At 43.5% G+C, this 72,089-nt stretch overlaps 2 long non-coding RNA genes and 1 pseudogene across 3 annotated transcripts; all 3 read right to left on the bottom strand.

Moving 5' to 3' along the window:
* Positions 1 to 8,061: 8,061 nt before the first annotated feature.
* Positions 8,062 to 8,478, bottom strand: LOC126986537 (uncharacterized). Of its 2 annotated transcripts, none has more exons than XR_007739811.1 (2): positions 8,336 to 8,478; positions 8,062 to 8,282 (listed from the first exon to the last, which is right to left on the bottom strand). It is a non-coding gene; the product is annotated as an uncharacterized LOC126986537 (long non-coding RNA). The 2 variants fall into 2 exon arrangements; XR_007739812.1 differs by having other exon boundaries at positions 8,390 to 8,430.
* A 4,874-nt stretch (positions 8,479 to 13,352) lies between these two features.
* Positions 13,353 to 17,355, bottom strand: LOC126986536 (uncharacterized). The gene is made up of 3 exons (XR_007739810.1): positions 17,227 to 17,355; positions 15,503 to 15,583; positions 13,353 to 13,992 (listed from the first exon to the last, which is right to left on the bottom strand). It is a non-coding gene; the product is annotated as an uncharacterized LOC126986536 (long non-coding RNA).
* A 1,397-nt stretch (positions 17,356 to 18,752) lies between these two features.
* Positions 18,753 to 64,767, bottom strand: LOC126986568 (protein Wnt-7b-like; annotated as a pseudogene).
* Positions 64,768 to 72,089: the final 7,322 nt, after the last annotated feature.

Raw genomic sequence — 72,089 nt, 5'->3', positions numbered from 1 at the left:
TCGAGGTGCTTTCATCTGCTCCTCAATATCAAGGTGCTTTCATCTGCTCCTCAATATCAAGGTGCTTTCCTCTGCTCATCAATATCGAGGAGCTATCATCTGCTCCTCAATATCGAGGTGCTTTCATCTGCTCCTCAATATCGAGGTGCTTTCATATGTTCGTCAATATCGAGGTGCTTTCATATGCTCCTTAATATCAAGGTGCTTTTATCTGCTCCTCAATATCAAGGTGCTTTCATCTGCTCCTCAATATCGAGGTGCTTTCATCTGCTCCTCTATATCAAGGTGCTTTCATCTGCTCCTCAATATCGAGGTGCTTTCATATGTTCGTCAATATCGAGGTGCTTTCATCTGCTCCTCAATATCAAGGTGCTTTTATCTGCTCCTCAATATCAAGGTGCTTTCATATGCTCTTCATTATCGAATTGCTTTCATCTGCTCCTCAATATCAAGGTTCTTTCATCTGCTCCTCCATATCGATGTGTTTTCACCTGCTTCTTAATATCGAGGTGCTTTCATCTGCTCCTCAATATCAAGGTGCTTTCATCTGCTACTCAGTTTCAAGGTGCTTTCACCTACTCCCCAATATCGATGTGCTTTTATCTGCTCTTCAATATCGATGTGCTTTCATCTGCTCTTCAATATCAAGGTGCTTTCATCTGCTCCTCAATATCAAGGTGCTTTCATCTGCTCCTCAATATCAAGGTGCTTTCATCTGCTCCTCAATATCAAGGTGCTTTCACCCGCTCTCCAATATCGATGTGCTTTCATCTGCTCCTCAATATCAAGGTGCTTTCATTTGCTCCTCAATATCGATGTGCTTTCACCTGCTCCCCAATATCAATGTGCTTTCACCTGCTCCTCAATATCGAGGTGCTTTCATCTGTTCCTCAACATCGAGGTGATTTAATCTGCTCCTCAATATCGAGGTGCTTTTATCTGCTCCTCAATATCAATGTGCTATCAACTGCTCCTCAATATCGAGGTGCTTTCATCTGCTCCTCAATATCGAGGTGCTTTCATCTGCTCCTCAATATCAAGGTGCTTTCATCTGCTCCTCAATATCGAGGTGCTTTCATCTGCTCCTCAATATCGAGGTGCTTTCATCTGCTCCTCAATATCAAGGTGCTTTCATCTGCTCCTCAATATCGAGGTGCTTTCATCTGCTCCTCAATATCGAGGTGCTTTCATCTGCTCCTCAATATCGAGGTGCTTTCATCTGCTCCTCAATATCGAGGTGCTTTCATCTGCTCCTCAATATCGAGGTGCTTTCATCTGCTCCTCAATATCGAGGTGCTTTCATCTGCTCCTCAATATCAAGGTGCTTTCATCTGCTCCTCAATATCGAGGTGCTTTCATCTGCTCCTCAATATCAAGGTGCTTTCATCTGCTCCTCAATATCGAGGTGCTTTCATCTGCTCCTCAATATCGAGGTGCTTTCATCTGCTCCTCAATATCGAGGGTCTTTCAACTGCTCCTCAATATCAAGATGCTTTCATCTGCTCCTTAATATCGATGTGCTTTCATCTTTTGATCAATATCTACGTGCTTTTATATGCTCTTCAATATCGATATGCTTTCATCTTCTCAATATCTGCTCCTAAATATCGATGTGCTTTCATCTTCTCAATATCGAGGTGCTTTCATCTCTTCCTGAATATCGATGTACTTTCGTCTGTTCCTCAATATCGAGGTGCTTTCATCTGCTCTTCATTATCGATTTGTTTTCATGTGCTCCTCAATATCAAGGTGCTTTCCTCTGCTCATCAATATCGAGGAGCTATCATCTGCTCCTCAATATCGAGGTGCTTTCATCTGCTCCTCAATATCAAGGTGCTTTCATCTGCTCCTCAATATCAAGGTGCTTTCATCTGCTCCTCAATATCGAGGTGCTTTCATCTGCTCCTCAATATCGAGGTGCTTTCATCTGCTCCTCAATATCAAGGTGCTTTCATCTGCTCCTCAATATCAAGGTGCTTTCATCTGCTCATCAATATCGAGGTGCTTTCATCTGCTCCTCAATATCGAGGTGCTTTCATCTGCTCCTCAATATCGAGGTGCTTTCATCTGCTCCTCAATATCAAGGTGCTTTCATATGCTCTTCATTATCGAATTGCTTTCATCTGCTCCTCAATATCGAGGTGCTTTCATATGTTCGTCAATATCAAGGTGCTTTCATATGCTCTTCATTATCGAATTGCTTTCATCTGCTCCTCAATATCAAGGTGCTTTCATCTGCTCCTCAATATCGAGGTGCTTTCATATGTTCGTCAATATCGAGGTGCTTTCATATGCTCCTTAATATCAAGGTGCTTTTATCTGCTCCTCAATATCAAGGTGCTTTCATATGCTCTTCATTATCGAATTGCTTTCATCTGCTCCTCTATATCAAGGTGCTTTCATCTGCTCCTCAATATCGAGGTGCTTTCATATGTTCGTCAATATCGAGGTGCTTTCATCTGCTCCTCAATATCAAGGTGCTTTTATCTGCTCCTCAATATCAAGGTGCTTTCATATGCTCTTCATTATCGAATTGCTTTCATCTGCTCCTCAATATCAAGGTTCTTTCATCTGCTCCTCCATATCGATGTGTTTTCACCTGCTTCTTAATATCGAGGTGCTTTCATCTGCTCCTCAATATCAAGGTGCTTTCATCTGCTACTCAGTTTCAAGGTGCTTTCACCTACTCCCCAATATCGATGTGCTTTTATCTGCTCTTCAATATCGATGTGCTTTCATCTGCTCCTTAATATCAAGGTGCTTTCATCTGCTCCTCAATATCAAGGTGCTTTCATCTGCTCCTCAATATCAAGGTGCTTTCATCTGCTCCTCAATATCAAGGTGCTTTCATCTGCTCCTCAATATCAAGGTGCTTTCATCTGCTCCTCAATATCGATGTGCTTTCATCTGCTCCTCAATATCAAGGTGCTTTCATCTGCTCCTCAATATCGATGTGCTTTCATCTGCTCCTCAATATCAAGGTGCTTTCATCTGCTCCTCAATATCAAGGTGCTTTCACCCGCTCCCCAATATCGATGTGCTTTCATCTGCTCCTCAATATCAAGGTGCTTTCATCTGCTCCTCAATATCGATGTGCTTTCACCTGCTCCTCAATATCAATGTGCTTTCACCTGCTCCTCAATATCGAGGTGCTTTCATCTGCTCCTCAACATCGAGGTGCTTTCATCTGCTCCTCAATATCGAGGTGCTTTCATCTGCTCCTCAATATCAATGTGCTTTCAACTGCTCCTCAATATCGAGGTGCTTTCATCTGCTCCTCAATATCGAGGTGCTTTCATCTCCTCAATATCAAGGTGCTTTCATCTGCTCCTCAATATCGAGGTGCTTTCATCTGCTCCTCAATATCGAGGTGCTTTCATCTGCTCCTCAATATCAAGGTGCTTTCATCTGCTCCTCAATATCGAGGTGCTTTCATCTGCTCCTCAATATCGAGGTGCTTTCATCTGCTCCTCAATATCGAGGTGCTTTCATCTGCTCCTCAATATCGAGGTGCTTTCATCTGCTCCTCAATATCGAGGTGCTTTCATCTGCTCCTCAATATCCAGGTGCTTTCATCTGCTCCTCAATATCAAGGTGCTTTCATCTGCTCCTCAATATCAAGGTGCTTTCATCTGCTCCTCAATATCGAGGTGCTTTCATCTGCTCCTCAATATCGAGGTGCTTTCATCTGCTCCTCAATATCGAGGTCTTTCAACTGCTCCTCAATATCAAGATGCTTTCATCTGCTCCTTAATATCGATGTGCTTTCATCTTTTGATCAATATCTACGTGCTTTTATATGCTCTTCAATATCGATATGCTTTCATCTTCTCAATATCTGCTCCTAAATATCGATGTGCTTTCATCTTCTCAATATCGAGGTGCTTTCATCTCTTCCTGAATATCGATGTACTTTCGTCTGTTCCTCAATATCGAGGTGCTTTCATCTGCTCTTCATTATCGATTTGTTTTCATGTGCTCCTCAATATCAAGGTGCTTTCCTCTGCTCATCAATATCGAGGAGCTATCATCTGCTCCTCAATATCGAGGTGCTTTCATCTGCTCCTCAATATCAAGGTGCTTTCATCTGCTCCTCAATATCAAGGTGCTTTCATCTGCTCCTCAATATCGAGGTGCTTTCATCTGCTCCTCAATATCGAGGTGCTTTCATCTGCTCCTCAATATCAAGGTGCTTTCATCTGCTCCTCAATATCAAGGTGCTTTCCTCTGCTCATCAATATCGAGGAGCTATCATCTGCTCCTCAATATCGAGGTGCTTTCATCTGCTCCTCAATATCGAGGTGCTTTCATATGTTCGTCAATATCGAGGTGCTTTCATATGCTCCTTAATATCAAGGTGCTTTTATCTGCTCCTCAATATCAAGGTGCTTTCATATGCTCTTCATTATCGAATTGCTTTCATCTGCTCCTCTATATCAAGGTGCTTTCATCTGCTCCTCAATATCGAGGTGCTTTCATATGTTCGTCAATATCGAGGTGCTTTCATCTGCTCCTCAATATCAAGGTGCTTTTATCTGCTCCTCAATATCAAGGTGCTTTCATATGCTCTTCATTATCGAATTGCTTTCATCTGCTCCTCAATATCAAGGTTCTTTCATCTGCTCCTCCATATCGATGTGTTTTCACCTGCTTCTTAATATCGAGGTGCTTTCATCTGCTCCTCAATATCAAGGTGCTTTCATCTGCTACTCAGTTTCAAGGTGCTTTCACCTACTCCCCAATATCGATGTGCTTTTATCTGCTCTTCAATATCGATGTGCTTTCATCTGCTCCTTAATATCAAGGTGCTTTCATCTGCTCCTCAATATCAAGGTGCTTTCATCTGCTCCTCAATATCAAGGTGCTTTCATCTGCTCCTCAATATCAAGGTGCTTTCACCCGCTCTCCAATATCGATGTGCTTTCATCTGCTCCTCAATATCAAGGTGCTTTCATTTGCTCCTCAATATCGATGTGCTTTCACCTGCTCCCCAATATCAATGTGCTTTCACCTGCTCCTCAATATCGAGGTGCTTTCATCTGTTCCTCAACATCGAGGTGATTTAATCTGCTCCTCAATATCGAGGTGCTTTTATCTGCTCCTCAATATCAATGTGCAGATAAAAGCTCCTCAATATCGAGGTGATTTCATCTGCTCCTCAATATCGATGTGCTTTCATCTGCTCCTCAATATTGATGTGTTTTCATCTGCTCCTCAATATCGATGTGCTTTCAAATGCTCCTCAATATCGATGTGCTTTCACATGCTTCCCAAAATTGAGGTGGTCTCATCTGCTCCTCAATATCGAGGTGCTTTCATCTGCTCCTCAATATCGAGGTGCTTTCATCTGCTCCTCAATATCAAGGTGCTTTCATCTGCTAATCAATAGGGAGCTGTTTACATCTGCACCTCAATATCAAGATGTTTTCATCTGCTCTTCAATATCAAGGTGCTTTCATATGCTCCTCAATATCGATGTGCTTTCAAATGCTCCTCAGTATCGAGGTGCTTTCATCTGCTCCTCAATATCAAGGTGCTTTCATCTGCTCCTCAATATCAAGGTGTTTTCATCTGCTCCTCAATATCAAGGTGCTTTATTCTGCTCCTCAATATCAAGGTGCTTTATTCTGCTCCCCAATATCGATGTGCTTTCATCTGCTCCTCAATATCGATGTGCTTTCATCTGCTCCTCAATACCGAGGTTCTTTTATCTGCTCCTCAATATAGAGGTGCTTTCATCTGCTCCTCAATATCCTTGTGCTTTCATCTGGTTTTCAATATCAAGGAGCTTTCATCTGGTCATCAATATCGAGTACTTTCATCTGCTCCTCAATATCAAGGTGCTTTCATCTGCTCATCAATATCGAGGTGCTTTCATCTGCTCATCAATATCGAGGTGCTATCATTTGCTCCTCAATATCGATGTGTTTTGATTTGCTCCTCAATATGAAGCTGCTTTCATCTGGTCGTCAATTTCGAGGTGCTATCATCTGCTCCTCAATATCGATGTGCTTTCATCTGTTCCTCAATATCGAGGTGCTTTCATCTGCTCCTCAATATCAAGCTGCTTTCATCTGCTCATCAATATGGAGGTGGTATCATGTGCTCTTCAATATCGAGGTGCTATCATGTGCTCCTTAATATCAAACTGCTTTCATCTGTTCCTCAATATCGAGGTGCTTTCATCTGCTCCTCAATATCGATGTGCTTTCATCTGCTCCTCAATATCGAGGTGCTTTCATCTGCTCCTCAATATCGAGGTGCTTTCATCTGCTCCTCAATATCGAGGTGCTTTCATCTGCTCCTCAATATCGATGTGCTTTCATCTGCTCCTCAATATCGAGGTGCTTTCATCTGCTCCTCAATATCAAGGTGCTTTCATCTGCTCCTCAATATCAAGGTGCTTTCACCTGCTTTCCAGTATCGATATGCTTTCACCTGCTCCTTAAAATCGAGGTGCTTTCATCTGCTCATCAATTTCGAGGTGCTATCATCTGCTCCCCAATATCGATTTGCTGTCATCTGCTCATCAATATCTAGGTGATATTATCTGCTTCTCAATATCGAGGTGCTTTCATCTGCTAATCAATATGTAGCTGTTTACATCTGCTCCTCAATACCAAGGTGCTTTCATCTGCTCCTCAATATGAAGGTGCTTTCATCTGCTCATCAATATCGAGATGCTTTCATCTGCTCCTCAATATTAAGGTGCTTTCATCTGCTCCTCAATATCAAGGTGCTTTCATCTGCTCCTCAATATCAAGGTGCTTTCATCTGCTCCTCAATATCAAGGTGCTTTCATCTGCTCCTCAATATCAAGGTGCTTTCATCTGCTCCTCAATATCGAGGTGCTTTCATCTGCTCCTCAATATCAAGGTGCTTTCATCTGCTCCTCAATATCAAGGTGCTTTCATCTGCTCCTCAATATCGAGGTGCTTTCATCTGCTCCTCAATATCGAGGTGCTTTCATCTGCTCCTCAATATGAAGGTGCTTTCATCTGCTCCTCAATATCAAGGTGCTTTCATCTGCTCCTCAATATCAAGGTGCTTTCATCTGCTCCTCAATATGAAGGTGCTTTCATCTGCTCCTCAATATCAAGGTGCTTTCATCTGCTCCTCAATATCAAGGTGCTTTCATCTGCTCCTCAATATCAAGGTGCTTTCATCTCCTCCTCAATATCGAGTTGCTTTCATCTGCTCCTCAATATCGAGGTTCTATCATGTGCTCGTCAATATCGATGTGCATTCATCTGTTCCTCAATATGGAGGTGCTTTCATCTGCTCCTCAATATCGAGGTGGTATCATGTGCTCCTCAATATCGAGAGGCTTTCATCTGTTCCTCAATATCGAGTTGCTTTCATCTGCTCCTCAATATCGAGGTGGTATCATGTGCTCCTCAATATCGAGGTGCTTTCATCTCCTCCTCAATATCGAGTTGCTTTCATCTGCTCCTCAATATCGAGGTGGTATCATGTGCTCCTCAATATCAAGGTGCTTTCATCTCCTCCTCAATATCGAGTTGCTTTCATCTGCTCCTCAATATCGAGGTTCTATCATGTGCTCGTCAATATCGAGGTGCTTTCATCTGCTCCGCAATATCGATGTGCTTTCATCTGTTCCTCAATATGGAGGTGCTTTCATCTGCTCCTCAATATCGATGTGCTTTCATCTGCTCCTCAATATCGATGTGCTTTCATCTGCTCCTCAATATCGATATTCTCGATGATTTAATTTCCTTTCTCTATCCTCTATCTTGACTGTGTGGGTTAGCCTCCTTCTCCCCAGAGGAGATTCACCCGTCACCCACCCTGCGGCCCCAGGGGCCGAAAGGTGGATGACTTTTCTGTTTTCCTTTTCTTGATGTTTCTATCATCCTTTCTGGTGTTCCTGGGTCTGAACGAGCCGCTTTCCTCCCAGAAGAGACTCGCCCATTCTTTTGTGTAACTCTTTCAATACCTTCTTCTGTGTTACTCTTTTCAAATTCCTTCTTCTAGTGTTACTCTTTCAATTCCTTCTTCTGTGTTACTTCACATTTCTTCTTCTGTGTTATTTATCTTCAAATTCCTTCTTCTGTGTTACTCTTTTCAAATTCCTTCTTCTGTGTAACTCTTTTCAATACCTTCTTCTGTGTAACTCTTTTCAATACCTTCTTCTGTGTTACTCTTTTCAATACCTTCTTCTGTGTTACTCTTTTCAATACCTTCTTCTGTGTAACTCTTTTCAATACCTTCTTCTGTGTAACTCTTTTCAATACCTTCTTCTGTGTAACTCTTTTCAATACCTTCTTCTGTGTTACTCTTTCAATACCTTCTTCTGTGTTACTCTTTTCAATACCTTCTTCTGTGTTACTCTTTTCAATACCTTCTTCTGTGTTACTCTTTTCAATACCTTCTTCTGTGTAACTCTTTTCAACTTCCTTATTCTTGTGTAACTCTTTTCAAACTCCCTCTTCTTGTGTTACTCTTTTCAAATTCCTTTTTCTTGTGTTACTCTTTTCAACTTCCTTCTTCTTGTGTTACTTATATATTATTCTCCCCAACAACCTAGATTGCAAGTAGCGTAAGTTAACAATAGAGTAAAGCAACAGTTAATGTCCGCATGACAGGTGGAGTGAGGTGTGGGTGCAGTAAGGTGACAGGTTACTTGTGCCGTGCCTAGTACCGCCGGTAAAACGAGGATCAAGCCTCCACCTGTGCCCCTGAAACTACACCTCACCCATCGTGAGTATTAGGGGGGATCCTGAGGCTGCCCTGTGCAGGCCACTCGTCCTCTTCCATTCTCCTTGTGTTTCTGTGTTCTTATGTTCTTATGTAATGAAGTCATTTTCCCCCACAGCTTAGGTTACCAGTAGTGTAAGTTAAGGGTAGTAATTTCCTCTTATTTCTCTCTTTACTGTAAAATTTCCATGTCCCATTCCTCCTTAAAGGTACATGGTGTTCTCTTCTAACTATTTCCTGCCGGCACGTTGCCGGAGGGAGAGGTGGGTGGGGAGGAGCCTTCATCTATTCTGCCCTGTCCTATCACACGTAGATTACTAGTAGTAGCGGTAGTAAACAGACACCCTCGCCATAGACCGATAGGTCTTCTGGTGTCTGTTCCTCCTATGTATTCCTATGTATTAGTGGCTGCCGTGATGTATGTCTCTTGCTATCTTCATCCTAGCTTTCAATCCAAGCTGGATGCTGCATCTATGTATGCCAAGATGTCACTTCCTCTCGTGCCCATGACCTTGATCCTACAGAATTTTCCACCATTTGTCTAAGACTTCTGTCATACTCCATATGAGGACAGAAAAGACCCTTGTATGTGGACAGCATGTGTGAGGGGGAATAGAACTGGTGAAAACGATACAAATGCATAACCTCGAAGACACTGATTTAGCAAGAGAGGAAATAAGTTTTCAGTTAATGTTTTGAGTTAAGGATAGACAGAGAATATTTAGTGTAGAGGAAGGGGACTGCTGAGTGTGGTCGAAGACTAGGGAATAGACGATGGAATTTGTTGAGTTGATAGGCGGAGAAATTGACTTTTTCCTCAGAGAGGGAGATAAAATAGTCGTACAGAATACAGGTGCTGATAGGCTTAGGGGAAGACAGTGGCAGGATTACCACAGCATAGATAGATCAGCTTGAAAGGAAACACGAGATAAAAACAGAGGGATAGAATTCCGAACATCTGTTCCCTATTCTATGACAACACTCGGCTGTCCACTTAAACAATAAACTTATTTGGTCTATCCTCAACTCATAATTTCATCTCACCTCTTCCTAAATCAGCTTCTTTGAAGTTGTGTGTTCTGTATTAGTCTTTCAGTTTTTTACCCCTCACAAATGATATCCAGGGGCCTTGTCTGTCCTCGTATGGAGAGCGCATTTCATATAGGAGGGGCTTCACTCACATAGCTGTTTTGGACTCGATGGAGTCAAACTTAAACTCTCTTCTTCTATAGCAAACTCTGCTGCAATGTTGCCCCTCTGTCTTCTACAGACATTTTCATGATGATTGCCCTTCTAAGCTTGCTAACTGCATGCCTCCACCTCTACTGTGGCCCCTCTCTTCACATAACGTTCTACTCGTCTCTATACTATCCAAATTCCTTATGCAGGTTAACTCCAGGGCAGCCTTCCTTCATCTATTTCCTCCTGCCTATCTAGACACTTCTCCATTTGAAATCAACCACTCTCTTCTGGCCTCTCATTTTTTACTCATGTTGGAACAGAGAGGCAGTGGCTGAATGGTTAGTGTGCAGGTCCTGCGTTCACCATGTTCTGGACAATGCGGGTTCAAATCTTCTGCTACCACCTGGGATTTTTCAGTCATTGCCAAGTGGCATAAGGCTACCCACGTGCTGTCCTGAAGATCACCTATCAACCCCAACTCTAGAGGAACTGTCCAAGTGAATCAAGAATGAGCTCCGGCGGGCAGCATGAGCCAAGAATAAATGGTGCTGCTATAAACACTTGCCTGCGCCATGACGGGCTTGGGTCGACCACCAGTCCCCTGAAAAAAGCCTACCAGCGCTATAGGCCAGAGTGTAAAGAAAAAAAAACTTGGCTCGGAATTTGTCAGCTCTTTTGGGGAACAGTGCCAGATGTTTGACTGACAACTGGATTGTCCTTACACTGTGTACTACACATCTCTATCCAGACTGGTACAGGTGCTTATTGGAGGGTTGCAACACCTGGCCACACCTGAAAGAAAGTAACACCAATATTAGAATAGCCCTCCACCCTCGACATGCTGCAATGTCATTAAAAACTTTAATTCAGGGGTCGGCAACCTTTGGCACGCGTGCCAGACTCGGCACGCAGAGTGCTTGCCTATGGCACGCCACGTGATTCGAAGAAGCAAAGAAAAGCTAAAAACAGAATAATGAGAGAGAGAGAGAGAGAGAGAGAGAGAGAGAGAGAGAGAGAGAGAGAGAGAGAGAGAGAGAGAGAGAGAGAGAGAGAGAGTACATCCTTACTTTTATCACAGTTTAAGTTTTCGAACGATTTTAAATCATTCTTTCCTATGATACATTGAATTAAAACGAAAATGTTTCGTACCCGCGATGAGGAATACGTGAGTACAACGAGATGTAAACGAGTATGAGACACGTTGCTGCTGACGCATCAGTCACGCAGCGGCAACGTTGCTATTTCTGCTTCAGTGACTATTTAGCCGCCGTGAGTGACACTCTTTCTAGTTACTGTCGCCATGGCTACTGCGAAAAAAGTCAAGCTTGATGTCCGATCATTTCAGTCATCATGGACAAATGACTTTGGATTTATTCAGCAGAATGATCGTGCTGTGTGCTCTCTGCTGCGAGAATGTCGTGTGCCGCACATCGAGTGTTAAAAGACACTTTGAAACAAGACACGAGAAGACTTTCAAGGACAGTACAGACAAGGCTGCAGCGATTAAGAAAGCAGTATCGCGCTATGAGAAACAAAGTAATGTGTTTAAGTGCTAACAAAAACAATGCAACTGAGGCCAGTTACAAACAAGCTCTGTGTATTTCCAAGCATGGAAAGCCTTTTACTGATGGAGATTTTATAAAAGCAGCTTTCCTAGAGTGCTCTGAGGTGTTATTTGATGGCATATCAAACACACACATGATCATCTCAAGGATAAAAGACAAGACTCTCAGCTAGGACCGTGGAGAGACGTATTTCTGAAATGGCTGCTAATGTAAGTGAGCAACAAACTGTTGCTTTAACAACTACACCTGTGTTCAGTGTGGCCCTGGATGAAAGCGTGGATATAAATGACATTCCCCGCTTGGCTGTTTTTGCCAGGTATAGTGACACAGAGATACACGAGGAGCTGTGCTGTCTTAAACCTATGTATGGCACTACCAAGGGAGAGGACATACTGAAGACATTCACTGATCATTTTGAGGACAGAGGGGTTAACATATGAAAGATTTTTGCAGTTACAACGGATGGTGCCCCTGCGATGGTAGGAAAAAACAAGGGTTTTACTAAGATGGTTGAGGATAAAACTGGACACCCCATTCTGAAATTGCACTGCATAATTCATCAAGAAAATTTATGTGCCAAGATCTCGAGCTCGGATCTCAACAAAGTGATGGCTACTGTTACCAAAGTAGTGAATTTTCTTGTTGCACACTCTTCTCTTACGCACAGGCAGTTTCAAGCTTTCCTTGAAGAGGTGGACAGTGCTTACAAAGATATACCCTTGCACAGCAGTGTTAGGTGGTTAAGCTGTGGGAAGGTATTGGAGAGGTTTGTGGAATGCTTTGATGAAATGAAGATTTTTTTTATCAGAAAAAGGCCAAGACTATCCTGAGCTGGAGGACAGAGACTGGACTGTGAAACTTATGTTTCTCTCAGACATCACCAAACATCTAAACGACCTCAATCTTATCTTGCAAGGTGCAGGAAAAACAGTGATGGATTTGTATGATATTTGGAAGGCATTTGTTGCAAAGCTTGCAGTTTACTCATCAGATATCAAAACTGGTTCTTTCCGTTACTTCAAAAACTTGAAGAACTTGTCTGCAATTCATCCTGTCAACACTACTGATCTTCAGGTGTACATGCAAGAATTAAAGTCGGAGTCCTCAATCAGATTTCAAGATTTCCAACACACTGGCCCAGTGTTTTCGTTTTTAATCAGACCAGACACCTTTAAAGACAGTGAGTTGGACGAGTCTCTCTTTGAGTGGATGGAAACTGAGGAGTTGGAAATGCAGCTGATTGACCTTCAGGCCTCATCATTGTGGTCAACTAAATTTAAAGATCTTCGAGAAATATTGGAAACTAGTACGAATGATCATGCAGCCTCCATATTAAGTTCCTGGACCTCACTGCCTGATAAATTAAATTGCATGAAGAAGGTAGCTTTTGCATTGCTATGAGCATTTGGATCTACATATCAATGTGAGCAGATATTTTCACACATGAGGCACATCCTCAACCCCCATCGCAGCAAGCTTACAACGGATCATTCTGACGGTTGTGTGAAGCTCAAGGTGTCCAGATACTCACCTGAAATTTCAACTTTGGCCAAAGGGAAGCAAGGGCAAGGATCGCATTAATATTGTGAGTATAAATTTAAAAAAAATAAAAATAGTTACAAGGAATGCTAATTGCTACAAAAAGGTAACATTTATGTTATACATGTGCAGGATAATACACTTTACTTTAGTTATAATGGTCACTACATACTCTATGAGTCTATGTCTATGATTATGATCTCAATTTCCATAGGACATACGCTTTGTAATGTGGGAAAAAATAACACCTGGCACGCAAGGTAGTAAAAGAAAAGGCATTAATTAGACTTGGCACTCTATGTTCAAAAGGCTGCCGACCCCTGCTTTAATTTAATTGTTACAAAGGTTTTACTAATGCATTTGTTATTCATTAATATACTGATGGGATAATTAATCTTGTTTTATTTTATAATTGTTCCAGTTCTTCTCCAGAGCCACTGACCTTTTTTTTTTTTGTTAATCTTAGACCTACTCATATATTCCTTACCAATTTTTGTCACATAAGTAGCAACACTCCACTATCCCTATGCTCAGGGAAATGGCTTATTAAATCAATTTGTATAATCAGAATTTCTAATTAATGTGACTGGAGGAAATATAAGAAAAGCAAATGGCAAACTGACTAATGTTCCTGGAAATATACCCATGATCAGTGGCAGTAAACAAATGAAACAGAAAACCTGATGGAGTACAAAGATTAGGAAGAAAACTACGTAGATGACAGAGCTGGGATAACTGAGCTTAAAATTGTCTGATATCTGATCTAAATCTAGCATGGACAAGCTGGAAGAACAGCAGAAACATGAACACAACCAGTAGACTGGGCATTGGCAGATACCAGTTGTTTGCTCTTGTGAATGTCACAAATAATATGGAAGAGGTAGTTACGTACGTAAAGAATTTACCTACATGGAATTGTACAACAGTCAGGGTGGCCAAGAGGAAGGTGGCGAGTATGTTTTGCTGTATTTGGAAAGTCCCAGTGTAACTGTAGATAAGTAAATAAAGAAAACGAAATGTGTAGGAGTAAATCATGATGAGAAGACCTTATAATTAGTTCAGAAATTCCTATACTTGAGTTTAATAAAGTAGCTCAAGTATATACAAAAGGCTTTCAGAATCAGAATTCCCAAAGCCTGAATAAATGTTGGTGGGCAGGAACACATTCACATAAAGGCTGTGTACCGTGCGGGTTACCCAAAGTCTACTTCCCACGGTCTCCTGAATGTGTGTGCCTGTGTTAAAAACTCAGCCCACCTAGCTGTTCATCCTCCCTTTCAGGATGCTTGATAAATGGAAACCTGGGGAAGGTAAACTCTGGTTTTCATCATATTCATTCTCTAACCAATCATCAGGTTCTGTGTTGTTCCTCCACAACTACTGTTGCTATAGTCTTACTGAATTATTTTGAAAAAAAATATCAAGGAGATTACACAGTTTGAAAGTATTCAGGTCTGAAGATAAATATGAAGAAAACTAATGACCCTCCTTCAAAGCCTGTATGCCGTCAGTATTACTAGGAATACAGTCACCAGGAGTGACATGCAGCAATACTTGTATTTATAATAGTTTCACTAACAAAAATACACTCAAAAGGCCCTTGTTTGGGAACTATGACAAACTGCAACATATTGTTTTTAAGTTACCATTTGCAAAGGTTAAGGAGTCAAATATTATTAGTTATTGCCCTCTGACTGGTCCGTCTAATACTTAATGGCCCATATAATTATAAATGATCAGACGGGATGGCCCAGGCTAGGCACATCTATGGTGTTGTAAACAATTATTAAGGTTGCGTCACCACACTAATAAATTTGATAACATTGTCGTGTTCAAAATTCGAGCCAATTAACTTACGGTGCAACTGTGCCAAATTTGCCCTGTCCAGCCCACTCCTGAGTCCTGACCCCCGGATTGCCACTCAAGTGTCGGTCCCTGGCAACAAGTACCTAACCATCTAGTTACTATCCTCTGGGAATAAACATGCATTGTACGGGATAGAAGGCCAGCAGTGCATGTCAATATGTCATATGCCAAGACCCAAACAGGTAAACAGCAATCACGATGCTAACTTTGGTCCGTGTCGCAGTAAAGATTCCACTGTTCCAAAATGTCCCTGCCTAGACACACGACCCAGCTGGCCTATTCATACGAACGAAATGCAGCCCATGATCAGGATCACTGATAACCCAGGGCAATGACTAGTTAACTATCTCCCTCCCTCGATACACCTTCATAATGGCTGCTCAGCATTTCATGCAAATGAAGATAATGAACAATAAGCAAAATATATACTAGGGTAAAAATCTTATTCTTTGTGTAATTAGATTTATATATTAATATTTTCACCTGGTTAGGTCTACCTATTTATCAGTCTACCTACCTATAGAAAATCCACTTCCATACGTTTGTGTTAAGTGAGTGTGTGTGTGTGTGTGTGTGTGTGTGTGTGTGTGTGTGTGTGTGTGTGTGTGTGTTAAGCAGTGACAATCACTAACCTGCAGCAACTGCTGGATCATTCAGTCCAGCCTGGCTGTCGTTCAGACATCCCGGGGAGTGTCTGTTCAGCCGCTCGTCTGCTGGGGGTATATAAAAAAGTATATACCTGTGTGATATACCTATGTGGAGAAAAGGAATAGCCTATATGCTAGACAATCCTTCCAGGCTGTGTTATTGTATAAAAAACATTTATTCTAGAAAGGTTTTCTTTTATGGTGTTTTTCACACACCATTTATGCATGAAAAGCAGGAAATAAAATATACTGACAAGGAAAGGGTAACAGCGTGGCAACAAATCGACTCACTGGGGCCTCGCCCGCTGCACCCCGACATCTGAGCCAAGGAGGCTTGCCTACCCTTGATATAAACCGTTCACTGACGCACCGCTGAGCTACAGTCACCAGTCTCACACACACACACACACACACACACACACATCGATGTACGGGACACGACGGTCTGTTAGTGTTCTGGGAATGTCTTAAACTCACCCATATGTCTGCATCCCTAATTAATTAAGTCTCGTTGTGGTGTTTTTTGCTTTATTTTTGAGCACATATCGGCAGCAAAATGATGGAAGAGGTGCCACTCACCCATGCGGTCAGCAAATTATGATGGGCCGGGAGGGAGGACTACAGTTTAACGCAAAGCCAGGCACATTACCTCGCCAGTGCATCTGCAAGACTGTGGTCTGTTAACTGCAAGGATACTACATAGTCCCCATGCTTGGATGTAGAGCCTTCTAGAATTCTTGATTACCAGACATCTAGCAACTACCCACGAACCGAAGTTTCAACCACTGGTTCAGTTTCCCGTTCGCCGCAAGGCATCTCGCGTAGTGACTTGTCTGGGTGTTGTTATTAGGCTCTCAGTCGCCTGGAGAGGTGCCACAACACAGCAAATGATCGTACTGGATCTCTCAGTGTGTGTTCAGAAGAGGAAACAAAGGCTGCTTGAATATGGAAATTAGCCCTCTGCGAGGTTCCTTCCTTATCGCCCTTGTACCGGTGTATGTGTAGGGGGGGGGGGGTAAGGACTGAATGGAGGATGTTCCCGTCTGACGATCATTAGAATGTTAATCTATTAACATTGTGCCAAGAAAGAGATTGACAAATTTCCTAATATACAAAGTTCAAATATTAAAGTCGAACTATAGTGAACGGAGAAGATATTTTCGAGAATAAGGCTTGTCAGCGTGAAGCGTGATGTTTTCTTATTAACATATAGACTACCTATTAAGTAAACTACTGGATTCATTCATATTATTTAACGGTTAATAACACCATCCGGCGTGCCTCGTTCCGCTGATTTACTGATTGAATAGTCAACATTCATTACTGTTGGCTTGTTAGGTATTTGGTTGGAACAGTTGCCATGACAACATAACGTCATATATAGACTGTGTGTGTGTGTGTGTGTGTGTGTGTGTGTGTGTGTGTGTGTGTGTGAAACTCACGCCACACAAGACAGATTGATAATGACACTTGTAGAAAAGCTTAAAGATTCGGACACTTGAATCTTAGTCATGCGTACTTTTTCAATCTGTGCTAACATTGTCAAATCTTATCAAAAACATCTAAATAAAAATATAATTATTCAAACATATTAGCGTCCACCTGAATTCGATTAGCATTGAATATTCTATAACAAAGATCAAGTGCTGCATGACTGTCACGGTGACTGCACAGGATGCTTCATAATGAAAAAAACGCTCGTAACTCACCTGCTGGAAGCTGAAGGGCATGACGCGGGTGTCGGAGGAGCCGCCGCCCCGCCTGGAGCCGCGGTGCCGCCTCGCCGCTCGTCTCGTCGGTAATGAAGATTTACTTCCTCGTGAAGCGGTGCTCCAGGCCTGGGTCGAGCACCGATTCGAAAGTGTCAGTTGAACCCATAAAGAAAATTAGCAAGCTGTTTCTATTTTTAACTTTAATGCCCATCTTAGGTCCTCCCCTCCCATACACATACTCGTACATAAAAATGCCTTCCTGTGTGTTCAGACGTTCCCAGAATTATTGAGTAAGCGGCAAGGAGCACCTGATAGCTATGAGTATAAGAGAGAGAGAGAGAGAGAGAGAGAGAGAGAGAGAGAGAGAGAGAGAGAGAGAGAGAGAGAGAGAGAGAGAGAGAGAGAGAGAGAGAGAGAGAGAGAGAGAGAGAGATTATCCGAGAGAGAAATAACATCATCTCAGGGCGCCTCCAAGCACACACACACACACACACACACACACACACACACACACAGTCATATCCATGCGCCCTGAGGGGAGGGTGAGGGGGCCCCCATTCCGCCTCTTAATTGTGCGGCGAGTATAGTTACTTATAATTATAGTTAAATGGTTAGTTTAATAGATAGTTCAATAGTTAGTTTGTTAGATCGTTAGATGGTTAATTACTAGAAGTTAGTTAGGTAGTTAGGTAGGTAGACACTAGGAGATTCAAGGGAGTATACGCTACAGCTGAGCCTGGCCGCGGTGATCATCTCCTCATTGTCTTCTGGGCTTGTATATATATATACCACAGTTTACCTTCTCCAGGTTTCTCCAGGTAAGTACTCATTTGTCGACCAGCCAGAAAAGGAGGGCAAACAGCAGGCTGGGCTGGGCGTCGATTACTTAGGCCGGGATTCGAACCCAGGCCTCAGATTAGTAGTCAACATTTTAACCAATTCACCACGAAGGCACCGATCACAGCTTTATTACAAGTGCATTACTGCATAAGAAAGATGTATATATATATATATATATATATATATATATATATATATATATATATATATATATATATATATATATATATATATATATATATATATATATATATATATATATATATATATATATATATATATATATATATATATATATATATATATATATATATATATATATATATATATATAAACTTCAATGAGGACAGCTTACATGTAGCACGCTCGTGGGTGTTATGGGCATCACAGCAAGGTTTGTAGTTTCCAAGTTATCTCAGCTCGCCAGAGGAAAATAACAGTCGTAGAAAACTGGTTGCCCTGTCCGTCATGCCCGTGAAGCTGCAACCTGTGGTTTGTGACGCAATTATGAGGCCACATCTATGTAAATACAGTTGTTTGCCGAATATCAGCCTTTTGTATGACATATCGAAACAATGAATGTATGTATTTGTCATATAATAAAATTCTAAATATAGCAAAGATCTCACTTCATCCCTGAAATGACGAGGACCATGGAAATATTGCTGCAGTCGGACGGGCGGACACACACACACACACACACACACACACACACACACACACAGGGCAGTAGATGTGTTTCTAAAGTCGGGATGTGTTTAGAATATATTAGTCGGTCTGTCAGAAATGTCGCTCCACCGGCGGTCACTCGTGGTGACAGCAAAAGACGTTATCTAAGGGAGTCACAAAGGGATATCACAAGAGTATTAATAAAAGATCTAGATATACCATTTTCATGTAAATATTGTAAAAAACATATGTAAAAGCTCTTCTTTCTGCCTTGCAGTTTGTGCAGAGACTGTTTAGGCTCCGTCATGGCAAAGCGTTGATATGCAAATATTCTCACAGCACTTGATAAATCTCAAGACAGATCACTGATTACGAATATCCAAATTGTTTATATAGCTCGTAAAAGTGTTAGTCAGACTACTCGCAACTGGTGTTCCATCAACAGCTGCCTCAGGAGTAAGCGTTGTGTTGGCCGCCGCTACATGGAGGGCGTGTGTTGGTTTATGCTTCGCTACCAGGTCAGAGGAGACACCAGCACCTAATGTCGTCTGACAAAACACAGACCCGTGCAGATCAAATAGGGAGGTACAAGGCAGTCGTTCTTGTTGAGGGTTGGCTGGTGTGGATCCTTAGCTGGACACCCACTGATGGTGCAGAAAGCCTATCACCTTTGTTCGTGTCTGCGCATCAGGGGAGAAGAGAGCATTGATGGTGGCGTCCATGTTGTAAACACGCGGGCCACCTAGCACAGCGTTTCAGGCAATGCCATCCATTACGGAGTGTTTGTACGACGTCACCGCTCAGAGATGTCTCGCAGTCACTGAAGAACCTTGTCGATGCTGAACGAAACTATGTCCCTCGCGCCCTCCAATGAAGAATCTCTGCCGGGAGAGCACAGCCTCGCCGCCTCCCGCTACGGACGGTCACTTGCAGTTGTTCTCCTCGGTGTCCTCCATGCAGGTGTGGCACTGCACGTAACAACACCAGTGAAACTTGCAGTTGCAGTGCCATGTGCGTGTGTACTGGTGAGTGTTGTACCCGCGGCCGCAGCACAGCAGGTCACAGCCACCTGGCCCTGATGATGAAGAGGAGCAGTGAAAGTCTGACCGATACTCTGTAACTCTAACTCTGTAACCATCACTTTGTAACGGTGCACTGTGCTGGGAATTTATAAAAAAAAGCTCTGCTGGGTCACAATTATTGAGTCGCATTATGTCGAATTTTATTGCATACAGCCCCTAGGAGTTCGGCAGGAAACTAGCAACAACATTGATGATTACGCTTAAAGGTGTGGAGAAACAAACACTGTAAAATGCAAGTAAATTTTGAGGTCGCAGTATATTACCTGACGAAGTTCTGTTGCATTTGCGACCCATGGTGCCCAGCGAACCCACCGCGGGATTCATCTGGCAGTAGTTGGGACTCCTTTCCAAGTGCACGAGATGAAACTTGCGGGGCCGTCGAGCTCTCGACTCCTGACTGACCCTCTCCAGACGCAGGTGAGGCGTGGATCTTCTCCGGCCCTGAGCAAATAATGAGAATCACTTTTGCAATGAAAAATTCGTTGCTGTTCCACCTCACCACTGGCGACATATGTGGCTTCCTGTAATACTATCAATATCAATGTATGTAGATGGGAGAGTATTATAATTATTATTATTATTATTATTACTATTATTATTATTACTATTATTATTATTATTATTATTATTATTATTATTATTATTATTATTATTATTATTATTATTATTATTATTATTATTATTATTATTATTATTATTATTATTACTATTATTATTATTATTATTATTATTATTATTATTATTATTATTATTATTATTATTATTATTACTATTATTATTATTATTATTATTATTATTATTATTATTATTATTATTATTATTATTATTATTATTATTATTATTATTATTATTATTATTACTATTATTATTATTATTATTATTATTATTATTATTATTATTATTATTATTATTATTATTATTATTATTATTATTATTATTATTATTATTATTATTATTATTAGTATTATTATTATTATTATTATTATTATTATTATTATTATTATTATTATTATTATTATTATTATTATTATTATTATTATTATTATTATTATTATTATTATTATTATTATTATTATTATTATTACTAGTAGTAGTAGTAGTAGTAGTAGTAGTAGTAGTAGGAGAAGGAGGAGGAGGAGGAGGAAGAGGAGACATGGAAACATGGAAACATGGACGAGCAGGCAGCAGAAAGCCTATTGGCTCATTAAGGGACTGCCTGCTTTCAGTGATTTAATCAATTCATCAGCCATAGGAGTGGCTTACGGGAAGGATTAAAGCACTTCTGGAGGAGGAGGAGGAGGAGGAGGAGGAGGATAATGATAAGAAGAAGAGGATGAAGAGAAGATGAAGAGGGAGAGGAGGTGAATGGAAGGGGAAGGGGGTGGAGAATGCCTTATGCACTGAGACGGACTTGGCCTTCCTGTACTTGTGGAAGAGGTGCCTCCCGATGAAGGTGAAGGGCGGGAGGGTCTTCCAGCAGGTCTTGACGGTGCAGGAGCCCGACACGCCGTGGCACTTGCACTCCGTCCTCATCCCGCTCCGCACCGCCTGGGGGCAAGACGCGGGTTAGTACTTCACGCCAACATGGGGACACGGCACCCCCTTGGCACCCCTGGAGCTGCACTCCCCCCTTCCACCACCGCCCCATAGAAAAGGAAGTGTTATCCATTTCGCGATGATTGTAGTAATGAAAAAAAATGATAGCAATAATAATAATAATAACAATAATGATAATACACACACACACACACACACACACACACACACACATAATAATAATAATAATAATACGTGTTATTATTATTATTATTATTATTATTATTATTATTATTATTATTATTATTATTATTATTATTACTGTTATTATTATTATCATTATCTTTATTAGCAGGTGTTGTTATTGGTGGTGGTGGTGATGGCGGTGATGGTTCTGCTGTCGCTGCTGTCCTTGCTTCTGCTACTCTTGTTATACTGATGGAGCAGCCGTCAGGATGAAAGGCAGCTATACAATCGTTCTATTCATAAGCGGGTGCATACGCTATAGCTGCGCGTGCTGCGGTGCTCATCTCTGTACCTTTGGCCTTTTGAGTCTGTGTTAAGTAAGAACCCAATACCCAGGGAAACGGGCCAATGTGATATCCGGGATTGCCACAGCTTACCTTCCCCAGGTTTCCCCAGGTACCAATTTATCGACCAGCCCGGAAGGGAGGATGAACAGCTGGGTGAGCTGCACGCCGACTGCCCGGGCCAGGATTCGAATCCAGGCCCGTGGATTCGTAGCCAGGCGCGCTGACCACTGCTCCACGGATGCGCATATTATTCTTAGCAGCAATATTAATATGCTCAAAAGGAAAAGTATTAAGAAAATAGTGCTAGAAGAGAGATAACTAAAGTACCTTTAGTAACAATTATTACACTTCTAACAGCCGCATGTGCAAAGGAAAAAATTGGGGATCAGTGGGAGCAGGGACAAGTAGGACAACAATATGCAAATTTTCTAAGCAAGAACAGTTTCTGGTGAGCATGCACGGAGCCGCCGCTGCCTTGTGGAGGCGGCGCCCTGGACACTAACCCTGCGTCCCGCCCGGTTGTTGTGCAGGTTCATGAGGGCGCGTCCCCTCCACCTCGCGGGCGTCCAGGAACTTCTTCGCGAACCTGACCCCGAACCTGCAAGCGGCCGGGAGGAGGAAGGAACAAGGGCCGATGAGTATGGGGCTGCGTGCGTAACTTGTTGAATCTGTCTCATTATTGTGAGTGTTGGTATATCAGTATTTGGGTGTCCTGTGTATGAAAGTACGCTGTTTGGTGTACATGCACACGTAAGCTTGCTTCATTCTGAATGCCCCGCGTTTATCATCTTTCATATATGTTGTATTGGGGCATGCATTGACAGTAAGTCTGTGATATATATGTCCAGGAGAATGAAGAGTTCAAACAGGACATTCTTAACATGCACCTCTCACCTAATGTCGGCGCTGCAGCCGCCCCATTTCCACCCGGAAGAACTGTACCGCCCTCGCCTGCGGTCGTCACAGCCAAAGGTGGAGATGTTGCCACGGGAGCAGGCGGTCGTGACGCTGTGGGTGACTCCCGCGCTGGTCACCGAGTACGTGTAGGCGGCCTCGCGGCTCCCTGTGGATACCAGTGAGAGGATTGGTGAGGGAGAACAGGTGAGGGCCTTCAGAGGTGCACCATCGCTCACCGCACTGAACTGTTCCTATTTGTCAATAACTAACCTGACATCCATTAATATTTTTGTTTTTTAGAGGCATAGCTGTCATAATTCACAAGAGATTAATACACTAGGAACTTTCCTTTGTTGAGAAAAAAAATGTCAAGGAAGCCTTCAGCCATCCAGGTAACCACACCAAGAAGTCATTGTATATTCTTTTCCGTAGACCAACACAACTGAGTTACGACAAATCAGATCATGTTCGCTGTTACTTATTTATGAATTCCTGAAAAAACTAATTAACATCAAGACAATTATTTGATTCCAAGACATTCTTTGCGTGTAATGCGGCGTTTGGAAGAAGCGGGTGAAGGACTGCTGCCCCAGGCCACCGGTGCGGCAATAACCCAGCAATGCCACATTCAAGGGCGGCCTGTCTGCGTGTGTCTGCCTTTTTCGTCATAATCACCGGGCGGCCCCTCGATGGTGATGTCCCGAGGGCTGATGGCGGGAGCAGCAGCACTGAAGAGTTCTGTGGCGTTATGTTTAACGTCTTGCCTCCACGAGATTATATCCCGAAAATGACCCACAGTTTGCTGCCTGCACTTTATGTCAGGCATGTATGGCGTCGCAAAATCACAGAAGTCATGTGAGGTATTCTCGTCACAGATTTCATGCGGATACTTGCTGATGGGCCGTTACAACGCCAGAAAACGGGCACACAGATAAAGAAACCCAACCGGTTCTGGCACCAGCGCTACGAGTGATTTAGATATAAAATTGTAGGGGACGCGTGGCTGGTGGGGCTGAGGCCGGCCATTAAGGGGGTGACTGGGCTTGCTGGGGAGGGGGAGGAGGCGGCCTACAGCATGATTGACGGGCGGCCACTTCTGATGCTCACCCAACTAGCTCCTTCAAGGCATGACATTTATTACTAATAAATTTTACTTTCGGTGCAATGATGGCCACGCTGACCACACACTGGCTCCCTCCCCTCCCCTCAGAGATGGGTGTGGCCAGCGCTGGCGGATGTCGAGAGTGAACTCAGAAAGACCCAGTATTTATATATTTTGCATCTTACGAATGCTGTAAAAGTTGTCTGATAATGTGAAAACATACATGAACTTTAGCGTTCATAATTAATGTGTTCAGTTAATGTGCATCTGCCACTGAAAGAGGAGCTGCGCCCCCAGCACAAACTACGCCACCGGGCGGATGGCAGGGCGGGTGTTTTCTTGTCCCCGGCCATACAGGCTTCGTGATGCGACAAATGATCTGGTTCAGTCCGGGGCCCCATCCTGCCCTGCTCAACTCACTCCCCTTGGTTTTTGTAAGATAATGTCCGCGGGCAGCGAGCCTCATTGGTGGCTTTTGTGCCAGATTCCCTCCGTTAGAAAAGGATCATCCAGGAGAATGTACCGTAACTGATTGTTAAGACTGGAGGCACAAAAGACTTTCTTCATTGACTGTCCACAACGCTTTCACAACGAGGGGGTGCAGGCCAGTCCCTGAATAGTGAACATGTCACGCAGTAAATCGGTCTGCAGATCATCTTCGAGAGGAGTTTTGAGCAAGTTGAAAGTTACATGAACACGGACACGTAGTTGGTAAACACTCATAAGAATCCTGCTCATCTTGTAGGAAGGTTTACGAGAAGAGTGTTGTTCGGTGAAGAAATATGGCAAGCTGACCATGTCCTGGGGGGATCTTAACAGGCTAATGGACCTTTGAATTGGGTTTTAGAGAACAAAAATGACAATCGGTACAAAACGAGGATTACATGCTATTACGTAAACAAATAGAGCTGAGGGCAAAGAAGGAGATAAGTAGGGGGAACAGGGGCTCAGGCAGGAGCAGTGAAAGAGACGTGAAAAGGAACGGTGCGCACGTGTTGAGGGACGAAGCAACCCTTGGGGCGCTGTGTGCTCACCCTTGCCCGGCGGCGGGAGAATAATGGGGACACGGTCGCTGAGAGCCTCTGGGAGCGGGATGGCTTGCTGGTATGTCGCAAGGGTTAATCCCATGCTCAAGTGCGGAGAAAGGTTACATATACCTTCCCCTCCACGACAGCTTAATGGTCAGGGATGCAATGCAGTACGTGCAGCTCGGGCTACTTTAAGAGGTTCATCTGGAGTTTTAGAAGCCCAGAAACATGAATGACTATATCGTCTTACTCTTATATTATGATTATTACATATGATCCTGAGCGACAGAAGTACAAGTAACATCCTGACGAGTGAGAACGAGGGTGTTACTGTCACGGTGCTCGCTTCCATCTTTGTGTTAGTAAGTGCCATACAAGCTGCATAATATCAATCAATGTCTGAAATGTGAAGTTTAGAAAAGCATGGATGAAACCTCGCCAGCCATTATTAACTGACCCACAAGAACGATGTGGCCGAACGCGCTGCTGCTGGTAGACGCCAGGGAACAGTTCCACCGATGATGCTGGAACTGCCGCTGGCACTCTCGCAGGCCCGCCCTCGCACCTTCACTGATGGCCACCATGGCGTCAGGCGCCCGCGTACAGATGCGGCTCTGGCGGGCGTGAGGCCGGGCACCCGCGAGCACAGCAGGTGGGCGCCAGGACCCCCGCTGACGACACCGTCCTGGGGGAAAGGAAAGATGGGGTGAGGGGGAGGCAGATTAAGTATACGTTAGTGTAGGGACGACCTGCAATGCATCATGATGTGAAGCGCCACCACACACGAACTTACGCCACACGACTCTACGCACTATGTCATTGTCCGAACCTTTTCAAACCATGTGTGGGCTACCATGTACTTCCCCAGACCAGCCTTGCGTCCCGATACACCCTTGACAAAAACGAGTATGCAGACACTGACATTACTCGTCATCGTCTGGCGCATTGCTACCATCATCCCAACCTCCACATTGCCTGTTTCGGAATATCGACGTCGAGCACGTAGCAACTCACCATTATGGCGAAGATTGAGGGATACATCATACACGCACGTTGCATAACTAAGTCGGTTTCATTCTTTAGCCTGTTCAAAAGTAAGGGATGGACTACACTGCATACTATTTGTGCTGCTTCTCGAGAAAAATAGTAAATACTATTGTTTTCTTTAAAAAAATATCTCAGCTTTAAAGGTCTACAAAGCTACGTGTGCCAGTCTTTCCTCTCCAGGGCCCGGGGTGGCCCAGGGTCACTGGGGTCGCATGGAGAGGCTGCGGTGCCCAATCATGGGTATTAGGATGCCGGACAGATGACCGCCCCGAGGCTGCCGGCGAGTGGAGGGTTGGACTTAATGACCAGGGAAGTTTGGCCTATACTTAGCGGCCGTGAAGTTCTTTGATTGCCGGGGGTGTTGCGCCATCCCTGCGTGTATCGCCGAGGGAGGAGGGAATCTCCGCCACGATTAGAATAACAGAGGAGTCGGTCAAGTGTAAACGCGCCACCTCAGCTGTCTGCTAGCGGCGGTATACTCGTGTTTTCACTGTTTTGTATTGCTTTCTGGGGCCGAGTTCCTACAATACTTTTGTTCCCTAACATTAATGTCATCACAATGCTTCTGAAAACACTGTATTACCTCAATTACTATTTCCATAAATAAATGGCCGCCATCAAGTATAGCAGAGTGGTAGGGCGACGCCTTGGATGCGCTGCGTCAGCCCTCACTCTTTACAATCCTTCTAGTTCATTTCTCACGTAGTTTTAAGTAATTCCAGCCGAATACTCACAGAACGTGCCTCGTGTGACACACTTGTTAGCTCACTGAACAGCGTCCCTCCTAACTAGCCTTGATATTTTCAGTGAGCCAATTCGTACGCGTGATGTCACTCGTCGCCGTGCAGGGCAGCTCACCGCCAGTGATTGTAAACACTTCCTGTCCAACCTTGAAACTGATATCTACATTCCGCGTTTCTTTAACAGTAGTTTATGCCACTTGATATTTTTGACACCAGTAATGACATACTTTTGGCAGTGTTGTAAAGTGTTTTCCTATTAAAATGACTATTTTTAAGTGATTTGCTATCGAGTTTACGAAGAAAAGTAAGGTGAATTTAAACCTGCGGCATAGCCAGAATCTTGACTTTAAAGCCCAACGACTGCAAAAAAGTAACAAAATAACTTACAGTTCCAGGTAAGATTAAGATGCAGGAAAAGGGATACAGGAATTATCAAGTTTCGAATCCTGCCGTGGCCGGTCGGCGTGCAACTCACCCAGCTGTTCATTCCACCTTTCGGGATGGTTGATCAATGGGCACCTGGGGAAACCTGGGGAAGCCAAACTGAGATACCTCGGATGTCACGCTGGCTCGTGTCCCGCGGTGATGGGTTCGTAACCACTACAGGCTCAAGGACCAATGCGACGGATATGTATACCGAGGCCACGCTCAGCTACACCGGATGTCCCCAAATATACCGTACTTCTATGTAGCCATTTATGCCTGATCTGTACCGAGATGTGTGAATTAATCCCGGAATACGTGCACTCGCGGCGGTGAAAATCAACTTCAGAGCATAATGATATGTACGAGAAGTGTAAATACTCTTGCTGGGTGTTGTCTTCAGCCTCCCGGGTGTGACGTGAGCCGCGCACCGCAGGGATAGGAGATTGTCAGCTCGTCAGTGCATCTTAAGACTAAATGAATAAAAGTATCAGTGTATCTTTAACTTAGTAACTTACTGTCGAGAGAGAGAGAGAGAGAGAGAGAGAGAGAGAGAGAGAGAGAGAGAGAGAGAGAGAGAGAGAGAGAGAGAGAGAGAGAGAGAGAGAGAGAGAGAGAGAGAGAGAGAGAGAGCATCCTATCATCATGTACTACCACAAAACCCATTCCTCGTGATCCTCCATGAATTTGTAATGAATTTCTTTTCTCCTATTTTGGGCAATCCTAGTCACAGGGCGCCTCGTTTGTTTGTTCTCCGTCCCGGGATGGCCTGGCGTTGGGGGCGGGGCGGTTCGGGGGGAGGGGGAGGGGGGGGGGGGCTGGGAGGGGTCGGCGGGGCAGGGCGAGAGTTGGTGTCGGAGGGAGGGTGGAGCTTTGGGTGGACGATGGGTGGAAGTTATTAGTGGGAGGAAGTGGATGCTGTGGACGATTAGACGTTGGTGAAGGGATGGAGGAAGGGAGAGACTGATAGTGGAAGATGTAAATAAACGTAGGGTGGAGGTTGTTGGTGGAGGGATGGATGGATCGGTGGAAGGTGGTGAAGTGAGAGTGATGGTCGAGAAGCTGTAGCGATCGCGTAAAAAAAAAAAAAAAAATGAAACCACTGTTATCCAAGAAATCTAGTCCTTGTTATGCCACGCTAGGGCTTCAGGAAAGGCATGCTCAGGTAAAATGTTTTCCGTACATTTCCAGGTAGGCACACCTCTAGGAAGCCAGGGGTACGGACGCCCTCCGCTGCCTGAAGCTACAACTTCCATTAATCAAACTTCTCCTTTTTCAATATTTTTTTCTACTAAATGAAGTTCAACAACTGATGAATAAAACATTTATTCAGTTACTGCGTCAGCGTCTTGCACATCGTTTGAACATTAATTGGCTGGTCTGCTGGGCTGTCTGAACAGCCATCCTCAGAAGTACCTCGTCGGTTCATTATTTCAAGCCATCATCGCTTCGCCTGGGCAGAAAAAAAGGGCCTCGCAAACCACGGAGCCTTGGTGTGGAGGCAGCTGTCCACCTATACGCTTTATTATCGTCCGCCTCCTTCCACGTAGGTCATATCGGAAACCGATGTTACTGTTGTGATTTTAACCAATCCATAGGAACATTGATATAGTCCTGATAAAGTTTACATATTTCGTTTTAATATTATTTCATTATTATACTTCATTAAAATTTTCAACTTTCCAGTGGTGTCTTTTCTTATGAGAGCTAATTGGTCTGGTGCGTACAAATTGGTAAACATATCCCACTGCAAGACTCCACTGAACGCACACGACGCCCCAGCACTGCGTAGCGACAGACTATACGCATCAGATCGTCACTTCTACGTACAGACAACTAAACACCAAATGGCGGGAAGCACACAGCTCCTGGCATTGTCGGGAGGCTTTCAAATTGGTCAGGAAGATTCTGGACTCCTGCGGCAGGGGCGGCGCGTCACCTGCCCCATACATGTGCTGGGGTGCCAGGGAGGGGCGGCGAGGCCCATAATATCTCACCGCTGAGGCGCCCCGCTGTGACCACCAAATACCTGGACAAATTGTTTCCAGTAGGCCTGTCGGGGGCGCAGTCGGTCATGGACACAGGCGGTGGTATCTCTACGCCGGGGCTGGACGACGAGTAATTAGCTCATAATTGCTGATGATAGATGAAGGGACTGGTAGGCGAGGTCCCACGTATACTCAAAGGTCAGTTACTATAAATGAGATCAAAGCTCTCTGGGAGGGTATCGATTGGTCTTCAAGAGTCCATCACGTGATCAGACCGTGAGTAAGTTAAACACACACACACACACACACACACACACACACACACACACACACACACACACACACACACACACACACTTGTGGCCCAGACCTGACCGAGGTCAGACATGGGTCACGGCGCTCCGTAAGGAGCAGCCTGGGGCCAGCCTGTTGGCCTCTCCCCTTCCCCTCCATCTCCTCTCCTTTTCATCAATAACCCAACACTGTAAGAAACTTTTGTGACATCAAGCTTAATCATGGTGAGAGAAAGTGAGTGCAGTGCGTTTGTGGTGCCGTGAAGACAATGAAGAGTAGTAATGGCCAGTGTGACGTCGACGCCGCCTAACCATCCAGCCGACGCCGGCCCCCAGGTGCCCCCAGGTACACCAGCCCGACCATCATGCTGCTGGGAGAATTCGGTTCAGGTGCAGTGCAGTGTTGAGGCCCGTCACTCAGGTGGAGTCATGGTTGGGGCAAGTGGCATGGGGCAGTGCAGACGTTTTGATGTTCCCACGCCTACCGCTTCTCGGTCCACCTCTTCCTATCTTGTCTCACCGGCTGGAGAGATTAGCAGGTCATCACTAAGCTGAGCGACGGCCGACACCGCTTCTACCTGCACCCCTGCCATCAACTGCGACCTGACCCTTTTTTGACCTGGGGTTGACCTGGGGCTTAAACACCTGACCCGTCACCCGGAATACCACACCGCCTCCTTCAGCACTAACGCACTGCATTCCACCACCTCACCTCCCCCCCACCACCCCAGACCCCCTATACCCCTTTCACATTGTTCTTTTTTTTCTATTTTATTTCAATATTGTATTTTTAACATGTATATTTTCAGCTTTACAGCTGCAATCACTTAATAAACCGTTTATTATTATTATTATTATTATTACACACACACCTCCTCCTCCTCCTACCGCACCAGCGCACTGCATTCCACCACCTCACCTCCCCCCTACCACCCCAGACCCCCATATCCCTTTCATATTGTACATTTTCGCTTTTTTTTTTCTTTTATATTTCAAAAGTGTATTTGTAACGTGTATATTTTCAGCTTTACAGCTGCTATCATTTAATAAACCGTTTATTATTATTATTATTATTATTATTATTATTATTATTATTATTATTATTATTATTACACACACACATACACACACACCCTCACACGTCCACACACACACACACACACACACACACACACACACACACACACACACACACACACACATATAGTACTTTAAATTGAGTGGTGTATAACAATGCTTAAGAATAACAATGTTTTGGCATAAAACTAAAACGTTCTAGCTCTCTTCACAGAAACTGTTTTTGGAACAATCAAATTCTACATAAATGCCTAAGCTGAAATTGTTTTCCAGACGGACTGGCAAGAGAAACGCCAAGGCATCTCCATAGCCACCCTGCCCTAAAATTACATCATTGAGACGGCCACACGGCGCCCATCAAGTCCAAGGCCACGGCCGCCCTGTATCCCGCCGCCCTGACCCGTGGCCGCCGCCGCTCCTTGTCAACACACGCCTCAGGCACGTCGGTGGAATGCCTGGTGCTCAAGCATGTCCGGCCTGACCTGAATGCGGCAGAGAACACATACTGGTCATTCCGTAACACACTGGGATGCATTCATCAACGTCGTAGCATATAAAATTACCGGAAAAACACGCACCCACGTCGACAATTACACTCATTGGCATTATTTATGGCATAACTTTACACTCTAATGTAACTTTCAGTTCTAATTTGGGATTTTTACATAAACTGGAGTTAATGGAGCTGTAAGCTGCACTGTCAATGTCACGATATTCTTAGTATATTTACCTCTGTCATGCCTAAACTCCGGAGCATGGCCCGGCTGATGCGTGTTTGCTTACCTGACAACCGCCCTTTGTTCCGCCTACTGAAGGGTATCTCACAAACTCTGGCCGCCAGACTTATGAGAGGCAGCGCCAGTAATAGTACAGCACTGGAGACAACATGCGGAATTTTATGTCATACACGGAATGAAAACTATTTACCCAAGAAAAACTCATCACTAATATGCAAAAATATAGCTTCAGCACCATTGCGATGTACAGTAAGATGTAAAGACGTCCAGTTTTGAAACTTTAATAACCATGTGCTGAGACAGAAGAATCGAATTGCCGATGAAAAACGAGTTTATTGCATTTTTTTTACACTAGAGGAAACAACTCAAGGGCAAAAAAAGTAACAAATTCACATGTAAGTGTAAACATGATTAAGTGAATAACAAAGGAATACTTCTATGTGACAGAGAAAGATACGTCCAAAGAAATGTTCTTTAATTAGTGTTCTGGCGGTCTTATATGATGGTACACAACAGTGGAGGACGAATAGAAAAAAAAACCCATTATGGAGAAAATAAAGGCCGGCAGGAGTATCATGACGGAGTTGAGTTGACCACAGGATACTAGACACTAACGATAGGATATATTATGCATGAGTAAGTTACGTCATGCGCCAAAAAATTATAAGTACATAAATTAAGAGTCTGCAAGAGGCCAGTAGGCTTAAACAAGGCGACTCCTGTAAACCTAACCCCACGTAACCTAACTATCCAAGACAGAAACAACAACTTATATAGAAATGTTATAAAAAAGGAGAAAGAAGCCCCGTTAGACACACGATGAGAAACAATGAACTCATAATGTCCCCCAAGGAAAAGTGAAACAGACCAACAACAGGCAGGGATGAGTAACGGGAGGAGGGTCTCGCCACGACACGCCGAGAACGCAACTGAATGCCCAACAATGCCATGTGCCCCCCGGCCTGCCCTCGCCCGCCTGCACGCACACCACACACACACACACACACACACACACACACACACACACACACACACACACACAGACATTGAGAAGAAGAGGAAGCGAAGGAAATGCAGGTGAAAAAGGAGATAATGCCTTGTCAAGATGAAGAGACGAATAGTTATAATCTGTGGTGGAGTGTGCGGAAGCGAGGGGAAGAGAGAGAGGGTCAGAGTTTACTAGAGGGCTGGAGGAGGAGAAAGAGAAGAAGGAGGAGGAGGAGGATATGGAGGAGGAATAGTAGGAGATGGAGAAATGGGAGAAGAAAGAAAGAAACGAGATGGAAAATGGTAGCGTGAGAAGGGAGCGTGCAAAGAGAGCAATGAAGAGGAGGTAGAGTGAGTTCAAAGGGCAGGGTTGAAGAGGAGGAGGAAGAGGAGGAGGAGGAGGAGGAGGGTGGCAAGCAGGGCAAGGAGGAAGAGGAGGTGGTGGAGGAAGAGAAGGAGGGCAAGTAGAAGGAGAAGGAGGAGGAGGAGGTGGGGGAGAGCGCTGGCCATTTCAATGCAAGGAGGGTGTCGCTTGGTATTTAGCCGCTGCTGCGTCGGGAGTGTCAGCGGCCTGGGCAAAGGGGCGGCGTGTCTGTGCTGCGGCTGTAGAGAAGGCAAGACTGTGTGTGCTGTGCCGCGGTGTTTAAGCTCGACTTCAACACAGCAATACTCTCCACAACACTGGTTTTTTTTTCTTATTTTCTTGTTCTTCCTCAATTTTCTTCTTTGTCTCCTCGTTTTCCTCCTTCTCCTCCTCCTTATCTTCCAAAGCAAATTTTCTTTTTTTCATTGTTTTTTTTCGTTTTTTTCTGTTAAGTTCTTCCTCATCTTCTTGTTTTGGCTTTTTCATCTCGCTATTCATCCTTTTATTTTTATTTCCCTTCCGTTTCCTTATTTTCCATCTTCGTAGCTTGTAAACATAAGGAATGAATCGTCTGCAGGCAATATAAACAATGAAAGGAGGACAGAACGCTAAAGAAAAGAAGCAACAGTAATCGAACATATGTACCGTACGTGTATCTTCATTAGCTCGATTATCCTCATTAGAAAGCAGAGCTTTTAATGATGAGTCTTCCAATTACAGACACATCCAGGTACAGAGGTCATTCCTCTCTCTCTCTCTCTCTCTCTCTCTCTCTCTCTCTCTCTCTCTCTCTCTCTCTCTCTCTCTCTCTCTCTCTCTCTCTCTCTCTCTCTCTCTCTCTCTCTCTCTCTCTCTCTCTCTCTCTCTTGTTTCTTCTTTCAATTTCTCCTCCTCCTCTTCCTCCTCTCCCTGGTGTTGAGCTTATTCATTACAGAAGTTCATGAACACTCACTAATCAAACAGGAAACATGGAAACATGGAAACAAGCATAAGGAGGAGGAGGCGGTAGAGCTCTTTTTATGAATTTTCTGCTTCTTCTTGTTCTTCTCTTTTTCTTCTTCTTCTTCTTCTTATTATTATTATTATTATTTTTCTTCGTCTTTTTCTTCCTCCTCTTTCTCCTCCTCTTTGAGAAGTAATAACAGACTTATAGAAATGGTGGAGGATTCGTTCCTCACTCAAGTTGTAACTCAACCGACAAGAGAAAACAATCTGCCGGATTTTTTTTTTTTTTTTTTTTTTACGTTGTTGCCTATTGCGCCGGTAGGCATCTTCCCGGTGGGGCCTGATGGTCGGCCCAAGGCTTCTTCCAGGTGGGGCCTGATGGTCGGCCCAGCCCGTTCTGGCGCAGGCGAGTGTTTATAGTGGCGCCATCTTGCATTGGCTCATGCTGCCCCCCGGAACTCGTTCTTGATTCGCTTGGACGGCTTCCTCTAGAGTCCGGGTTGATGGGTGGTCTTCAGGACAGCATGTGGGTAGTTTTAAGCCACTCGGCGGTGACTGAAAAATCCGAGTGGTAGCGTGAGGATTCGAACCCGCGTCGTCCATCACGCGGCGAATGTGGGTCCAGTACGCTACCAGTTCGGCCACCGCCTACCCTTGGTATTAGTAAGCGACCCCGACCTCATTCGCGACTGTGAAAATGGTGAGAAAATTCATGGTTGCGATCACCACTAAATCTGTTTTAATGTCAACATATGTCACAAACTCGTAGACAATCTGTCAGTGATACCAGACTACAAAAAATCAAATTTCAACCTAGCCCGTGAGCTGCTTCCTCCTGCGACCTGGGACCAGCTTAACATCACCGACAATACAATCGACAACGTGTGGAACGACTTCAAAGATAAGCTTTTGGGAGTAGAGAAGGCTACAGTGCCTACGAAACCCAGGCGAGTAAATGATGCCGTAGATCCACCGTGAATGTCCAGAGAATTAAAAAGGGCGGCAAACTTTAAAAAAAAAATTATAATCTAATGAAAGAGAATGACACTGCCGAAGCCCGCACACAGTACCACACCAGCCTAAAAGCTTGTCGCACCCTTATTAGAAGGTAGTAAACGCAACTATGATAAACAAATAGCGCGACATCAAGACCAACTCCAAAAAATTATTCACATACATCAGATCGAAAAACATATATCCAATACTGATCCCCTGACAGACGAGACTGGATCAGTAACTCGGAACAGTAAACAGAAGGCCAGAACCCTCAACACTAACTTAGCATCCGTATTCACAGTCGAGGACATCGAAACCATTGCTGAGGGCCCTGACCCGCGGAGAAGTGAAAAAGTATTTGGACAAACTCGACACGAACAAGTCAGCGGGGCCTGACAGTTTGTCCCCGCGGTTATTAAAAGAGCTTAAACAACAAATAAGTCAACCACTCACTAATATGTTCAGTTCAACTGAATAAGGTCCCAGAAGACTAGAAGATGGCGAACGTAACACCGATCTTCAAAAAAGGAGAAAAAAGCGTTGCATTAAACTACAGGCCCATAAGTTTGACATCAGTGGCAGGAGAAATACTCGAAAAGATCATTAGAAACAAACTTGTTAAGCTTCTAGAAGACAATAATGCAATCTCCGACACCCAGTAAGGCTTCAGAAACAAGCGCTCCTGCCTAACGAATTTATTAGACTTCTTCCAAGGTATATATAAGAACTGGGATGCCCACATCCCCAGTGATGTTATATACCTGGACTTTCAAAAAGCCTTCGACAAGGTACCGCACGAGCGACTCCTTAAGAAACTCCACTCGGCGGGCATTGGAGCCAAGCTGATCGCGTGGATAAGAAATCGGCCTACCAGAATAAAAAAAACGAGTACTACTCAACGGATAGCCTTCCGATTGGCTTCCAGTCACTAGTGGAGTGCCTCAAGGGTCAGTGAGGGAACACATTTTCTTTATCATGTATATATATATATATATATATATATATATATATATATATATATATATATATATATATATATATATATATATATATATATATATATATAAACATATATATATATATATATATATATATATATATATATATATATATATATATATATATATATATATATATATATATATATATATACCCGTATATATATATATATATATATATATATATATATATATATATATATATATATATATATATATATATATATATATATATATATATATATATATATATATATATATATATATATATATATATATATATATATATATATATATATATATATATATATATATATATATATATATATATATATATATATATATATATATATATATATATATATATATATATATATATATATATATATATATATATATATATATATATATATATATATACAGAGGGGGCATGGAGTCTCACGGTTTGAAGCCACTAAACTGTCAGTCGGCCATGTTGTTCAAGCCGGAGAGGAGTGGCCAAACGGATGTACCTCCATGAGCGGCCGGCCAGACCACGCAGACTGGCAGTACATGCTTGCCGATTACAATTTTCTAACTTGTATTTGTAAAGGAGACCGCACATCTTGATGATGAATTGTCCTCACCGCATTTCTTTGTTATCATGAATACATTACCGCGCTTCTTGGATATCATGTACAGTAGTTTCTTACCTGTTACAGTATATTTACACTAATAAATTACGAAATTATTTTAATTTCATCCGCCTGCATGTTAAAGTGCTGGAAAACAGTAAGAAGATAAAATAAAAACATTACGGTACTCCATGGATGCGGTACTCTAAGGGCAAGCGGCCACCATGTTAGGCGCGCTACACCCTCGTATTCGTACCTCACGGCTTGAACAATATGGCGGCCGATTTGACAGCTGAGGCCACGAAAACTGCCTTCACTCACCAGTACAGCGCGCTCGGGGCTGTGGGCCTCTCCACCCTTAATACCTCCACGTATATATATATATATATATATATATATATATATATATATATATATATATATATATATATATATATATCTATATATATATATATATATATATATATATGTGTATATATATATATATATATATATATATATATATATATATATATATATATATATATCAATGACCTCGAATCACAACTGAAATCCACAATATCGAAATTTGTTGATGACACCAAGGTGAGTGGAAAGGCCCTTACAAAGACCGACTGCGAAATCATACAGAAAGACCTCAATTAAATTATCGAATGGTCGGAAAAATGGCAAATGTCCTCTAATGTTGACAAGTGCAAAATCATCCACATTGGGTCCAGAAATAATAACTACAAATACATCTTGAATGGGAAACCTCTGCAGGCGATGCAGGAGGAAAAGGATCTTGGAGTCACTATCAGGAATGACCAGAAACACGTGAATCACTGTAAAAAGAAAGCATATAACAAACCAAACACTATGTTCAGAATCACAGCGAGAAAGTTCGAGTGCAAGGCGCCAGACGTGATGCTATCCTTGTATAATTCCAAGGTAAGACCGCACCTCGAGTATGCAGTACAGTTCTGGTCTCCTAATTACAGAAAGGACATTGTTTTACTGGAAAGGATTCAACGACGCGCCACGAAGATAATTACAACCTTAAGGGCCTAACCGTACGAGGAACGACTCAAACGACTCAATCTCTTTACACTGGAAAAAAGAAGTCTACGAGAGAATATGATTCAAGTTTTCAAGTACCTGAAAAAGTTCAATAGCGTCGACTACTCCAATTCTTTGAACTGCAAACCAACTCAAGATCTATAAATAACGGTCTACCCATTCAGTCGAGTCGATGAAATAGACATTGGAAGGAGTTTCTTTTCGATCCGAGTCATCCCCCACTGGAAATATCTTCCCTAAGAATAAGTAAATTCCAATACCGTCAACTCCTTCAAATATAGAATCGACCGTCATTTCGCTGCGTCGGGAGCAAACTGAATATCGTGGTGCTTTCATCTGCTCTTCAATATCGAGGTGCTTTTATCTGCTCCTCAATATCGAAGTGCTTTCATCTGCTCCTCAATATCGAGGTGCTTTCATCTGCTCCTCAATAACGAGGTGCTTTCAATTGATCATCAATATCGAGGTGCTTTCATCTGCTCCTCAATATCGAAGTGCTTTCACCTGCTACTCAATATCGAGGTGCTTTCATCAGCTCCTCAATATCGAGGTGTCTCATCTGCTTCTCAATAACGAGGTGTTTTCATCTGCTCCTCAATATCGAAGTGCTTTCATCTGCTCCTCAATAACGAGGTGTTTTCATCTGCTCCTCAATATCGAGTGGCTTTCATCTGCTCCTCAATATTGAGGTGCTTTCATCTGCTCCTCAATATCGAGGTGCTTTCATCTGCTCCTCAGTATCGAGGTGCTTTCATCTGCTTCTCAATGTCGAGGTGCTTTCATCTGCTCCTCAATAACGAGGTGCTTTCATCTGCTTCTCAATATCGATGTGCTTTCATCTGCTCCTCAATATCGATGTGCTTTCATATTCTCCTCAATATCGAGGTGCTTTCATCTGCTCCTCAATATCGAGGTGCTTTTATCTCCTTCTCAATATCGAGGTGCTTCCATCTGCTCCTCAATATCGAGGTGCTTTCATCTGCTCCTCAATAACGAGGTGCTTTTATCTGCTTCTCAATAACGAGGTGCTTTCATCTGCTCCTCAATATCAAGGTGCTTTCATCTGCTCCTCTATATCAAGATGCTTTCATCTGCTCCTCAATATCAAGTTGCTTTCATCTGCTCCTCAATATCGAGGTGCTTTCATCTGCTCCTCAATATCAAGGTGCTTTCATCTGTTCATCAATATCGATGTGCTTTCACCAGCTCCTCAATATCGAGCTGCTTTCATCTGCTTCTCAATATCAAGGTGCTTTCATCTGCTCCTCAATATCGATGTGCTTTCACCTGCTCCTCAATATCGAGGTGCTTTCATCTGCTTCTCAATATCAAGCTGCTTTCATCTGCTCCTCAATACCGATGTGCTTTCGTCTGCTCGTCAATATCGATGTGCTTTCAAGTACTCCTGAATATCAGGGCGCTCTCATCTGCTCCTCAATAACAAGGTGCTTTCACTTGCTCCTCAATATCAAGGTGCTTTCACTTGCTCCTCAATATCGATGTGCTTTCATATGCTCATTAATATCGAGGTGCTTTCATCTGCTCCTCAATATCTAGGTGCTTTCATCTGCTCCTCAATAACTAGGTGCTTTCATCTGCTCCTCAATATCGAGGTGCTTTCATCTGCTCCTCAATATCGAGGTGCTTTCATCAGCTCCTCTATATCAAGATGCTTTCATCTGCTCCTCAGTATCAAGGTGCTTTCATCTGCTCCTCAATATCGAGGTGCTTCCTCAATATCAAGGTGCTTTCTCCCGCTTCCCAATATCAGTGTGCTTTCACCTCCTCCTCAATATCGAGGTGCTTCCATCTGCACCTCAATATCGATGTGCTTTCATCTGCTCCTCAGTATTGATGTGCTTTCATCTGCTCATTAATATCGAGGTGTTATCATCTGCTCCCCAATATCGATGTGCTTTCATCTGCTCATCAATATCGAGGTGATATCATCTGATCCTCAAAAACGAGGTCCTTTCATCTGCTCCTCAATATTGAGCTATTTTCATCTGCTCCTGAACATCAAGGTGCTTTCATCTGCTCCTCAATATCAAGTTGGTTTCATCTGCTCCTCAATATCTATGTTCTTTCATCTGCTCCTCGGTATCGAAATGCTTTCTGCTGAACTCAATATTAAGTTGCTTTCATCTGCTCCTCAGTATAAAGGTGCTTTCATCTGCTCCTGAATATCGAGGTGCTTTAATCTGCTCCTCTATATCAAGGTGCTTTCATCTTCTCCTCAATATAATTGCTTTCATCTGCTCCTCTATATCAAGGTGCTTTCATCTTTTCCTCAATATAATTGCTTTCATCTGCTCCTCAATATCTAGGAGCTTTCATCTGCTCCTCAATATCGAATTGCTTTCAAATGCTCCTCAATATCGATGTGCTTTCACCTGCTCCTCATTATCGATGTGCTTTCAAATGCTCCTCAATATCGAGTTGCTTTCATCTGCTCCTCAGTATCAAGGTGCTTTTATCTGCTCCTCAATATCTTGGTTCTTTCACCTGCTCCCCAATCTCGATGTGCTTTCACCTGCTCCTGAATATCGAGGTGCTTCTATCTGCTCCTCAATATCGATGTGCTTTCATCTGCTCATTAATATCGAGGTGCTATCATCTGCTCCTCAAAAACGATATGCTTTCATTTGCTCATCAATATCGAGGTGCTATCATCTGCTCCTCAATAACGAGGTGCTTTCATCTGCTCCTCAATAAAGACTGTTTTCATCTGCTCCTCAATATCAAGGTGCTTTCATCTGCTCCTCATTATCAAGGTGCTTTCATCTGCTCCTCAGTATCTAGGTGCGTTCTACTATTCCTCAATATCAAGTTGCTTTTATCTGCTCCTCAGTATCAATGTGCTATCATCTGCTCCTCAATATCGATGTGCTTTCACCTGCTCCTCAATATCGAGGTGCTTTAATCTGCTCCTCAATATCGATGTGCTTTCATCTGCTCATAATTATCGAGGTGCTATTATCTGCTCCCCAATACCGATGTGCTTTCATCTGCTCATCAATATCGAGGAGCTATCATCTGCTCCTCAATATCAAGGTGCTTTCCTCTGCTCCTCAATATCAATGTGCTTGTATCTTCTCAATATTAATGTGCTATCATCTGCTCCTCAATATCGAGTTGGTTTCATCTGCTCCTCAATATCAAGGTGCTTTTATCTCCTCATCAATATCAGTGTGCTTTCATCTGCTTCTCAAAATCGAGAGGGTTTCATCTGCTTCTCAATATCGATGTGCTTTAGTCTGCTCATTAATATCAAGGTGCTTTCATCTGCTCCTCAATATAAAAGTGCTTTCATCTGCTCCTCAATATCTATGTTCTTTCACCTGCTCCTCGGTACCGAGGTGTTTTCATCTGCTCCTCAATATCATAAGAACATAAGAACATAAGAACGTAAGGAGTCTGCAAGAGGCCGGTTGGCCTATACAAGGCAGCTCCTGTACACTCAACCCCACCTTACCTCACCATCCATGGCTTTATCTAACCTCTTCATGAATGTATCTATGGTATTGGCACCCACAACATGGCTCCCAAGCCTGTTCCATTCGTCCACCACTCTATTAGTGAACCAATTCTTGCCTATGTCTTTGTTGATTCTGAACTTGTCTAACTTAAAACCATTGCCACGTGTCCTACCTGGCTCTTTCACTCTCAAAATTTTATTGACATCCCCTTTATTAAATCCCTTCATCCATTTATAAACTTCGATCAAGTCTCCTCGCACCCTTCGCCTTTCTAGAGAGTGTAGATTTAACTGCTTTAGCCTGTCTTCATAAGGCAAGTTCCTCACCCCCTGAATCATCTTCGTCATCCTCCTCTGTACAGATTCTAACATCTTGATATCCATTCTATAATAGGGGGACCAGAACTGAACTGCATAATCGAGATGAGGTCGAACTAGTGCTAAGTAAAGTTTGAGGATGACTTCAGCGCTCCTATTGCTCACGCTCCTTGAGATGAAACCTAGTACTCTGTTTGCCCGATTTTTAGCCTGAATGCATTGAGCCCTAGGACGGAGGTCAGCGCTCACTAGGACTCCTAAGTCTCTCTCCCGCCCAGACCTGCTTAGAGGAGTGTCATTTAAGGAGTAATTGTGTAAGGGGTTATTCCTACCTACACTCAAAATGCTACACTTCCCGACATTGAATTCCATCTGCCACTTCCTCGCCCAATCGTATAGTCTGTCAAGCTCATCCTGGAGAACGGTAGCGTCGCTGTCTGATTGGATTACTCTACCGATCTTGGTATCATCTGCGAACTTACTGACATCGCTACTGATTCCTGTGTCCAAGTCATTGATGTAAATAATAAAAAGCAGAGGACCCAGCACCGACCCCTGTGGGACTCCACTCGTAACACTGCCCCATTCAGATTTCCTACCATTGATTTGCACTCTCTGCTTCCTACCACTAAGTCACGCCCTGATCCAGCTCAAAACTTTCCCATCTACGCCGTGAGCCTGTAATTTTAGTAATAGCCGGTGATGAGGGACTTTGTCGAACGCTTTACTAAAATCTAGATATAATATGTCATAGTTTTCATCTCTGTCAACCGCCTCGATTACTTTAGTGTAGAAGGACAACAGGTTAGTAAGGCAAGACCTACCCTTTGTGAACCCATGTTGTGAGTCATGAATTAAATTATGCTTTTCTAGATGGTCCCGAATGCTCCTGGCTATAATCGACTCTAACATCTTTCCCACAACTGATGTTAAGCTAATTGGGCGATAGTTTGAGGTGGCTGACTTGTCTCCCTTTTTGAAAATCGGCGTCACATTAGCTACTTTCCATTGATTGGGCACATACCCAGAATTTACCGACATTTTAAAGATATCGGCAAGGGGGCCACTAAGGACTTCCTTGCACTCTTTCAGAACCCTTGGGAATACTTCGTCTGGGCCCGGCGATTTGTTTTTCTTCAACCTACCAATCTCATCCTGGACTACTTGCCTAGTGATGATCACATCCCTCAACTTGTCGTTCTCGTCACCCTCATATATCTGAACTCTCTCCGGAATGGTTGTTAGATTTTCCTGCGTGAAAACTGAGAGGAAATAGTCATTCATCATTTGGCTCATATCTTCTCCATTCTCAACGAGCTCGCCTGTGTTTGTTTTCAACGGTCCAATTCTGTCCCTTGTTTTCGTCCTGTACAATTTGAAGAAGCCCTTGGGATCGCTCTTGGCCTCGTTGGCTACCCTAATCTCATAATTTCTTTTTGCAAGGCGTGTGTTCTTCTTCACCGACCTGGCTAGCTCAACATACCTACCCCTGAGGTGGATCTCTCCGTTCTTTATTTTCCTATAAATTCCTCTCTTCAAGCCTATTTCATGCTTGAGTCTGCGGGTCATCCATTTGGGGTCGTTATTTTCCTTCCTACGTGCTTGGTAAGGGATATGCTGTCTCTGACCCTCTGCAATTTCTCTAACTAAATTATTGTAGGTCATTTCTACATGGTTCCCCTGTCTTTCCGGCTCCAGCCCTGAGATCTGGCCCTCATCCAGCCCTAAGGTTTCCCAATTTACCTCCTCAAGGTGTTTTCTGAGCCCCTCATAATCAGCTCTTCTAAAGTCGGGCACCAACACCGGGTTGAGTTCATGGGTCACCGCCCAGTCTAATTTAAACCTAATTTCCTTGTGATCACTGCCACCTAATTCTCCCCCAACATCTAGCTCGCTGATCATATACTCGGTGTTAGTTAAGACCAAGTCCAGAATGTTTTTACCCAAGGTGGTCTCTGTTACTGTCTGCTTGAGAAAATTATCTTTTATTACTTTCAGAAAATCCTCAGACTCTAGATCACCCACCACGCCTTCCCAATCTATATTCCTATAGTTAAAATCCCCATTATGCAGACATTTTTGCTCCTGCTCGCCCTGCCTACCTCTTGTAGTAATATATCAGTGTCCTGCCTGCTGAGGTTGGGTGGCCTGTAAAGAACCCCTAGAATTAGTTTGTCCTTCCCTTTGTGGACGTCCACCCAAACTGATTCTGAGTCGCCATTTGTTTGAATAGAGTTGTTAGCGGAACATTTAAGTGTGTCTTTAACATAAAGTGCCACCCCCCCTCCCCTTCTTCCCTTTCTATCTTTGTGAAACATCTGGTAACCATCTATTTCATACTCAGACATGAAGTTTTTGTTGGCAGTATCTACCCATGTTTCCGTGATAGCTAAAATGTCGAATTTCGACACATGCTTTCCCCTCAGTAGATCTATCTTGTTCCTGAGACTCCTACTGTTGTGTAATAAGCCGTTAGCCCATCCTTTCTTATATCCTTTCGATTTCTCCTGCGCCCCTAGTCCCAGTCTGCGATGCACTGACAGGCCCTCCCCTCGCCTACTCTAAAAATCCTGTAGGGTGCTAAGTGATCGCTCGAGGGAGTCTGCGAGAACCTCCACCCCTGGAGTGACAGGTGCACGCCATCCTTGGCATACAAGGTGCCTTTATTGTAGAAGAGGTCCCAATTGTCAAGGACAAGCCAACCAGTTCGCTTACAGTGGGCCGCCAGCCTGCTGTTTACTGCTAAGGCTCTGGAAAGCCCTCCCTCTCCCAACCCCCTCCTCGGCAAAACCCCACAAACAGCCGGCACCCCCCCGAAGGCCCTCACGTTAGCAAACGATTCCCTGAAGCGCCGCAATATCTCTTCGCTACCCACCGTACCGATGTCAGTACCACCGTAACTGCAGAAGACGATTGGCTGTGTCCCTCCTGCTAAAATTTCCTCCATTCTGTCAGATACGTGCTGGATGCCTGCCCCGGGAAAGCACACTCGAAGCCTATTTTCCTTATCCCTTGAACAAATGTACCTGTCAATGAACCTGACTTGAGAGTCCCCAACCACCAGTACTTTCTTCTTATTAACTTTGTCAGTAGACGGAAGGAAGCTAGGAGGAGGAGGAGAGGAGGGGGCAGGGGAGGGAGGAGGAGGAGGGAGGAGGAGGAGGGGAGGAGGAGGAGGAGGAGGAGGAGGAGGAGGAGGAGGAGGAGGAGGAGGAGGACGATGAGTGGAAGAAGGAGAGAGAGGAAGGGATGTCGAAGGGGAGGGGGAGGAGGAGGTGGCTGAGGTGGTGGCGGAGGTGGTGGGGAGGCAGGGGAGGAGGGAGAGGAGGATGCGGGGAGGAGGAGGAGGAGGCGGGGGAGGTAGTGGTAGCAGAGGAGGGGGGAGGTGATGTGGGGGAGGACAAGGAGAGAGAATGCGAGGAAGAGCAGGAAGAGACGGAAGGGAGGGAAGAGGTGGAGGAAAGGGGAGAGAGGGGTGATGAATGAGAGTCAGCGGCGGCAGAAGGGAAGGGAAGTATGGTGGGTGTGGAGTGGGGAGATGGCGGGTGAGGAGAGGGGAGAGGGGAGGAGAGAAGAGAAGCGGTTGGAGGAGTGGAAGGGAAGAGGGAGATGCAGGTGGTTTCATCTGCTCCTCAATATCAAGGTGCTTTCATCTGCTCCTCAATATTGAGGTGCTTTCATCTGCTCCTCTATATCAAGGTAATTTCATTTGCTCCTCAATATCAAGGTGGTTTCATCTGCTCCTCAATATCAAGGTGCTTACATCTGCTCCTCTATATCAAGGTGCTTTCATCTGCTCCTCAATATCGATGTGCTTTCAAATGCTCCTCATTATCGAGCTGCTTTCATCTGCTCCTTAATATAAAGGTGCTTTCATCTGCTCCTCAATATCGATGTGCTTTCATCTGCTCCTCAACATCGATGTTCTTTCATCTGCTCTTTAATATGGAGGTGGTATCATCTGCTCCCCAATATCGATGTGCTTTCATCTGCTCATCAATATCGAGGTGCTATCATCTGCTCCTTAATAACGAGGTGCTTTCATCTGCTCTTCATTATCAAGGTGCTTTTATCTGCTCCTCAATATATATGTGCTTACATCTGCTCCTCTGTAACGAGGTTCTTTTTACTGCTCCTCAATATCAAGTTGCTTTCATCTGCTCCTCCGTATCAACGTGCTATCATCTGTTCCTCAGTACCGATGTGCTTTCATCTGCTCCTCAATATCGATGTGCATTCACCTGCTCCTCAATATCGAGGTGCTTTAATCTGCTCCTCAATATCGATGTGCTTTCATCTGATCCTCAATATTGATGTGCTTTCATCTGCTCCTCAATATCGAGGTGCTATCATCTGCTCCCCAATACCGATGTGCTTTCATCTGCTCATCAATATCGAGGTCCTATCATCTGCTCCTCAATATCGATGTGCTTTCATCTGCTCCCCAATACCGATGTGCTTTCATCTGCTCATCAATATCGAGGTGCTATCATCTGCTCCTCAATATCAAGGTGCTATCATCTGCTCACCAATACCGATTTGCTTTCATCTGCTCATCAATATCGAGGTGCTATCATCTGCTCCTCAATATCGAGGTGATATCATCTGCTCCCCAATACCGATGTGCTTTCATCTGCTCATCAATATCGAGGTCCTATCATCTGCTCCTCAATATCGATGTGCTTTCATCTGCTCCACTATATCGAGGTGTTTTCACTTGCTCCTCAATATCAAGGTGCTATCATCTGCTCCTCAATATCAAGGTTCTATCATCTGCTCACCAATACCGATGTGCCTTCATCTGCTCATCAATATCGAGGTACTATCATCTGCTCATCAATATCGAGGTGCTATCATCTGCTCCCCAATACCGATGTGCTTTCATCTGCTCATCAATATCGAGGTCCTATCATCTGCTCCTCAATATCGAGGTGCTTTCACTTGCTCCTCAATATCAAGGTGCTTTTATCTGCTCCTCAATATCAAGGTGCTTTCATCTGCTCCTCAATATCGGTGTGCTTTCATCTGCACCTCAATATCAAAGTGCTTTCATCAGCTCCTCAATATTGAGGTGGTTTCATCTGCTCCTCAAAATCGAGGTGCTATCATCGGCTCCTCAATATCGATGTGCTTTCACCAGCTCCTCAATATCGAGCTGCTTTCATCTGCTTCTCCATATCAAGGTGCTTTCATCTGCTCCTCAAAATCGAAGTTCTTTCACCTGCTCCTCAATATCGAGGTGCTTTCATCTGCTTCTCAATATCAAGCTGCTTTCGTCTGCTCGTCAATATCGATGTGCTTTCAAGTACTCCTCAATATCAGGGTGCTTTCATCTGCTCCTCAATAACAAGGTGCTTTCACTTGCTCCTCAATATTGATGTGCTTTCATATGCTCATTAATATCGAGGTGCTTTCATCTGCTCCTCAATATCTAGGTGCTTTCATCTGCTCCTCAATATCGAGGTGCTTTCATCTGCTCCTCAATAACTAGGTGCTTTCATCTGCTCCTCAACATCGAGGTGCTTTCATCAGCTCCTCAATATCGAGGTGCTTTCATCTGCTCCTCAACATCAAGGTGCTTTCATCTGCTCCTCTATATTAAGGTGCTTTTATCTTCTCCTCAGTATCAAGGTGCTTTCATCTGCTCCTCAATATCGAGGTGCTTCCTCAATATCAAGGTGCTTTCACCCGCTTCCCAATATCAGTGTGCTTTCACCTGCTCCTCAATATCGAGGTGCTTCCATCTGCACCTCAATATCGATGTGCTTTCATCTGCTCCTCAGTATCGATGTGCTTTCATTTGCTCATTAATATCGAGGTGTTATCATCTGCTCCCCAATATCGCTCTGCTTTCATCTGCTCCTCAATATCGAGGTGATATCATCTGATCCTCAATAAAGAGGTCCTTTCATCTGCTCCTCAATATTGAGCTATTTTCATCTGCTCCTCAATATCAAGGTGCTTTCATCTGCTCCTCAATATCAAGGTGGTTTCATCTGCTCCTCAATATCTATGTTCTTTCATCTGCTCCTCGATATCGAAATGCTTTCTTCTGAACTCAATATTAAGTTGCTTTCATCTGCTCCTCAGTATAAAGGTGCTTTCATCTGCTCCTGAATATCGAGGTGCTTTAATCTGCTCCTCTATATCAAGGTGCTTTTATCTGCTCCTCAATATCGAATTGCTTTCAAATGCTCCTCAATATCGATGTGCTTTCACCTCCTCCTCAATATCGATGTGCTTTCAAATGCTCCTCAATATCGAGGTGCTTTCATCTGCTCCTCAATATCAAGGTGCTTTCATCTGCTCCTCAATATCTTGGTTCTTTCACCTACTCCCCAATCTCGATGTGCTTTCACCTGCTCCTGAATATCGAGGTGCTTCTATCTGCTCCTCAATATCGATGTGCTTTCATCTGCTCATTAATATCGAGGTGCTATTGTAGCAGTCACCGCTCAAATTCCGTGTTCCTTCCCCTCAGTGACAAGAAAATGGGGTGCTGCAAAGAGAGACTAAGATTCTCAGTGTTTTCATGTAATGTCCATCGTCACTGTGTCTGCCAGTCTGTCTTGTCGCGTCTTCATCGTTAACTTTCCTTGTATTCGTTTACCTTTGACTGTCCGTCCACGTTCTCTTGTTGTCCACCGTTACACATTGTTCCACACATACACCAACACTTAAATGTTAACCTACACAAACAACATTCACACAAACGCATACACAAACAAACACCTATCCTATGTGTTGTCCTTGTCGTGATGAGCTGTGTAAGTTTTGTCCAATAAAGTAACCCTGGCGGATATGACTTTCTCTATCCGTGAACCGATTAGCACTTAGAACACTCGCTACCACCAACACTATCATCTGCTCCTCAAAAATGATATGCTTTCATCTGCTCATCAATATCGAGGTGCTATCATCTGCTCCTCAATAACGTGGTGGTTTCATCTGCTCCTCAATAACGACTGTTTTCATCTGCTCCTCAATATCAAGGTGTTTTCATCTGCTCCTCATTATCAAGGTGCTTTCATCTGCTCCTCAGTATCAATGTGCTATCATCTGCTCCTCAATATCGATGTGCTTTCACCTGCTCCTCAATATCGAGGTGCTTTCATCTGCTCCTCAATATCGATGTGCTTTCATCTGCTCCTCAATATCGAGGTGCTTTCATCTGCTCCTCAATATCGATGTGCTTTCATCTGCTCATCAATATCGAGGTGCTTTCATCTGCTCCTCAATATCAAGGTGCTTTCATCTGCTCCTCAATATCGATGTGCTTTCATCTGCTCCTCAATATCAAGGTGCTTTCATCTGCTCTCAATATCGATGTGCTTCATCTGCCCTCAATATCGATGTGCTTTCATCTGCTACTCAATATTGTTGTGCCTTCATCTGCTCATCAATATCGAGATGCTTTCATCTGCTCCTTAATATTAAGGTGCTTTCATCTGCTTCTCAATATCATGGTGCTTTCATCTGCTCCTCAATAAAAAGGTGCTTTCATCTGCTCCTCAATATCGAGGTACTTTCATCTGCTCCTCAATATCGATGTTTTTTCATCTGCTCCTCAATATCGAGGTGGTATCATGTGCTCCTCAATATCGAGAGGCTTTCATCTGTTCCTCAATATCGAGTTGCTTTCATCTACTCCTCAATATCGAGTTGCTTTCATCTACTCCTCAATATCGAGGTGCTTTCATCTGCCCTCAATATCGAGGTGCTTTCATCTGCTCCTCAATATCGAGGTGCTTTCATCTGCTCCTCAATATCGATATGCTTTCGTCTGCTTATCAATATCGAGGTGCTTTCGTCTGCTCCTCAATATCGAGGTGCTTTAATATGCTCTCAATATCGAGGTGCTTTCATCTGCTCCTCAATATCGAGGTACTTTCATCTGCTCTTAAATATCGAGGTGCTATCATCTGTTCCTCAATATCGATGTTCTTTCATCTGCCCTCAACATCGATCGAGGTATCATGTGCTCCTCAATATCGATGTCCTTTCATATGTTCCTCAATATCGAGGTACTTTCATCTGCTCTCAATATCGAGGTGCTATCATCTGCACTTTAATATCGATGTTCTTTCATCTCCTCCTCAATATCGAGTTGCTTTCATCTGCTGCTCCTCAATATCGATGTGCTATCATGTGCTCAATATCGAGGTGCTTTCATCTGCTCCTCAATATCGATGTGCTTTCATCTGCTCCTCAATATGGAGGTGCTTTCGTCTGCTCCTCAATATCGAGGTGCTTTTATCTGCCTCAATATCGATATTCATCTGCTCCTCAATATCGATGCTTTCATCTGCTCCTCAATATCGAGGTGCTTTCATCTGCTCCTCAATATCGAGGTGCTTTCATCTGCTCCTCATCAATATCAAGGTGCTTTCATCTGCTCCTCAATATCGAGGTGCTTTCATCTGCTCCTCAATATCGAGGTGCTTTCATCTGCTCCTCAATATCGAGGTGGTTTCATCTGCTCTTCAATATCGATGCTTTCATCTGCTCCTCAATATCAAGTGCTTTCATCTGCTCCTCAATATCGAGGTGCTTTCATCAATATCGATATCATCTCCTCAACAGATATCTGCTCCTCATCTGCTTATCCTCCTCAACATCGAGGTGCTTTCACCTGTTCCTCAATATCGAGGTGCTATCAGGTGCTCGTCAATATCGAGGTGCTTTAATCTGCTCCTCAATATCGATGTGCCTTCACCTGCTCGTCAATATCGAGGTCCTTTCATCTGCTCCTCAATATCAAGAGCAGGTGAAAGCACATCGATATTGGGGAGCAGGTGAAAGCACCTCGATATTAAGGAGCAGGTGAAAGCACCTCGATATTGAGGTGAAAATGAAAGCACCTTGATATTGAGGAGCAGATGAAAGCACATCGATATTGAAGAGCAGATGAAAGCACCTCGATATTGAGGAGCAGATGAAAGCACCTTGATATTCAGGAAGAGATATAAAGCACCTTGATATTGAGAAGCAGATGTAAACAGCTCCATATTGAGGAGCAGATGAAAGCAACTCTATATTGAGGAGCAGATGATAGCACCTCGATATTGAGGAGAAGGTGAGAGCACCTTGATATTGAAGAGCAGATGTAAACAGCTCCATATAAAGGAGCAGATGAAAGCACCTCGATATTGAGGAGCAGATGAGAGCACCTTGATATTGAGGAATCAGATGAAAGCATATCGATATTGGGGAGCAGATGAAAGCACATTGATATTGAGGAATCAGATGAAAGCTTATCGATATTGGGGAACAGATGATAGCACCTCTATAATGATGAGAAGAGGAGAGCACCTCGTTATTGAGGAGCAGATGAAAGCACCTTCATATTGAGGAGCAGATGAAAGCACCTTCATATTGAGGAGCAGATGAAAGAATCTCGATATTGTGGAGCAGATAAAAAGAATTCGATATTGAGGAGCAGGTGAAAGCACATCGATATAGAGGAGCATATGAAAGCACATTGATATTGAAGAGCAGATGAAAGCACCTCGATATTGAGGAGCAGATGAAAGCACCTTGATATTTAGGAGCAGATGATAGCACCTTGATATTGAGGAGCAGATGATAGCACCTTGATATTGAGGAGCAGATGAAAGCACCTCGATACTGAGGAGCAGATGAAAGCACCTGGTTATTGAGCAGCAGACGAAAGTACCTCGATATTGAGGAGTAGATGAAAGCACCTCGATATTGAGGAGTACATAAAAGCACCTCGATATTGAGTACCAAGTGAAAGCACATCGAAATTGGGGAGTAGATGAAAGCACCTCGATATTGAGGAGTAGATAAAAGCACCTCGATATTGAGTACCAAGTGAAAGCACTTCGATACTGGGGAACAGCTTAAAGCACCTTGATATTGAGGAGCAGTTGAAAGTACCTCGATATTGAGAAGCAGGTGAAAGCACATCGAAACTGAGAAGCAGGTGAAAGCACATCGATATTGAGGAGCAGGTGAAAGCACATCGATATTGAGAAGCAGGTGAAAGCACATCGATACTAAGAAGTAGGTGAAAGCACATCGATATTGAAGAGCAGGTGAAAGCACATTGATATTGAGAAGCAGGTGAAAGCAAATCGATATTGAGGAGCAGGTGAAGGCAAATCGATATTGAGGAGCAGGTGAAAGCAAATCGATGATGAGGAGCAGGTGAAGGCAAATCGATATTGAGGAGCAGGTGAAAGCAATTCGATGTTGAGGAGCAGGTGAAGGCAAATCGATATTGAGGAGCAGGTGAAGGCAAATCGATGTTGAGGAGCAGGTGAAGGCAAATCGATGTTGAGGAGCAGGTGAAGGCATATCGATGTTGTGGAGCAGGTGAAGGCAAATCGATATTGAGGACCCGGTGAAAGCAAATCGATGTTGAGGAGCAGGTGAAAACAAATCGATATTGAGAAGCGGGTGAAAGTAAATCGATATTGAAAAGCAGGTGAAAGCATATCGATATTGAGGAGCAGATGAAAGCACCTCGATATTAAGGAGCAGATGAAAGCACTTCAAAATTAAGAAGCAGGTGAAAGTACCTCGATATTGAGAAGCAGGTGAAAGCAAATCGATATTAAGAAGCAGGTGAAAGCACATCGATATTGAGGAGCAGATGAAAGCCACTCGATACTGAGGAGCAGGTGAAACCCCTTCGATATTGAGGAGCAGATGAAAGCCACTCGATATTGAGGAGCAGGTGAAACCACCTCGATATTGAGGAGTAGATGAAAGCACCTCAATATTGAGAAGCAGGTGAAAGCAAATCGATATTGAGGAGAAGGTGAAAGCATATCGAAATAAAGGAGCAGTTGAAAGCTCATATATATTGAGGAGCAGGTGAAAGCACCTTGATATTGAGGAGCAGATGAAAGCACCTTGATATTGATGTGCAGATGAAAGCACCTTGATATTGAGGAGCAGATAAAAGCATCTTGAAACTGAGCAGCAGGTGAAAGCATATCTGTATTAGGATGATGATGAAAGCACCTTCATATTGAGAAACATATGAAAGCACCTTGATATTGAGGACCAGGTGAAAGCACATCGATATTGAGGAGCAGGTGAAAGCACATCTATATTGAGGGACAGGTGAAAGCTTCTTGACATTGAGGAACTAATGAAAGCACCTCGATATTGAAGAGCAAGTGAAAGCACCTTGTTATTGAGGAACACATGATAGCACCTCTATATTGAGGAGCAGATGAAAGCACCTCCATATTGAGGAACAGATAAGAGCACCTCGATATTGAGGAGCAGACGAAAGCACCTTGTTATTGAGGAGGAGATGAAAGCACCTCTATATTCAGGAACACATGATAGCACCTCTATATAGAGGAGCAGATGAAAGCACCTCGAAATTGAGGAGCAGATGATACCACCTCGATATTGAGGAGCAGATGAAAGCACATCGATATTGAGGAGCAGATGAAAGCACCTCGTTATTGATGAGCAGATGAAAGCACCTCGATATTGATGAGCAGATGAAAGCACCTCGATATTGAGGAGCAGATGAAAGCACCTCGATATTGAGGAGCAGATGAAAGCACCTCGATATTGAGGAGCAGATGAAAGCACATCGATATTGAGGAGCAGATGAAAGCACCTCGATATTGATGAGCAGATGAAAGCACCTCGATATTGATGAGCAGATGAAAGCACCTCGATATTGAGGAGCAGATGAAAGAACCTCGATAATGAGGAGCAGATGAAAGAACCTCGATATTGAGGAGCAGATGAAAGCACATCCATATTGAGGAGCAGAAGAAAGCACCTTGATATTGAACAGCAGATGAAAGCACCTTGATATTGAGGAGCAGATGAAAGCATCTCTATATTATGGAGCAGATGAAAGCACATCGATATTGAGGAGCAGATGAAAGCATCTCTATATTATGGAGCAGATGAAAGCACATCGATATTGAGGAGCAGATGAAAGCACCTTGATATTGAGGAGCAGAAGAAAACACCTTGATATTAATGAGCAGATGAAAGCATCTCTATATTATGGAGCAGATGAAAGCACCTCGATATTGAGGAGCAGGTGAAAGAACGTCGATATTGAGGAGCAGGGGAAAGCACCTCGATATTGAGGAGCAGTTGAAAGCATATCAATATTGAGGAGCAGGTGAAAGCACATCTATATTGAAGAACAGGTGAAAGCACCTTGATATTGAGTAACAAATGAAAGCACCTCGATATTAAGGAGTAAGTGAAAGCACCATGATATTGAAGAGCAGATGAAAGCACCTCGATATTGATTAGCAGATGAAAGCACCTTGATATTGAGGAGCAGATGAAAGCACCATGATATTGAGGAGCAGATGAAAGCACCATGATATTGAGGAGCAGATGAAAGCACCTCGATATTGAGGAGCAGATGAAAGCACCTTGATATTGAGGAACAAATGAAAGCACCTCGATATTAAGGAGTAAGTGAAAGCACATCGATATTGAGGAGCAGATGAAAGCACCTCGATATTGAGGAGCAGATGAAAGCACCTTGATATTGAGGAGCAGATGATAGCACCTTGATATTGAGGAGCAGATGATAGCTCCTTGATATTGAGGAGCAGATGATAGCACCTTGATATTGAAGAGCAGATGATAGCACCTTGATATTGAGGAGCAGATGATAGCACCTTGATATTGAGGAGCAGATGAAAGCACCTCCATATTGAGGAGCAGATGAAAGCACCTCGATATTGAGGAGCAGATGAAAGCACCTCGATATTGAGGAGCAGATGATAGCACCTCGATACTGAGGAGCAGATGATAGCACCTCGATATTGAGGAGCAGGTGAGAGCACCTTGATATTGAGGGCAGAAGAAAGCACCTCGATATTGAGAAGATGAAAGCACCTTGATATTGAGGGGCAGAAGAAAGCACATTGATATTGAGAAGCAGTTGTAAACAGCTCCATATTGAGGAGCAGATGATAGCACCTCGATATTGAGGAGCAGGTGAGAGCACCTTGATATTGAAGAGCAGGTGAAAGAATATCAATATTGGGCAGCAGATGATAGCACCTCGATATTGAGGAGAAGATGAAAGCACCTCGATATTGAGGAGAAGATGAAAGCGCCTCGATATTGAGAAGATTAAAGCACCTCGATATTAAACAGCAGATGAAAGCAACTGGATATTGAGGAGCAGGTGAAAGCACCTCGATATTGAAGAGCAGGTGAAAGCACCTCGATATTGAGGAGCAGATGAAAACACCTTGATATTGAGGAGCAGATGAAAGCACCTCGACATTAAACAGCAGATGAAAGCACCTCGATATTGAAGAGCAGGTGAAAGCACCTCGATATTGAGGAGCAGATAAAAGCACCTTAATATTGAGGAGCAGATGAAAGCACTTCGATATTGAGGAGCAGGTGAAAGCACATCGATATTGAGGAGCAGATGAAAACACCTTGATATTGAGGAGCAGATGAAAGCACCTTGATATTGAGGAGCAAATGAAAGCACCTTGATATTGAGGAGCAGATGAAAGCACCTTGATATAGAGGAGCAGATGAAAGCACCTCGATATTGATGAGCAGATGAAAGCACCTCGATATTGAGGAGCAGATAAAAGTACCTCGATATTGAGGAACAGATGAAAGCACCTCGATATTGAGCAGCAGACGAAAGCACCTCGATATTGAGGAGCAGATAATAGGACCTCGATATTGAGGAACAGATGAAAGCACATTGATATTGAGGAGCAGATGAAAGCAGCTCTATATTGAGGAGCAGGTGAAAGCACATGGATATAGAGGAGCAGATGAAAGCACCTTGATATTGAGGAGCAAATGAAAGCACCTTGATATTTAGGATCAGATGAAAGCAGCTCTATATTGAGGAGCAGGTGAAAGCACATGGATATAGAGGAGCAGATGAAAGCACCTTGATATTGAGGAGCAGAAGAAAGCACCATGATATTTAGTAGCAGATGAAAGCAGCTCTATATTGAGGAGCAGGTGAAAGCACATGGATATTGAGGAGCAAATGAAAGCACCTTGATATTGAGGAGGAGATGAAAGAACCTTGATATTGAGGAACAGATGAAAGCACCTTAGATATAGAGGAGCAGATGAAAGCGCCACGATATTAAGGAGCAAATGAAATCACCTCGATATTGAGCAGCAGACGAAAGCACCTCGATATTGAGGAGCAGATGATTCCACCTCGATATTGAGGAGCAGATGGAAGCACCTCGATATTGCGGAGAAGATGATATCACCTCGATTTTGAGGAGCAGATGAAAGCACCTCGATATTGAGTAGCAGATGGTACCACCTCGATATTGATGAGCAGATGAAAGCACCTCGATATTGTGGATCAGATGAAAACACCTCGATATTGAGGAGCAGATGAAAGCACTTCGATAATGAGGAGCAGATGAAAGCACATCCATATTGAGTAGCAGAAGAAAGCACTTTGATATTGAGGAGCATATGAAAGCACTTTCATATTGAGGAGCAGATGAAAACACCTCGCTATTGAAGAGCAGATGAAAGCACATCGATATTGAGGAGCAAATGAAAACACCTTGATATTAAGGAGCAGAAGAAAGCACCTTGATATTGATGAGTAGATGTAAACAGCTCCATATTGAGGAGCAGATGAAAGCACCTCGATATTGAGGAGCAGATGAACGCACCTTGATATTGAGTAGCAGAAGAAAGCACCTTGATATTGAAGAGAAGGTGAAAGCACCTTGATAATGAGGAGCAGACGAAAGCACATCGATATTGAGGAGCAGATGGAAGCACATCGATAATGAGGAGCAGATGAAAGCACCTTGATATTGAGGAGCAGAAGGAAGCACCTTGATATTGAGGAGTAAATGTAAACTGCTCCATATAGTGGATCAGATGATAGCACCTCGATATTGAGGAGCAGATAAAAGCACCTCGATATTAAGGAGCAGGTGAAAGGACATCGATATTGGGGAGCAGGTGAAAACACCTTGATATTGAGGAGCTAGTGAAAGCTCTTCGATATTGAGGAGCAGGTGAAAGCACCTCGGTATTGAGGTGCAGATGAAAGCACCTTGATATTGAGGAGCAGATGAGAGCAATTCGATATTGAGGAGCAGGTTAAAGCACATCGATATTGAGGAGCAGATGAAAGCACCTTGATATTGAGGGGCAGATGAAAGTACATCGATATTGAGGATCAGATGAAAGCACCTCGATATTGAGGAGCAGATGAAAGCACCTCGATATTGAGGAGCAGAAAAAAAGCACATCGATTTTGAGGAGCAGATGAAAGCACCTTGATATTGAGGAGCAGATGAAGGCAATTCGATATTGAGGAGCAGATGAAAGCACCTTGATATTGTGAAGCAAATGGAAGCACCTTGATATTAATGAGCAGATGAAAACAGCTCGATAATGAGGAGCAGATGAAAGCACCTTGATATTGAGGAGCAGATGAAAGCAGCTCGATATTGAATAGCAGGTGAAAGCACATCGATATTGAGGAGTAGATGAAAGCACCTTCTTATTGAGGAGCAGATGAAAGCAACTCTACATTGAGGAGCAGATGAAAGCACCTTGATATTGAGGAGCAGATGAAAGCACCTTGATATTGAGGAGCAGATGAAAGCACCTCGATACTGAGGAGGAGATGAAAGCACCTCGATATTGAGGAACAGATGAAAGCACCTCGATATTGAGCAGCAGATGAAAGCACCTCGATATTGAGGAGCAAATAATATCACCTCGACTTTGAGGAGCAGATGAAAGCACCTCGATATTGAGGAGCAGATGAAAGCACCTCGATATTGAGTAGCAGATGAAAGCACCTCGATATTGAGGAGCAAATAATATCACCTCAATATTGAGGAGCAGATGAAAGCACCTTGATATTGAGTAGCAGATGAAAGCACCTTGATATTGAAGAGCTGGTGAAAGCACATCGATTTTGGGGAGCGGGTGAAAGCACCTTGATATTGAGGAGCAGGTGAAAGCACCTCGATGTTGGGGAGCGGGTGAAAGCACCTTGATATTGATGAGCAAATGATAGCACCTCGATATTGAGGAGCAGGTGAAAGCACATCGATATTAAGGAGCAGATGAAAGCCCCTCGATATTGAGGAGCAGATGAAAGCACCTCGATATTGTGGAGCGGGTGAAAGCACCTTGATATTGAGAAGCAGATGATAGCACCTTGATATTGAAGAGCAGGTGAAAGCACATCGATATTGGGGAGCTGGTGAAAGCACCTTGATATTGAGGAGCAGGTGAAAGCACCTCGATATTGGGGAACCTTGATATTGAGGAGCAAATGATAGCACCTCGATTTTGAGGAGCAGGTGAAAGCACATCGATATTAAGGAGCAGGTGAAAGCACCTCGATGTTGAGGAGCAGATGAAAGCACCTCGATATTGAGGAGCAGATGAAAGCACTTTTATATTGAGGAGTATATGAAAGAACCTCGATATTGAGGAGCAGATGAAAGCACCTTGATATTGATTAGCAGATGAAAGCACCTTGATATAGAGAAGCAGATGAAAACACCTTGATATTGATGAGCAGATGAAAGCACCTTGATATTGAGGAGCAGTTGAAAGCACATCGGTATTTTTTTTTTTTTTTACAACAAAGGAGGCAGCTCAATGGCACACAAAAAAAAACAATAATAAAAAAAATCCGCTAATCGCTGCTCCCATAAAAGAATCAGAAGAGGTGGCCAAAATCAAGGTCAAATTCGGGAGGAGAGGTGTCCTGAAACCCTCCTCTTGAAAGAGTTCAAGTCGTAGGCAGGAGGAAATACAGATGAAGGAAGATTATTCCAGAGTTTACCAGCGTGAGGGATGAAAGAGTGAAGATGCTGGCTAACTCTTCCATAAGGGGTTTGGACAGTATAGAGATGAGCATGAGTAGAAAGATGTGTGCAGCGGGGCCGCAGGAATGGGGGAGGCATGCAGTTAGTAAGTTCAAAAGAGCAGTCAGCGTGGGAATATCGATAGAAGACAGAAAGAGAGGCAACAGCGGATGAAAGCACCTTGATATTGAGAAGCAGATGAAAGCACCTTGTTATTGAGAAGCAGATGAAAGCACCTTGATATTGAGGAGCAGGTGAAAGCACCTTGATATTGAGGAGCAGATGAAAGCACCTTGATATTGAGAAGCAGATGAAAGCACCTTGATATTGAGGAGCAGGTGAAAGCACCTTGATATTGAGAAGCAGATGAAAGCACCTTGATATTGAGGAGCAGATGAAAGCACCTTGATATTGAGGAGCAGGTGAAAGCACATCGATATTGAGGAGCAGGTGAAAGCACCTTGATATTGAGAAGCAGATGAAAGCACATTGATATTGAGGAGCAAATGAAAGCACCTTGACATTGAGAAGCAGATGAAAACACATCGATATTTAGGAGCAGATGAAAGCACCTTGATATTGAGGAGCAGATGAAAGCACCTTGATATTCAGAAGCAGATGAAAGCACCTTGATATTGAGGAGCAGTTGAAAGCACATCGATATTGAGGAGCTGGTGAAAACGCCTTGATATTGAGGAGCAGGCTAAAGCACATAGATATTGAGGAGCAGGTGAAAGCACCTCGATATTAGGGAGCGGGTGAAAGCACCTTGATATTGAGGAGCAAATGATACCACCTCGATATTGAGGATCAGATGAAAGCACCTCGATATTAGGTAGCAGATGAAAGCACCCCGATATTGAGCAGCAGGTGAAAGCACATCGATATTTAGGAGCAGATGAAAGCCACTCGATATTAAAGAGCAGATAATTGCACCTCGATGTTGAGGAGCAGATTAAAGCACCTCGATATTGAGGAACAGATGAAAGCACCTTAATATTGAGGATCAGGTGAAAGCAGCTTGATATTGAGGAGTATATGAAAGAGCCTATATATTGAGGAGCAGGTGAAAGCACCTTGATGTTGATTAGCAGATGAAAGCACCTTGATATAGAGGAGCAGATGAAAGCACCTCGATATTGAGGATCAGATGAAAGCACCTTGATATTAAGGAGCAGATAAAAGCACCTCGATATTGAGGAGTAGTTGAAAGCACCTCGATATTGAGGAGCAGATGAAAGCATCTCGTTATCGAGGAACGGATGAAAGCACCTCGATATTGAGGAACAGATGAATGCACCTCGATATTGAGCAGTAGATGAAAGCACCTCGATATTGAGGAGCAGATGAAAGCACTTCGATACTGAGGAGCAGATGAAAGCTCCTCGATATTGAGGAGCAGATGAAAGCAAATCGATATTGAGGAGCAGGTGAAAGCACATCGATATTGGGGAGCAGGTAAAAGCACCTTGATATTGAGGAGCAGGTGAAAGCACCTCGATATTGAGGAGCAGGTGAAAGCACCTTGATATTGAGGAGCAGGTGAAAGCACATTGATATTGAGGAGCATATAAAAGCCCCTCGATATTGAGGAGCAGATAATAGCACATCGATATTGAGGAGCAAATGAAATCACATCGATATTGAGGAGCAGGTGAAAGCACTTTAATATTGAGGAGCAGGTGAAAGCACCTCGATATTGAGTAGCAGATGAAAGCACCTTGATATTGAGGAGCAGATGAAAGCACCTTGATATTAAGGAGCAGATGAAAGCACCTTGATATTGAGGAGCAGATGAAAGCACCTTGATATTGAGGAGCAGATGAAAGCACCTTGATATTGAGGAGCAGATGAAAGCACCTCGATGTTGAGGAGCAGATGAAAGCACCTTGATATTGAGGAGCAGATGAAAGCACCTCGATATTGAGGAGCAGATGAAAGCACCTCAATATTGAGGAACAGATAAAAGCACCTCGATATTGAGCAGCAGATGAAAGCAACTCGATATTGAGGAGCAGATGAAAGTACGTCGATATTGAGGAGCAGATGAAAGCACCTCGATATTGAGGAGCAGATGAAAGCACCTTGATATTGAGGAGCACATGATAGCACCTCGATATTGAGGAAGAGATGAAAGCACTTTGATATTGAGGAGCACATGATAGCACCTCGATATTGAGGAACAGATGAAAGCACCTCGATACTGAGGAGCAGATGAAAGCACCTTGATATTGAGGAGCAGATGAAAGCTCCTCGATACTGAGGAACAGATGAAAGCACCTTGATATTGAGGAGCAGATGAAAGCACCTTGATATTGAGGAGCAGAGGAAAGCACCTCGATATTGAGGAACACATGAAAGCACCTCGACACTGAGGAGCAGATGAAAGCACCTTGATATTGAAGAGCAGATGAAAGCACCTTGATATTGAGTAACAGATGAAAGCACCTCGATACTTAGGAGCAGATGAAAGCACCTTGATATTGAGGAGCAGATGAAAGCACCTCGATATTGAGGAGCAGATGAAAGCACATCGATATTGATGAGCAGATGAAAGCACTTTGATATTGAGGAGCAGATGAAAGCACCTTGATATTGAGAAGCAGATGAAAGCACCTCGATATTGATATTGATATTGATATCTTTATTGGCCATTGATATAATATAATATGTTATAAACAGTAAACAGTAATAGTACAGCCCAGGTCCATTAAGCAAGAAGCTTTTGTATGGATCAGTTTAATGAACAAAGAAATATATAAAACATGCAAATGTTTTGGCCTAGTTGAAGACAGTATCTATCATGTATAAGACATAAATACTGCACATTTTAGTTTATTGCCTACTCACACAAATACATGTACATGCAGACCCACATGTGTACATACTTAATCACATACATACATACATACATACATATACACTTACATATACATACATACTCACATACATGCAGCCTATACATATACAAATACAATGTCATACATAAAGAAATACACATATACGTTCATACAAACAATACACATACACACTATATACATACATATGGACATACATACAAACATACATACATACATACATACAAATACATACACATATACACATACATATACATATACACACATATGTACACATACACACATTCATACGCATCCATATACATACATATGTACATATATACACATATATACAGGCGGTGGCTGAGTCGTCAAAGTAACGGCCTCGTGTTCAGGAGGACGCGAGTTCAATCCCCGCCCGGTGCCACCAAGCTGGGATTTTTCAGCCGCCGCCGAGTGGCTTAAAACTACCCACATGCTGTCCAGAAGACCACCAATCAACCCGGACTCTAGATTCTAGGATCAGAGATGAGCTCTGGGAGGGCAGCATGAGCCAATGCAAGATGGCGCCACTATAAACACTCGCCTGCGCCAGAACGGGCTGGGCCGACCATCAGGACCTACCGGAAAGAAGCCTTGGACCGACCATCAGGATCCACCGGGAAGAAGCCTACCGGCGCAATAGGCTGCAATGTAAAAAAAACAACACAAAAAAAAACAAATACATACTCACACACATACATATATACACATACATACACACATACATACATATACATATACATACACACACATATGCATACATAAACACAAATACACATATACATACATACATACATACACATATACATATATACACACACATATACATACACACATATAGATTCACATACAGACACACACATACATATACATACATACATGTATATATAGTATTGTAAATAGTAATAGTAGAAAATTAAAAAATAATAATATTAATAGTAACAATAATATTAACATGTCTGATTATTGTTCATAACTTTGCAATAAAGATGATCTAATTTTGCCTTTAAATGTATTAATAGAAGTGAGTGATTTGATATCCTGTGGGAGGTTGTTCCAGTGTGTGACGCCCCGCACACTCACACTGCGCTGAGCCTGGACAGTGCGACAGTACGGTACTCTTAGGTCATGTGGTCGTCTTGTGTTGATGTTATGAGACAGTGGCTGGAATATGTTGGTGGGATACACATGTAATGCTTTGAACACAAATAAACAAGTCTGAAGTAATATAAGATCTGGTAATTTGAGAAGCTTGTAGTCACAAAAGAGTGGGTTGGTATGTTCATATTTTGATTTATATGACATTACCCTAATAACTTTTTTCTGTGCAACAAATAGTTGGTCTATAAGTGTTTTGAATGCTCCTCCCCAAACTGCTGAACAATACAATAACACTGGATATACAGTAGAATAATATATTAGTTTTAGGGAATCTTTAGTTACATTATTTCTAATTCTATATATTACACCTGTGACTTGAGATATTCTAATACAAACTTGCTGTAGGTAGGTGTAGGTTTTCGTCAATTGTCACACCTAGGAATTTTATGTTGTTGACTCGACTCAATGATTTATTATTTAATTGTATATCAATATTGTCTTGAATTGAATGTATGGAACTAGATAGCATATAGAATGTCTTTGAAATATTTAGTGTTAATTTATTAGCAGTAATCCAATTTGATACATTTATTAGTTCTTTATTTAGAATTGCTATAATATCTTTAATGTTGTGACCCTGTACATATATTGTGGCATCATCTGCAAACAACAAAATTTTTAATTTAGTACTTGTGTATATTATATCATTGACATATATTAAAAAGAGAATTGGTCCCATAATAGACCCTTGTGGAACACCGCACCTGACCGTACTGTAGGAAGAAGATTTGTTATTGTATACTGTAAATAGTGTTCTGGAGGACAATAGCTTTTTAAAAAATTATGAGCTTTTCCAGTTATTAAATTCGTCTGCAATATCGCTGTCATTAGATACAGTTTTATCTTGAAAATTCATTGAAGTTGGCAATTTCGATCTATTTATCCCCATTAAGTAATGTAAAGTTTTCCATGTTTTTTTAGAGTCACCTGATTGTTCACTAAATTTTTCTTTAAAGTAACTCTCTTTGGCTGTCCTTATTATTGATGTCAACGTATTCCTATATCGTTTAAATATTGTTTCATAGGTTAGTGGCCATTTTGCGTATAACTTTTGTAACTTGTTACGATGTTTTATTGACTTTATTAAACCTGGAGTTATGTATTGCTTCCCAAAATGTTTTCTCTTTAACCAAAAATGATTTTATTGGGAAATTAATGTTATATAGTCTCTTGAATGTGTCCATGTAGAAATTAAATATATGTTCAGTTCCTTCATTATTAGCTAGCTCTAAATCCCACCTAATTTTTTTTTTATTTCTTCTTTGAAAGTTGCAATTTTATCATTGGTAATAATTCTTTTTGTTACATGCACATATGATATATTGTTAAGGGCAAGTGTAGAAAAAAGACCAAATACCGGGAAGTGGTCACTGATTGATGAATAAAATATACCACTTTTCATATAATTGTGAATGTCATGTGACCATATATGATCAATTAATGTTGCAGAGGTAGAGGTTACTCTGGTTGGCTTCAAAATACTTTGAAAGAAGTTTTAGGAATGGAACATATTAATGTATGAAATGGTATTGTTATTGGCATTTAACAGGTTAACATTAAAATCTCCCATCAAATAACATGGTAAACTAAGATTAGATACATAATCTAAAATTTGTTTCATTGATTAAAAAAAATCATGAAGTGATGCATTGGGTGGTCTGTAAAAAAACCTATTGTGAAATTTGAGCGCTTGATTATTTTAATACATCGTGATTCAAGGTGTGGTAGTTTTAAACAAGCGTTAGTAATCTTTTCTCCTTGAAACTTGTTATGCAGATAAATAGCTAAGCCTCCCCCTTGTGTTGACTTATTCTGAAAGTATGAAAAGTAGATACTCTGGTTATATAAGTTACATATGGCATCATTTAGACGTGTTTCACATAACCCGATAGCATCAAACGTGACAGAAGATTGATTTAAACATTCATCAAATAACGAGTCCAGGTGTTGAGGAACACTACTTATATTATACGACAATATTTTTAAACTATTTGGAGGAAAAGTTTCTTGTAAGTCCTCATTACAGAAAACATAATCACATGTTGGTTCTGGCAGTATCGGTTCACTTGATCGATCTATAACATGATTGGGTCTTTCTAATTCACTAAAATCACATGTTAATGTATTTAAAATGCTAAGTGGGTAGTTGTGATTGTCCATAATTATCATATTAGTAAATTCTATGTCATTTAAATTATGAAATGACAGGTATTGGTTTACATTCATTATATAGATGTTGATATTATATTACACTATTTATACTACGAATGACGAGTTATTTTCTCACGGCACCTCGTAGACTTTTCTTCACCGGCTTATTCTGTGTCGAGGCAGCAGGTGTAGTAGCAGGAGTGGAAGGAGACGAGCAGGGGGCCGGACCATCACGAAGAGGCGCGGGCAGGGTGGGGAAGGGACCATTCCCGGCGCCAGCCCATGCCCCCGCCACCTCCACGACGACCCCACCAGCAGCAGCAGCAGCAGGCCCCGGCTCCGCCCGTACCCCGGCGCCAGCCACACCCCGTGGTCCCCGTCGACTGCCGCATCCGATCAACTCCAACGTCACTGGTCTTGTCTTTGATGATTAACTTGGTGTGATGGAAGAATGCCACTTTCCCTTGTGCTCTTGCCTGTTTTAGTAGAGGCATCTGAGCATTCCTCACGGCTTGTGACGCTGCACAGAGGTCATCGTTCACGAATATGTTCGTGCCCCTCAGCTTCTTGGAGTTCCTCATCACAGCTTCTCGATCGCAGTAACGAGAGAATCTTGCTATGATGGGACGAGGCCTGGCGTCGCGGCGCACACCAACACGATGGGCTCGCTCCAACACGAGTCCCGGCAGCTGCATCTTTTCCTCCAGGAGTGACGTCACGGCAGCCGCCGTCTGCTCCCATGGCTCAGTGGCTCCACGCTCCTCCATGCCACTGATTCGCACGTTGCTCCTTCTGCTATAATCTTCCTGATAGTTTAAACTCTCTTCAAGTTCTTGAGGAGCAGATGAAAGCACATCGATATTAAGGAGCAGATGAAAACACCTTGGTATTGAGGAGCAGAAGAAAGCACCTTGATATTGAAGAGCAGATGTAAACAGATCCATATTGAGGAGCAGATGAAAGCACCTCGATATTGCGAAGCAGATGATAGCACCTCGATATTGAGGATCAGATGAGAGCACCTTGATATTGAGGAGCAGATGAAACCACATCGATATTGGGGAGCAGATGAAAGCACCTCGATATTAATGAGCAGATGAAAGCACATCGATGATGAGGAGCATATGAAAGCACTACGATATTGAGAAGATGAAAGCACCTCGATATTAAGGAGCAGGTGAAAGCACCTCGATATTGAAGAGCAGGTGAAAGCACCTCGATACAGAGCAGCAGGTGAAAGCACCTCGATATTGAGGAGCAGATGAAAGCACCTTGATATTGAGGAGCAGATGAAAGCACTTCGATATTGAGGAGCAGGTGAAAGCACCTCGATATTGAGGAGCAGATGAAAGCACTTCGATATTGAGGAGCAGATGAAAGCACCTTGATATTTAAGAGCAGATGAAAGCACTTCGATATTGAGGAGCAGGTGAAAGCACCTCGATATTGAGGAGCAGATGAAAGCACCCTGATATTGAGGAGCAGATGAAAGCACTTCGATATTGAGGAGCAGGTGAAAAAACATCGATATTGAGGAGCAGATGAAAACACCATGATATTGAGGAGCAGATGAAAGCACCTTGATATTGAGGAGCAGATGAAAGCACCTTGATATTGAGGAGCAGATGAAAGCACCTTGATATTGAGGAGCAGATGAAAGAACATCGATATTGAGGAGCAGATGAAAGCACCTCGATATTGAGGAGCAGATGAAAGCACCTCGATATTGAGGAGCAGATGAAAGCACCTTGATATTGAGGAGCAGATGAAAGCACCTCGATATTGAGGAGCAGATGAAAGCACCTCGATATTGAGGAACAGATGAAAGCACCTCGATATTGAGGAGCAGATGAAAGCACCTCGATATTGAGGAACAGATGAAAGCACCTCGATATTGAGGAACAGATGAAAGCACCTCGATATTGAGGAACAGATGAAAGCACCTCGATATTGAGGAGCAGATGAAAGCACCTCGATATTGAGGAACAGATGAAAGCACCTCGATATTGAGGAGCAGATGAAAGCATCTCGATATTGAGGAGCAGATGAAAGCACCTCGATATTGAGGAACAGATGAAAGCACCTCGATATTGAGGAGCAGATGAAAGCACCTCGATATTGAGGAACAGATGAAAGCACCTCGATAATGAGCAGCAGACGAAAGCGCCTCGATATTGAGGAGCAGATAAAAGGACCTCGATATAGAAGAGCAGATGAAAGCACCTCGATATTGAGGAGCTGATGAAAGCACATCGATGCTGAGGAGCAGATGAAAGCACCTCGATATTGAGGAGCAGATGAAAGCACCTTGATATTGAGGAGCAGATGTAAGCACCTCGATATTGAGGAGCAGGTGAAAACAACTCGACTTTGAGGTGTTATAACTATGCTAGTGAAAGGCTGGACTGCACTAATCTGAAACTGTAGAAAGGTGAAGGGATAGGAGGGTGGCACTCTCTGGCTCAGTGTTAGGTAATCAGAAGGTGTCATGTGCTGCAGAGAGGCTTAGAGGTGTTATAAGTATGATAGTGAAGGCTGGACTGCACTAATCCGGACCTGTTATAAGGTGGCACTCTCTGGCTCAGTGCTAGGGAATCAGAAGGTGCCATGTGCTGCAGAGAGGCTTGGAGGTGTTATAACTATGCCAGTGAACGGCTTGACTGCACTAATCTGACCCTGTAGGAGGATGGCACTCTCTGGCTCGGTGTTAGGGAATTAGGTGTCATGTGCTGCAGAGAGACCTGAAGGTGTTATAACTATGCTAGTGTAAGGCTGGACTTCACTAATCTGGCCCTCTAGGAAGGTGAATGTGTAGGAAGGTGGCACTCTCAAACTCAGTGCTGGGGAATCATTAGGTGTCATGTGCTGCAGATAGGCCTGGAGGTGTTATAACAATGATAGTGAAATGCTGGATTGCACTAGTCTGACCCTGTAGGAAGGTGAATGTGTAGGAAGGTGGTCATGGAGGTAAAAAGGGTGGAGAGGCCGTGAGGCGCCCAGGCTGATCCCAGCGAACTGTCAGTCGGCCATCTTTTTGTAGGGGTAGGCAGCGACTGCTGGGTAGTGATGAAACACGTCATGGAAGTATTTCGCTACGTTGGGATGCATGTTTGTCCCCTGTCTAAGAGGTGAGGTCACATAGTTAATAGGGAGAGTCAGGTCTGTTTTGGGGTTGGGCTATGATGACTCAGGTCGAGAAAAACCGAGGTCAGGGTGAGGACAGATAATTAATAAGGGATGTCAGGTCTTGACCCAAGTCGATCCACACATATTCTCTGTCTGTAATTCAGTAGAGCTCTCGTGCAGCGAGAGTAATAAAGGCAGGAATGTCGCTCCGTGTGTGGTCTGGAATGCTGGCTACCTGTGTTTCATTTGGGTGCAATGAACAAGCTAACAAAAATCTGATCCATTCATTAATTTTCACCAGTAAGTTATTTATTAATTAATTTTTCAAGCAAGCGTGCATAACTTTTACATACATAAGAAGAACAACATAAGAACATAGGGAGACTGCAAGAGGCCGAGTGGCCTACACAGGGCTGATGCACATGACGTATGAACATTGATTATTTGATCAAAGTGTTAGCAACAAGATAGTTGGCTATATAGCCGGATTTGTCAGCTTAAGACCTAAGAGGTCTTTAAAGTGTGAGTCGTGCTGCAATGCTTTATTTACCCAACATCTGGATGCAACTCACTGATTTATCTCAGTTGAAAATAAAGGCCACATATCTTTTCCATCCAGAGATGTTGCCATTTGTCTTGTGTGTGAATGAAAATTCAGAGAGAAAGTTTTACAGTATAGTGACCAACCATATGCAACGTTGTGAACACATTCTTGTCACAACATTGTAACACTGTCTGAGTTCCAGGAGAGGGCTGTCTTATCCAGCCTGGCACAACACATGTTAGACAGTGATCCGTTCATTAATTATCTTGTGTTACTGATCAAGGCTGTAGCCGAGACCTATCTGCAGGTCAGGTACAGATATGCAGCTAGACCGTTTACTGCACGACTAATATCCCTTAAAGGCGCCAGAAGCAGAGCCAGGATAAATAAATTAGTACTATTTAGTGGACTGTGATTCTGTGTATAATATATAATATCTAGTCTGAAGGACCTGTTGGCATGCAATGTATGTAACACTGTAGTTTCATTTGACACGCCTTATTATTATAAGTAAGCATAAACAGTGTAAAGGGGTAAAAAAAAGTGCTACTGAAGTGACAGCCCCTACAACAATATGGCGGACGGGGGAAAGCGGTAGGCTCACCCAAGACAGTACTGACCGCGCGCCTCACAGCCACTCCACCCTTAATACCTCCATGAAGGTGGCACTCTCAAGCTCAGTGCTTGGGAATCAGAAGGTGTCATGTGCTGCAGAGAGGCTTGGAGGTGTTACAACAATGATAGTGAAATGCTGGATTTCACTAATCTGACCCTGTAGGAGGGTGGCACTCTCTGGCTAAGTGCTAGTGAATCAGAAGGTGCCATGTGCTGATGAGAGGCTTGGAGGTGTCATAACTATGCTACTAAAAGGCTGGACTGCACTAATCTGACCCTGTAGGAGGTTGGCACTCTCAAGCTCTGTGCTAGGGAATCAGAATGTGTCATGTGCTGCGGAGAGGCTCGGAAGTGTTATAACTACGCTAGTGAAAGGCTGGGCTGCAGTAATTTGACCCTTTAGGAAGGTGAAGGTGTATGAAGGAGGAACTCTCAAGCTCTGTGCTAGGGAATCAGAAGGTGCCATGTGCTGCAGAGACGCATGGAGTTTTTATAACTATACAAGTGAAAGGCTGGACAGCACTAATTTGACATTGTATGAAGGTGGCACTCTCTGGCTCAGTGCTCAGCTCAGCTGTCTTGTGCTGCAGAGAGGCTTGGAGGTGTTATAACAATGATGGTGAAATGCTGGATTGCACTCGTCTGACCCTGTAGGAAAGTGACACTATCAAGTTCGGTGCTAGTGAATCAGAAGATGACATGTGCTTAAGAGAGGCTTGGAGGTGGTATAAATATGCTAGTAAAAGGATGGACTGCATTAATCTGACCCTGTAGGAAGGTGGCACTCTCAAGCTCAGTGTTAGGGAACCAGGTGACATATGCAGCAGAGAGGCTTGGAGGAGTTATAACCATGCTAGTGAGATGCTGGTGTTGAGGAGTGAATGACACACACGAGGGAGCGGAGGTTGCGATGTATTCTATAAAGAGGCCAGACAGGGAATGTCCGATCCTCGAGCCTTGGCAGTACATGTATCCTCGGATTGTTCCGAAGCGCTGCTCAGTGCTTCGGTGCCGCTGAAGGGTAATGGCTCTACAACACCTCACCCTCCTACCAAAGTTTTATGTTATCCCCCAAATATCCACCACCATCTCCAGTCACCAAAGCTCCCCTTTACTGCCGTCACCATTTACATAGTTGCTTGATATCTGCCAGGCGGCTTCCTTTGTCGTGCCGATCGTCGCCTCGTCTCGGCATAAGTAATTTTTTTTCCCCGGGTGTCTGTCCTGTTAACCCCTCTGGCCGGCGCGTTTGTCCTGCCCCTTTCGGCGGTTCTGCTGCCGCCTCTCCCGGTTTGGTTGACGCCCTCCCCTCTGTTCCCGGTCATGGTTATCTGGATGGCCTTCTGTCTACTAGTTGGGGATGCTGTATATCCGCCGCTGCCCCGCTGCGTGCCTCCGTGTCCCCATCGTCTCCTCGCCGCTCAGCCGTCTCCCCTTGGGCGGCTGGGGTGTCTGTGTCCGTGGCCTGCTTGTTACCTCTCTGGGGCACTTGGTCGTCTCCTGCTGACAATGGGGATTCTCCGCTAATTTTGTCCTGGGCAGGCCTGCCACTGCTTACCAAAATTATTTGATCCGCGTGGCGGGACCACAAGGTATTTCCTCCAACATCTGCTTCGTAGGACAGTGGTCCCGTCTTAGCTATTATTCTCCATCTCCTCCATTTCGGTCCCACATAGCTTCTTGCCCAAACTATGTCATTTTTTTCGGAATGTTCTTACCCTTTTCCCCGTCATCTGTTGGTCTTGCCTGCTCACCATCGCGGTCTCTTCGTCGGGCAGAAGTAGGTCTAGTTTTGAGCGTATATTCCTGCCCATCAGCATTTCCGCCGGTGTTTTTCCTGTTGTGCTGTGTGGAGTAGAACGATAGTTTAACAGAAATTTAAACAGGCTCTTTTCCCTCGACTTGCAGCCCCCCATCATTGCCTTTATTCCTTCCTTCACAGTGCTCACCGCTCTCTCCGCCAGTCCGTTACTCGCCGGGTGGTATGGCGCCACTCTGATGTGCCGGATTCCATTCTGCTTGACGAAAGATGCCATCTCTTCCGACGTAAACTGCGGGCCATTGCCTGTGCATAGCTGTAGGGGTAGACCAAACCTGCTAAACAGTACACTCAGTTCATGAAGAGTTCAAGCCGTTGTCGTGGATTTCATTGGTACTGCCTCTATCCACTTTGAGTAGCTATCCACTACTATGAGAAGCGTTGTTCCCATAATTGGCCCCGCAAAATCTGCATGGAGCCTCTGCCTCGTGTTCTCTCCCATGGGTGGACCGCTGACTGTGGTGGTGCTGCCCGCTTCTCCGCACATCCTGGACACGCTCTCGCCAATTCCTCCAGCTCCTTGTCGAGACCCGGCCGCCACACACATCGTCGAGCCAGCTGCTTCATTCTCACGCATCCTGAGTGCCCCACATGCAGTTCCTTTTTCACCTTGTCTTGCAGGGACGCCGGTATCACCACTCTGCCTCCCCACATTAAGCAATCCCCCTCTGTCGAGAGCTCCTCCATCCGAGACTTGTAACTGCTTACCTCTGCTGTTGCCTCCTCCGGCAATCCGCCTGACCTTACTGCCGCCAGCACCTTTCCCAGGACTCTGTCACGCCGCGTTGCCGCTGACACTTCTCTTGCTGTCACAGAAGGCTCCTCGTCCATATATAACACGTTACTTGTCATGGCTTCCCTTTCTATTCTTTCTGCTCCTTTGTCGACAATGCCCGGGAGCGGTAGTCTGGACAAGGTGTCGGCGACCCTCATGTCTGCAGAGGGTCTTACCTCCACATCGTAGCTGTAGGCTGCTAGCTGAAGGGCGTATCGCTGCATCTGCGCTGCCCCCAACGGCGGCATCTCTCTGCTGGGGTTCAATATTCTGGAAAGTGCTTTGTTATCACTGACAAGGATAAACTTCCTCTCATAGCAATACTGATGAAATTTCCTAATACCGTAAGAAACTGCCAAAGCTTCCTTTTCTACGATGGGATATTTCTGCTCTGTTTGTGTCAGTATTCCTGACGCATACGCCTCCGGCCTTTCTATGTCTCCTGGAAAGACTTGCATTAGCGCCGCCCCGACTCCTACTTTGCTCGCGTCTGTTACCAGTTTGACCGGTAATTGTGGACCGTATATCACCAATACTGGGTTGCTGTCCACCGTCTGTTTTACCCTTGCCATCGCCTCTTCACATTCCTTGGTCCATCGCCACTTAACTCCCTTCTTGAGTAGCTCATACAATGGCGACAACGTAGTGGCGAGGTGTGGCAACAGCCGGGACTAGTACCCACCGCTCCCAATACGCTCCGGAGTGTCGGTACAGCACTCGGGTTCGGCATCCTCCTTATTGCTTCGGTCTTCTCGGGTATGGGTTTCAGCTCCGTGCACCTCCTGCAAATTGAATTCACACTTTGACCTTTTGAGCCTAATCTCATTCTCTTTCAGTCTCCCCAGCACTTAATCCAAAGTTGCAATAAGGTCTTCTGTGTTCGTGCCCATCACCAGCAAGTCGTCTAAGTATGCCACACAGGAGGGGATTCCTTCTAATATTCTGTCCATCGCCGCCTGGAAAATGTCCCCACAGAAAGCTAAACCAAAGGGCAATCTCTTCATCCTCAACAATCCTCTATGCGTAGCTACAGTTGTTAGGTCTTTTGATTCCTCACTTAACTCCATCTGTAGATAAGCATCTCTCAAATCTAGCTTTGCAAACCTCTTCCTTTATCCTTGTAAACAACTCTTCCGGGAGGGTTAGGTGTGCTTAACTATATCCAACTGGGGATTTACCGTCACTCTGTAGTCAGCCGCCAGCCTTACTT

The sequence above is a fragment of the Eriocheir sinensis genome, chromosome 62 (assembly GCF_024679095.1).
Source record: "Eriocheir sinensis breed Jianghai 21 chromosome 62, ASM2467909v1, whole genome shotgun sequence".
Lineage (NCBI taxonomy): Eukaryota > Metazoa > Arthropoda > Malacostraca > Decapoda > Varunidae > Eriocheir > Eriocheir sinensis.
The sequence above is the reverse complement of the archived record's forward strand: the minus strand, read 5'-3'. Positions and strand labels throughout refer to the sequence as shown.